Below are 72,089 nucleotides of genomic sequence, written 5' to 3' on the forward strand. Positions count from 1 at the left end.
AAAGTACTCTCATTGTGATGCAATACACTTGTCCCAGCATTTCTCCCATTCCTGGAAATATTTCCTTAATCATCTTTTGTCATGTGTAGAACATCCTGGGGTTTTTTCTGGATTTCTTCCACAATGGCAAATTTTCTTCCCCTTCAGTATTATTTTTTAATTTCGAGAACAAAAAGAAGTCACAAGACGCGAGATTTGATGAATACTGTGCATGTGCAGCAATAACCACATTGTATCTGTTTAAAAACTCCTTGGTTGACAACTCAGTGTGTGCAGGTGCACTGTCACATGCAAGACCCAGTTCTGGGAGCACCACTTCTCTGGATTTTTTCTTGATGCTTTCCTGTAGATGCCCAAATACTTCAATGTAAAATCATTTATGCTAGGGGTGGACTGGCAACAAAAGCAGCCCAGGAATTTGCTGTCAAGTGGCCCCAATTTGATACACCAAATTGAACTGACACAACGTTTCTCAATCAACAAATCATTAATTTAAAAAAAAAAAAAGGATTTTTTTTCTACAGGTTTTCCTCCCCATGTTCATGTGTACAGAAAGCAAAAATGAATATATTAATGAATTAATGTAATGATCACCTGACACCTAATTTGACTTCACTGCAGCTAAGATAAACTATTGAATATTTGTATATAGGCTATGTAATGCCGGAGTTTTGAAAAAAATACCAGCCATCACAAGACCGGCCCACCAGTAAAATTTCAGAAATTTCAACGGCCATCTCGCGCCTGATTTACACCACATTTTATATACGTGTGTGTTTTGTTTCTTCTTATATGTGCTTTTTCTGATCTAGCTAGCCAACAAGGTTGAGTAAAAGTTCATTTAAAAATTCCAAAACAACAGTATAACTCACATTGGATTTACATATCATATAATGTTACTGATTGGTATATTTTAATCTATAGGATGAAGCAATAGCAAGCCTATCAAAACTAATTTTGCAACCCAGAATTTCAATAATTTTAAATGATATGCATATGAAGGGAGAAAGTGATCATAAGGAGTCAAGTGGCAGACAATTCCATTATGGCACTATTTTAATGTCCTCCTGTGTGAGAAAACTGTAAGGAGATTGCTTCCAGTTAAAACAGTGTTTTGATCAATTGTATTTTAGTGTAATTTTAATGGCCAGCAGTCCTGCTGTAAATGCTACAGATTATAAAAGGTACAGACGAAACCACAATGCCTGGTTCAGGTAGGTAATATCACAAACATACATACATCATACCATTATCACTCATTCTGACTGTATCAAACAGCATGTTTCATTACTTTGTTCACAAAAGAGAGAAGGAAAAGGACAAAACACCTCTCTAAAATGTGAGAGCTTCATTTTAACAAATATTGCATTCCCTATGGAGTATTACATTAAATATTCACATATATTCTTCTCCATTTGCAGCGATAAAAGTAGAGCAGGACACAATAGAGTATTGACAAGTGTCACTCAAGCTATATTGTTTACACAAAACATGCAATAAGAATTCTAAAATCTCACAGAACACAAGGACAAAAACGTATGAAATAACAAATGGTTGTATTAAGTGATAATTGTATTAAGGATTGCCTTTTTGCAATATAATCAGCCATCATTATTAATGGAACCACAGGGCCCCTTATTTATCAAGTAATATTACTTTTGAGATACACATATATATACATACATACATACATACATACAAACATGAAATCCACATAGGTGAAATCCACATAGGCTCATTTACCAAAGTGCATTAACAGCATGCTTCTATCAGCAAAACAGAAGCATACAATGGTAGGTAAGGCTCCTGATCTGAGATATAATATCTAATCAGTCCAATACTCCAAATTGATCACATTGTGTTCACCGGCACAACAGCAGCAGTCTTTCCTCAGGTGTCTTTACAAAATCCACTCAGCTAACTTAAACAGGATTCCTGTGATAAAGAAAATTGGGGGAAAACAAAAAAAAAGATAAATAATTAATCTTTTGAACATTTTTCAATAAAAGATTTCCAGCATCCATGTTACTGTCAATGACTAGTAGCAGTAAAAAAAAATATATTATGGATGACGAAACCACTTGCCTGAATAGTGAAACATCTTCATGATTACAAAATACTGTTCAACAAGTTTGCTAGCCTTGATTTAATACTAATAAATATGTTAAGTTACTTTTCTGGGCACCTTATGTTCTCCATGTACAGGTTCACTAAATGGTGGCTCCTCAGTCTTCACTTCCTCAGCTGGTGCAGCACTTGCCATCTGCAGACTGCGCGTTACTGGGCCACCTACTCTTTCCCGCATTCTCTTTAAGAAACGCTTTTCTTTTTTAGGTTGTACTTGTGGTTTTGTCTCAGCCTCATTTTTGAGAGCCATATTTTTCCCACCACATTGCATTTTTGCAACTGGCTGTGATGCAAGAGTCAGTGATGAGGTTAGAACTGAAGGTTGAGGCTTGCTCTTTCTGCCTTTCTTGCTTTTGGGGTCTGAGAGGTCTTTGTTTGAGGCTGGTCTTTTGACATATGTCTGAGGGTTCCCTGGTTTACCATTGCTACCTGATGTAACTTCACCTTCTGAAAACTCTGAGCTCCGGGTCCTTGTTTTCCCTAATGGCTTCACAGTCAGGCCCAAGTTACCTTTGATTTCAGAGTCTGTTGCTCGACTTCGGAGTTTCATGTTTTTATTCTGAGGCATTAGGGTTCCTTTCTTTTTTGTAGCAACTGGTTTCTGAGGACAACTGCCTGCAACGTGCTTTGCAAGGCTGGCAGCATATGTAAATTCCCGACTGCAGTACGGACATGCTTGCACCTCTTGCTCTTCCTCCGGAATGGAGGCTTTCTTTACAGAAGTAGCAGTCTTGTTCTTCTGAGATATAGCCTTCTGGACAAGCTGGTTTTTCTTCTTATTCAGGGCAGACATCTTCATCTTGGTGGGTACCTCCTGGTTGAAGTTGAGCCTTTTGGGTTGGCCCATCCTACGTAAGGCATTCTGTCCCCCAATGGCTGGTGCTATAGGTGAGACAATGCCATTCTGAGGCTGATTCACTATCTGCCTGAGAGGAATAGGGTTTTTTTTTGGTGTGTATCGTCTCTTATCACTTGCGCTAGCACAAGCCAAAATATGTTTGTGGAGCTCAGGCATGTTGTCAAAGCTATTGCCACATTTGGTACACCTGATTGCTGTGCTGAATGTCTGTGGTATATTGTGGGTGGTGAAGTTAGTTGCAGAGGCTACAGTGGCAGCAGGTGTTCGGTTGTGGTAGGGAAATGGGGGAGGCCTAAAGCTGGGGTAGTGTTGATTGATGCCAAGGCGTACATCTGGGCATTTGGGTTTTCCAGCTTCAGAGGCCATAATCTTTATTGTAGTGTACAGCTCTTCTGTGGGGTCCTCTTGTTCATCTCCATCACTCTCCTCTTTAACACTACTACAGTTCAATAATTCACATGAGTCCTGAGGGGCAACATCTACAGTTGTGTCAGGGATTGAATGTAAAGAATTTCTCTCCATATTCACCTGAGCAGGATCTGTGTAATTCTGAGCCCTGAGCTTGCCATTTTCGACCATGGTGTGAGCATGACTCTGACCAGGATGCAGGTCACTCTGGTGCTGCTGGAGGTTGCAGAGGAAAGCAAATTCTTTGGCACAGATTGTGCAACAGTAAATTCTCCCCACTCCATGGAGAGAGGAACGATGCTCCAAAAGAGCTGCAGCATTTTGAAATAACTGCACACAAAACTCACATTTAAAAGGCCATTCTAGAGCGTGATATATGATATGGTTGCCAAGTTGTTTAATAGAGTGAAACGGTTCCTTACAGACATTACATACAAAACTTTTTGTAAACATGTCCTGTTCTAAGGTGTCTGCTCCATCTGGTATCTTTTTTGGTATTCTGGAAACTCCATCATCAGTGGTTGTGCTTTCAATTGCATCTTCATTCATATGCTTATCAGTAACTAGTGCATCATCAGCTAAAGGCTCTATATTAGAATTTGCCACTACGTTGAGAGACGATGAAAGTGAGTCCAGATTTGGAGCTAAGTGCACAGGAAAGTGAGAGGATTGTAGTTTTTGACACACACCAGTTGCAATATTGTGGTCTTGATGGGAAGGTCCATCAAAGGAAGTACACTCAATGGCTTTGGAGTCAATATTCTTTTCATGCAAAGAAATAACATTGTTTGCATTTTTTAGCAAATTTAAGTCAGGATCTGAGATTGAGCCCTTAAGTAGTGTTTCAGATTTGGGAAAGGGATCTGCATTACAATGACTTATTGTGTTTTCAGGGCTTTGAGGCAGTGCATCAGTTGTAGGAGATAACTGCTTAGCAGTTTGGTTTAAGTCTTTATCATCATCCAGACTTTTAATATCAAGGCATGTTTCTTTTACATTAGGGAATCCTGACATTTCATCTACCATATGATAAACAGGTTTGGGAGACAGTTTGGGAAAAGCAGTATCTGAAAACTGAGAAAGAACTGGAGGTGAAGGGACTGTAGGCAGAACTGGAGGTGGGGGTGTAGAGGATGCCTGGCTAGAAGATGATGGAGAAGAAGGGTTCATAGTCACAGGGGTCAGGGAGGGTGGAGAGACAGATTCACAAGGTGGGTGTTCTGAGTTTGAACACACACTGGATGGAGACACGCCTGTAGCGCTGCCTGAGGACAAGTGAGTGTCTGGGCTTCCAAGAAAAGGTGAGCCCTCCTCTCCAGCTGAGCTTAAGCCAGAGTATTCATTCATTAATACTTTCTCCAACATACTGGTATTGGGCTTCTTTCGTTTGACATGTGACTGTAACAATATGCTTGCTTTTGTTTTGTGGTCAGGCACGCTCTTATGGTGGATGCTTAAATCCAGCACAGACTCACTAGGTCCTTTGCTTATGCTGCTAACTAGTTTACCAACAGCACCAGAAAGGTCGAGAGGCTGCTGATTGCAAGAACTACCTCCGCTTACCAAGACTGGCCAGTCCTTTTCAGACGGACTCATGCAGTCCCTCTGCTCTTTGCTGGATACACTCCAGGAATAGCTTGTGCAATGGCTTTCAACCTTTGGCACCATAAGGGCAAAAGAATCGCCTGTTTCAATGATTGATCTATCCATGATTGCTGATGAGCTGTTTTGTACATGTGTAGGAGGAGAAGCAGTCCTTCTTTTAAATCTTCCTTGAGCAGCAGGCAAAGAGGATACGGAAAGTGGAGTAGTCAATTTATGGCTATCTGTAATTAAAGCAAGGGTCGGTTTCTGACTGTCCTGGGTCTGCAGAAGCTGTTTTAATTTGGGAGAAAGATAAATTGTTTTCTCTTTCTGAATGGCCAATGTCTCTGTGGGCTGTGGGTAGATGTTACCTCCCAAAGAAGGTGACTGTGAGGAAGTAGAAGATGAAGATGCAGTAGATGACATGGTATCAGGTTCTGTTTTCACAATGGGAAGGAGTGGTGGTGTAGAAGTTCTTCTTTTAGGAACAGACTGATCAATAACCGAAAGCTCTTTTACATGGCAAGGCTGTGTTTCAAGTTGGAGAGCTTGACTTATTTGAGTAGGATTCAAGATGACTGCATCAAGACCAAATAATGCTGAACTACTTGAATCAACCTCTATGACCTCACAGCTGCTGACTGTGCTTGTAGATAGGATCTTTCCATCTATGTAAAGGCTGAGATTCTCCGAGATGTTTTTGGAAACATCAACCATACTGTCCTCTCGCTCTCCCTCATCATCTGTGTCTACACTAGGCACATAGATTAGTGGAGGGCTATTATGTGGAGATGCCTCCTGGAGTATTGAGCTCTGACCTTGTTGTAGCTGCTGGGATGGAATATCCTGTAGGAGTATTCCTTTCCTCCGGACTCCTTTAGGCATGAGATGACGTTCATGAATTCTCCGCTGATGCCTGCGCATGTTGGTGTGGGTGCCAAAAGCCTTGTTGCAATATTTACAAGGGTGCAGTTCTTTTGATTCCCCGTTCTCTTCTAAAACAAGAGACTGGTCTGGCTCAACTCCAGCATCTTTAGTTGAAGCATCTGAGCTTAGGTGAGGTGGACTGTTTTGAGAACTAATAATGGTGGGGCTTGGAAATGTCACACTACCAGAAATAGAAGAGTCTTTACACCCTGAAGGATTGAGGAGAAATGCTGTTCCAGCAAGAGACCCAGGTCTTTTCAGGCTTTTATTCCCATTTTCATGCCGCCTTTCATGCCGGCGCTTGCCTACCTGAGAACCAAAAGACTTGCCACAGTATCTGCATTTAAAGGTGAGGGTCTGGTGGTTTCTGATAGTGTGAGTGTTAATGTGATGCTCCAGGCTGTATTTGGTGGAGAACTGACATTCACAGTACTGACAATGGTAGTTGCCACCTTGCGCATCATCCTCAATGTCAGGATCCCCCTCTGCATCCAGCTTTGGAGATACTAAAGATGACACAGATGCTACTTCATGCAATGGACTTTCAGAACTCTCCTTGATAGGGTGGCCAAAACATGATTCTGTGTCAGGCTGTTCACTCCTATTTCCTGACTGTGACTCAGCAGAATACCCAAGGCTCCCAAGTGGTTGCAGTTCTCCTTGATCTGACTTCTCACTCTCCTCCTGCTCCAACACCGCTGTATGAACAGGAGACAGAGAAATGTCCCGGGTCTCTGTGGGGGATATACGTGAAGCTACAGTCTCCTGAGCTGGATCTGAAGACACAGAGGGTCTCTCTTCCTCTGTATTTATTCCTGACAAAAATAATTACAGGCAGCATTTTAGCAAGCAACCTTTGTAATCACTGACTAATGTGCCTAAAACTTTTGATATGCCATTTCCTCTTAGACTTATAAACAAATATTAAATATATAATCTTTGTTAAATGCAGTTACAGAAAGAGTGAACTATTTACTCAATTTAGGCAAAAAATAACCAACCTTTATCTGAATCACGCATCTCTGTGAATATAGGTCTTCTTGTGCTCAATGCCTGATGCAAAGATAATCTTCCCAAACCAGCCTGTCTGGCTTTTTCCAATAGCTTTTTTCTTGCTGTAGAGAGAAAAGCACTGAATCTTTCAATAAACAACGATTTTCAAAACAAAAACTACACTGAAGCCAGCTAAACATTCATAATGTAGATGACAGGTATCAGATGAATATGGTCATTATTTAGATTATTTATTCCAAAATGTGCTGAACTACGATGTGCATCTTCTGATTTTCATGAAAAAATCTCCATCTCAGCATATATTATGCAACAACAAGTAGCAGCAACAAAAACCTGTAAGCCCACATAAAAGCACTGTAAGAAAAGGTCCACACCGCTTTCAAAAAGGCTGGTCATAAAACAGCTTTAGGACAACAGTGGTGTCACAATGAGAAGGTCATCAAGCAGCATCCTATTCAAAGCCTGATTCACACAGACGTAATCAACATGGTCATTTTAAATATCTAAACTCTAATATTTCTGTGCTGCCAATGTATTCTCTAAGGATAATGCTCCAATGTTTTGACAATATTTTTAGGAAGGTTTCTGGAACTCAGGAGCAAATTTATTTTGGTCCATTGCACCATTGTGTTCATTGGGTTCTTATCTCTTCCTCATGTTTATTAAAAAATAAATAAATAAATAAATTTTAAAAACCCAAAAGACTCCTAAAGTGCAATTTAAAAAAAGGGTGCATGAAAGGGAGCACATGAAATGTAAACTATAATTTTTTAAAAAAAAGTAATGTCTAAAGACAACCAATTTACCACCACAGTATCTTGGGTCTTAGATAAAATAAATTTCTGAAAGCCTACTAATGCAGACTTTAGCACTACTTAAAGAAGACTTGTATGAAGAAAGTAACATGAAACAATAATTATAGCATTCTGTCAGGACTGAGCTAAAATGAAATCCCAAAATAAATAAAGCAGCATTTACTCATCTTTCGACACATCATCCTTAAAATGTGTGAAACTATCATTCGGATTAAAAAAAAAAAAAAGCCTGCTTTTCCCTCTCCATTCTTGGGCCTAACAGCATTTTCCTCTACTTCATATTTACAGGGTGGTCCAAATACACTAATCTAGTCTTCTACGTGTTACAGAACACCACCATTGTTCTGGTAAATAGGCCGGTAAATGCAGCACCAAGACTTCTAAAGTGCAATTTTTAAAAAAAAATATACATATATAAAATATATGAAAGTATAGTATATTAATATAGATACATGTAACATTATCATTATATTTATCATTTTTATCTATCTATCTATCTAATATATATATATATACATATATATATACATATATATATACATATATATATATATATATATATATATATATATATATACACACACACACACACACACACACACACACACACACACATATGAAAGTATCAGATCATAATATAATAGTATTTCACACGTTTTTCTTTTCTTCTTCTTTCTTTTCGGCCACGGGAGAGAAATTTGCTTGTATGTATGGCTCAATCGGATCTTTTAAAGTAAACTGCATGCAATGTTAAACAAATCTTTAATTGTAGTTAGATATATCCATTAATGTTTCAGCATTAGATTCCATATTCCTGTGTGTCCTGTACATGCACAGGTAGGTTCAGAATGTTACTGTATCCTAGCTTGTTTCAGGAGTTTGACGCCTAGCCAACTTTTTGAAACTTAAGTAAATATAGCTCTGTTTATATAATTTGTTATCACGATCGTTTTTATTTGTTTTCCGAGACATCCTTCTGAATGCGACCTGTTGCCTAAAAGGTGATTCGTGACTATGTAGCTCCCGAAGTTAGTTAGCGTCGTTACTACAAAACCAGCGAATGTGGTAATAATCCTACACGACGGAGAAAAGAAGGTAAGGTCGTTTTTTGTTTGTTTTTTTTCCCGATCAGTTATCACGACATGTGAGGTTATAGCACATAAGAGTAATCTCATGAGTTTTGCGTGATCATTTCGCTAACACATCTTATTAACAGCTGAAGGAAGGTCACTCGGTGCTCTACAAGTACAAATCGGAGCCCTTATTTAACAAAGCTGGCGAGGTAACTTAAACTAGCCACTCTACCGGCCCGAGACAGATTAGATCCCTAGCCATATGTAGTTATTAAGATATACCTGAAATATGCTTATTGTTTATCCATGTTAGTAATCTCTCTCGGTGAAGATCATAGGATGCAGCCATACGATTAGCTCAGCAATGCTATCGAGTTAGCTGACGTTTGCGACTTCTCAGTTCGCACTTGACAAAATACAAAGTTTGGGTGTTTGTCCCGGATTCTCCTTCAGCTGTTTGCAGTAATCAAGAGTGCAGTATTGATTATAGCGCGGGAATAGATATATTTTACCTCGCTTTGCTCTTGGTGAATTTTTCTTGTGAAAGTTGTGGCTCCTTTTCTTCCTCTTATGCAGCTGCTATCTCTGGGTTGTCTTCTCCATTGTACCACACAAGCAGTTCTTCGTCCTGCGCGATTGGCTTCAGGGAGCAACGTCATGGACAACAACCAATGACAGGATAGCTTGTTAGTTAGTACAGTGGAATACCACACGGGCCTTGACGCACTGTCAAGCGACTAGTTTAAGAGCTTATCTTTAGCTGCGAAATGAAAGAGCAATAATTTTGTTTTCCCCCCTCTCGTGATATTTCTTACATTTATTGGTATACCCAACATCTGTGTCAATAACCCATATTTGCAAATAATGTAATAAGAAAAATACTTCGTATTAATTACTGCATTATAAGGCAAGGTGATTAAAAGTTTATTTATTACACGTTGTAATAAATAGCTCTGTTGATTTCCAGAGGAAACAGATTCTGCTCTTCAGATGAGCATGCCCAGTTCACATATTGCATCCAGTTTCCTTTCATCGGGTCTGTGGCATCCATACACATCCATCTCCTGGATGGAAAATATACCTAAAGGAGAAACAAAATCATCATTGTTGTCGTCTTCGTCGTCATCATCAGTAACTGCTTTCTCCTGGTTAGGTTAGCCGTGGATCTAGAGCCTATCTCAAGAACATTAGGCGCAGGAAAGGAAAATTCACCCCAGATGGAATGCCAGTCTATTGCAAGGTACCATGGACACACACATTTACACACTCATTCTCACCTATGGGCTATTTAGCATAGCCAATCCACCTAGCTGCATACTTTTGGTCTCTGGGAGGAAACCAGAGAACCAAGAGGAAACCTACATGAACACAGGGAACCTGTGAGCTGATAACACTACCCACTGCACTACCTTGCTGACCAGTGAACAAAATGTCTTACTTATTAGATAGTGAATAGTACCAAGTACAACATGAATTAATTCAATAACATGGAGTAATTTTAAAGAAAATTTTCAACCTAATCTGTGTCCCTCCCTGAGCTGTTTACTCAAAACTCACTCACATTTATCACCATGCTCATTGTCACAGTGTACATTCCACCCAGCACTAACGCAAGGGAAGTGCTAAGTGAACTCTACGGGCTATCGGTGATCTACAGACAGTGCACCACACCAGATTTTTCATTGTCGCCGGAGTTTTTAACCATGTGAAGTTGAAATTGTTGCTGCCAAATTCTACCAGCATGTTGATTTCGCAACCCCTTCCCGTATGGCTACACAGACCATATCTCTGTTATGCTAATCTCAGCATACAGACTACTTCTGAAACATGCCAAACTGATTCTGAAACAGGTGAGAACTTGATCCGAGGGAGTGTTGTATATAAAATATATATGAAATAAACACGAGGGAGACCTAGTATGAGTAATATGTAATCGTATTGAGAATTCACTGGGCTGGTGGACTGTATGAACAGATGTTCACCTAAGACACACACACACACACACACACACACACACACACACACACACACACATACACACAGAGGCCTGGTGTGTATGCAGAAAACAGAAATTAATCTGTTTCATATTCTGTTTCATGAAAAACTCTTATAGTGTAATGTACATGTAAGCGCTACAAACAAAAAAAGAAATGTAGAACAAACATAAAATTTACTCATAATGTTGAGATGGTGTGTTTGAAAGTGTCCGTTCTCGACGAAAATCCAGTCACAGTGACACAGACAAGGTCAGGTTATTGTTAAAGAGTGAAACAAAACAAAATATATTTTGGAACCAAGCTGCACCTGAAAGATAAGGGTTAACATACGTTGTGGTGTTCTAGGACAGCTAACTCTAAACATATGGGTGTCTGGGTCATCCTGACCCAAGAAAACTGTATAAATAGAAGAGCTTCAGCTCTGGTTTTTGAGATCGCATTTTGGGATGTCTCAAACTGTGGGGATCTCGTGTGGTGGAACGGAACAAATAAAGCTGGACCCTTGCTTCTTCTCACTCACGGCTGGTGTCTTATTTTTCTTGCTCCAATTGAATATGTGAGTATCTGTTTCTATGTTAAGTGTCTTCAGGTAATAGGCAAAATTTGAGCCAGCAGGAGCCATCTCTACACTTCAGGACTGTTTGTAGCACACAGACTGGAATATGTTCAGAGAGGCTGCTACATAACACAACACCACAGACTTGGAGGAATACACAGCATCAGAGACTCGCTACATCAACAAGTGCATAGATGATGTAACCTCCACCACAACAAACGCAAAACATAAACTGTGGATGACTGCAAAAGTGCGCTCGCTGCTGAAAACACAAGACACTTCCTTCAGGTCTGAAGACAAGGCAGCCCAGCACTGCAAGGGTCAATCTGTCCCAGGCAACTACACAGAAACAATCCACAGTCACTTCATAAACACCAAGGACACATGGCACATGTGGCAAGGCATTCAGGCCATCACAGACTACAAAGCTACACCACCTGTGATCAATTTCTATGCACGGTTCGAAGCATAGAACTACATGCCAGCATGGAAGACCACCCCAACTCCCACTGACCAAGTACTTTGTCTGTCTGCAGTAGATGTCAGGAAAACTCTGTCCACAGTTAAGCTAGGAACAGCTGCGGGTCCTGACAACATACCTGGATGGGTGCTCAGGGAATGTGCTGATCAGCTTGCAGATGTCCTCCAAGACATCTTCAGCATTTCCTTGTGCCAAGCAGTCATCTCTTTGTGCATCCTCAGCAGCAGAATGTAACTTCCAATTGATGAGAACTCCAAACAGATGTAGGGCATCAGGATGGATCAGGTAGATCTGGAGAGCAGAAGAGGTTAGGATCAGTGGTATCTTAGGAGTATCATATATAGCTTGACAGAAAGAGAGCAGGAGAGAGAGAGAAATAGATTATTAGATATGCTTATTGCCCTCTAATGGTTAAGGACAATGTACTTTGCGTGAGTGCAAGCAGGGACTAGCTATGACAGCATAACTAAAAGGGAGAGCCAGGAGGGAACAAAGACATGGGACCCTGGGACATAAGGCGGTCAGCTAGTCCACCATCAACAAACCTGGGTAAATGCATGAAAGTGGGGGGTGACAGCATCCCAACATCCCAGTTCACCAAAACACTCTATGCCTGTGAGCCCTCTAGATCTACTCCTTTACCTAAGAAAAAAACTATTCACAAAAAGCTTGATTAAACAAATATGTTTTCAGCCTGGATGTAAACACTGAGACTGTGTCTGAGTCCTGAGCACTAATTGGAAGGGTGTTCCATAAATGTGGGGCTTTATAAGAGAAAGCTCTTCTCCCTGCTGTAGCCTTCACTATTCGAGGTACTAACAAATAGTCTGCACCTTTTGATCCAAGTAGGAAACTCCATCCAGAGTTACTATCAGAAAGCTTACTATCAGAAAGCTTACGTATAGCTGCATGTAGTCCTAGTACAAGTACTTCTGTCTTATTAGAATTAAGTAAAAGGACATTAATAATCATCCAATGTCTAATGTCCTTTAAACATTGTTCAACTTTATTAAGCTAGTGTCTGACATCTGGATTTGCTGAGACATACAACTGTGTATCATCAGCATAACAGTGAAAGCTAATTCCATGTTTAGGAATAATTTGACCCAGAGGTAGCATATATAAAGAAAATACAGTGGGCCTAAAACAGAACCTTGCCAGTTACATCTACGAACTGATAGTGATCAGACAAATAAGACCTGAGCCAGGAGAGGGCTGTTCCCTTAATGCCAACAACATTTTCTAGTCTATCAAGGAGAATAGTATGATCTATAGTATCAAAAGCTGCACTAATGTCAAGCAACACAAGCAACAAGACACAACCCTGATCAGAGGCCAGTAGTAAGTCATTTACCACTTAAACCAGTGCTGTCTCTGTGCTATGATGAGGCCTAAATCTTGACTGGTACATTTCATGAATGTTATTCTTTTGTCGGTAGGAGCATTGCTGCTGTGTACAACCTTTTCTAATATCTTGGAGATAAAGGGGAGTTTGATATTGGCCTACAGCTGGACAACTGACAGGGATCAAGGTCAAGTTTTTTAATCAGGGGTTTGATAACTGCTAGTTTAAATGATTTAGGTACATCGCCAGTGCTAAGGGACGAATTTGTTATTTTTAGAAGAGGGTTGATTATTTATCAGAACATGTAGGTAAGGGATCTAGTATACAAGTTGATGATTTTGATGAAGAAATTAATTGCATTAGTTCGGTCTCTCTAAGGGGAGTAAAACATTCTAATTGTTGATCTGATATTGCTATATTATTATCTACATGATTAGTTATAAAACTGTCTTGTTTTAAATTAATAGTCTGAATTTTTTGTCTAATATTTAAAATTTTGCCAATAAAAAATTCATGAAATCATTGCTGCTATATAATGATTGTGTGCAAGTTTCTGTGGTGATTATAATCCTAGTTAATTTTGCTACAGTATTGAATAAGAATCTAGGATTATTTTTGTTATCTTCAATTACGGTGGAGAGAGAGACTGATCTAGCAGCACTAAGAGATTTTCTGTAGTTCAGGAAGCTCTCCTTCCATGCTGAAATACTACCAATTTGGTTTGACGCCATTAACGTTCTAATTGTCGAGTGGTCTGTTTTAAGGTGCATGTGTGATCATTATACCAGGGTGCTAGCTTTTTCTCTATAATTATTATACTGTAAGTGGAGCTACCTTATTTAGCGTGTAGCAGAACGTTGACTGTAAGCATTCAGTCGCCTGATCAAGTTCTTTGGGTTCAGAAGGTGATCCAATCATAGTTGATATCTCTGGGAGGTTATTGATAAAACTCTGTGCAGTAGCTGACGTGAATGTACGTTTGATGTGGTAGCATGGCAAGGTGCATATATTATGATCAATACGCAATTTAAATGAGATGAGATAATGATCGAGATAGCTTCAGACTGTGGAATTGTGACTATATTTTCTATATTTATTCCGTATGTTAGTATCAGGTCAAGAGTGTGACCACCACTATGAGTGGGTCCTATTAAATTCTGATTGACCCCTACTGAATCTAGAACAGACACAACTGCTGTTCACAGAGGGTCTTCTGGGTTATCAAAATGAATATTAAAGTCGCAAACAATCTAACAGTCTAGAGAAACAATCAGGTTTGAGATAAAATCTGTAAAATCAGCAAGGAATTCAGAATATGGACCTTGGGGTCTGTAAATAATAATTAGCGGAATTGATTCGGTTGACTTATTTTTTGTGGCTACATATGTTATACTAGTATGAAGAATTTTAGTTGGAGTTGAATTCATGACTAGCTTTTTGTATGATACCAAGATTATCATTATAAATGAGTGCGACACCTCCTCTGTCAGTTGCTGATGTATATAACTGTATCCGGGAGGACTGGCTTCATTAATCCTGTGTAGGGTAAGTGTAACCATTAAACCCACCAAAATCTGAGTTTAGGTGTTTTCTCATAAATATTGACATGGTTTATAAGAAAAATCATTTGTTAAAATACAAGATTTATCTCTCATTTGAAAATGTATTAATTAGTTGATGTACATTTTAGAATATAAAATTAAGATATTTTATTATTAAAGATAGAAGTCTGGCATGTGCTTAATTGGTACTTTGGCACCATTTAAGCCTGTGTATGTTCCAAAGAAGCCCACTTCATGATTGATTCACAAAATATAAAAATGTATTGATTTAATAGAAGTGAAACATCAATATATTTATTCAGTTACAGGGAATTATTTTTAAAATTCCTTTTACTAATGTTTGCTAGTGCTCATCACCTGTACCAATAACATTCAACATGAAAAACATACAGTATGCAAAGCAGAACACTTCATGAACAAAGAATGCAACCATTTGCAATAATTATTGTTTTGTTATTGCGCTGATTTAACTGATTTAAGTTTCTGTTTGTAGAGGTTCTCTACTTCATTGTGGTTTGTCAGGTAAAAAGGGCCAGCACTCTACGGGTTTGCCCTGCAAAGGATAGACCTGCGCTCTACATCTTCAATCTTCTCCTGTAAAGGGAGATGGTAAGTGTTGTTTGAGCCTCTGTCAAGGAACTTCATGACATATGACATCTCTCCATTTAGTGGGGAGGATTCATATTCTCGCTGAAAACTAATTATACACATTAGCAGACATCTATTATATAATGGTGCTACACAGTGTGTAATTAGTAGGCCTATCCAAAAATATTTGTAAATTAAGGTAGTAAGGTAAAAGCACACAAAAAAATGTTATCATTAAACACTTTCACTCAGAAAATTGATCAAAGTTTGTAATTAGAGGGATTCCTCATTGAAACACATAAGGTGGGCTTAAATGGTTCCACAGTGAGTAATGGTGAAAAAAAGACAATGTTTTCCGTAAAAAATTTAAGATATGTTACATAGACATGCATGGAGCTTAAATATATTGTGAAGTGAGCATGATAGTAATTTTCATTCTGCCCACATTAAGAAATTTTTAAAAAATTTTCATTCAAACTTAACTTGTGTTGGCTATAGTTTGCATGCATTTTGTGGCAGTGTTCCATTTAAGCTCATCTTTAAAATAAATAAATAAATAAATAATAAAAAGGTAATTTATGAAAATAATCTGCTCTACAAAACAATTTATGATGTATTTATTTGTAAATTAATGTAAAATGGTGGAATAGTGGTTAGCACGTTCACCTCACACCTCCAGGGTTGGGGGTTTGATTCCCACTCTGTGTGTGTGGAGTTTGCATGTTCTCCCCGTGCTGTGGGGGTTTCCTCCCCCAGTCCAAAGACATGCATGGTTGGCATAGTGTATGAATGGGTGTGTGAGTGTGCTCCCTGGGATAGACTCCAGGTTTCCCCGTGACCCTGAAAAGGATAAGGTGGTATGGAGGAGTTCACATGTTTATTCTTTTGCAGTCTGTCTTTCAGTTAGGCTAATGGATTGACCTTGAGATTTGTGCGCAAGCTAATAAAACTAATCTTTCCAATTAAAGGAAAATTATATAAAATGATTAAGTACCGTTTGTTCATACGCAAAAAAAACAATACATTTATCTCTTATTTGACATTTTGGTAAAGTATTTACTAAAGAAATGGCTGAAAATTGCAGAAATGTGTTAATTTCTGAAGGGTCCAGAAGCACCAAAGTTTTTGGGTGTCTTTGTGTGAGGTCCACTGAGACAGCATGCACATGTGTGGGGCTAACTCAACATTGCGAAATGTGATTGGTATGCAATAAAAAAAATGTCAGGGAAGTAACAAATCACTATATTGGTTAAAATAATGATCAGTATAAAGTATGATTTTCTCTGTTTTTAATTTGACTTCAAAGTGGAAAGTGGGCTTAAAGGGTACATGGGCTTAATGGGTACACTTACCCTACTCATTTAATCATTATTTCTGTTAAACAGATTATATTAAACTCCTGATCAGTAATGGTTTCATTAACAATAAGTGCTTTAGATGTAAGACATCTAATATTTATCAGTACTAGCTTCAGGTCAAAGGTGCTGCCTGTGCATTCAGTATGATCAAATTTTATGTTAATTAAGTTACTAAAACAAACTTTCTGAAATTTTTTTTACATTAAATTTTTTTTACATTTTTGTTTAGCGCAGGGAACAGACACAGTCTCAATGTTGTGGAACATAGGTTGGTTTAGCCTGCTTGTCTGCTCCCTGGCCTTGGCTCTGGATTGTCACTGATTAACTAGGCTGAGCCTATGAGACTGTGTGCTATGTTGCAAGAAATGAGAGCAGCACCTTCCCGAGTGGGATAGATACCATCCCACCGTAACAGGCCAGCCTTGTCCTCAAAATTGCTCCAATTATCTATAAAGCCTACATTGATTTTGGAGGACCACCTGGACATCCAGCAGTTCAGCGACCATAACCTGCTGTAAGCTACATCACCACACCACATTGGGATGAGGCCAGAGCATACTACTGCATTGGACATCGCATTCGCTAATTTACACACCTCTACAATGTTACACTTAGTAACATCTGACTGATGAAGGTGTATATCATTAGCTCCTACATGAATAACTATCTTTGAAAACCTGTGCTTGCCTTAGATCCTAAGATTACCTGCTATGTCCGGTGCCCTGGCTCCTGGTATACACCTAACTAAAGTTGCTGGAACCCCTAAAGGCCTAGTTAATTTCACGTGCTTTAAGATAGAGTCTCCTATAACCAGAGCTCTTTGGAATTCTCTGAGGAGATGATGTTTTAGGTCATATTTATGCAGATATATAGAAAATTCTAAAGGGTTCACAAACTTTCAAGCACCACTGTATAACATGGCACCTTTGGTGGTGTACCACCCAATTTTTAGGTGAGCATAGGAACAGATAGTCTTAAACTAAATGAAAGTAAATAACACTTAATATTTGGTTGCATGTGCATTGCTTGCAATAACTGCATCAAGCCAGTGAGCCACTGACGTCACCAAACTGTTACATTTTTCTTTTGTGTTGCTTTACCAGGCTTGTACTGCAGTTTCTTTCAGTTGTTGTTTGTTTTGGGAGGTTTCCCATTTTCATTCATTTCATTTTCTTTATTCAACCAGGTTTAAAGAATTAGGCTCCTCTTCAGGAGGTGAAATGTATGTGCAACTGGGTGATCTGGGTGGTCTGGTGATTGACTTGGTCAGTCTAAAACCTGACACTGTTCCGACTGATAAAGTCCTTTGTTGTGTTGGCAGTGTGTTTGGGATCATTGTCTTGCTGCATGATCAAGTTCCTCCCAATTAGATTAGATACATTTCTCTTTAAATTTGGCAGACAGATTGTTTCTTTACACTTCTGAATTCATTCTGCTGCTACAATCATGAGTTAAATCATCAATAAAGATTAGTGTGCCTGGTCCAGAAGCAGCCATGCAAGCCCGAGTCATGACACTACCTCCACCATTATTAATTGATAAGCTTCTATGTTTTGGATAATGAGCAGATCCATTCTTTCACTACACTTTGGCCTTTCCATCACTTTGGTAGAGGTTAATCTTGGTTCCACAACTTTTGTGGCTCATCTTTGTATTTCTTTGCGAATTCCAATCCGGCCTTCCGATTCTTACTGCTGATGAGTGGTTTGTATCTTGTGGTATGACATCTATATTTCTGTACTTAAGGTCTTTTTTGAATGGTGGATTGTGATACCTTCACCCTGCCCTGTAGAGATTGTTGGTGATGTCACTGACTGTTGTTTTGAGGTTTTTCTTCACAGTTCTCACAATGTTTGTCATCAACTGCTGTTGTTTCCTTGGCCAACCTGTTCCTTTGGAACTGTTGGCTGGTTGTTAGTACATCAGTGTTTTCTTTCTTTTTCAGGACATTCCAAAATGTTGTTTTGGCTGTGTCCAGTGCTTGTGCAATGGCTCTGATAGATTTTTGCTCTTTTCTCAGCTTCAACATGTCTTGCTTTTCTCCCATAGACAGCTCTCTGGTCTTCATGTTAGTTTATCCTTTTTAACAACAAATGCAGTCTTCACAGGTGAAACCCAGGGGTCAAACCATGAATAGTCATTCACAGCTATTAACTCTTTAAACTCGATGGATGCACCCTGCGTCCTGACTGAGCAGGTAGCTCAGTTAAACCAAGCCGCGCAGCTTTCTACGGCACCGACCACACGCTTACCTCCCACTCCAGCGCCAGAGAAGTATGACGGAGATCCGGCACGCTGCCGAGGTTTTTTACTCCAGTGCTCCCTGTTTTTTTCCACGTACCCAGATATGATGGAGAATCGGAAAATAATCCACTTCATGGAACTTTTAACCAGGAGAGCTCTCCTCTGGGCCACCGCGGAATGGGAACAGGAGGGGAACATCATCAGCACGTATGATCAGCTGACATCACGCTTCCGCACTGTATTCGATCATTCTCCAGACAACCGGGAGACTGAGGAGGAATTATTATCCTTGATGCAGGGATCACGTCGTGCGGCGGATTACGCTCTTGAATTTCGTACCGTGGCCGCTAGGAACGGATGGAATCAGCCCGCTCTAAAGACTATGTTTAGGAGCTGGTGTGCCGCAATGATCAGCTGACTCTCGACTCACTCATCAACGTAGCTATACGCCTGGATCGTCTACTACAGAGCCGCCGCTCCATACGCAGCGAGGCGGAAGCACCAGCATCTGAGAGCCCTAGTGAACCCATGCAGCTGGGACAGACTTGGGTGAGCATGCAGGAGAGAGAACGACGGCGCCGTGAATATTGTTGCTTCTACTGCGGCGAGAAGGGCCACTTCGTGCAACAATGCCCTCTCAAACAGTGCTCTACCCGAGGGGAAACCTAAACTGCCAAACAACCTCAGCCAGGGGTGAGTTTAGAACCCATTGCCCAGTACTCAGTTCAGTCTGCGTTCGTATTACCCGTTATATTAGAATACTCAAGTGTTTCCTGTATTTTAGAGGCGCTGATCGACTCTGGAACGGCGGGGAACTTCATTGACCAAGAGACCATACTCCAATATAACATCCCCGTTCGTCCTCTCAGCACCCCCTGCCTTGTCCAAGCCATTGATGGAGCCCCCATTGGAGATGGTTTAATCACCCACTGCACCGAACCTATTAACCTCCGCACCAGCACTCTTCATCAGGAGAAAATTATGTTCCATGTCATTGTGACGGCCCGGCATCCAGTGGTTCTCGGTCTTCCTTGGCTCGAACATCACAACCCACAAATTTCATGGAATCAAAGGGAGATCACTCGCTGGTCAGCTCACTGCATCAATCACTGTCTCCAAGTCCCTGTGATCTCCTTAGCATCCACATCCGTTGAGAGCCCTGACAAGGCGGACAACGTTCTGATCCCCAGTGTTTACCATGACCTCATTGAAGTATTCAGTAAGAAGAAGGCTAGTGGACTACCTCCTCATCGAGATTACGACTGCGCAATCGATTTGCTTCCAGGCACTACACCACCACGAGGGAGAGTCTATCCGGTAACGGCAACTGAGCAAAAAGTCATGGAAGAGTACATTCAGGAAGCATTGTACAAAGGTTATATATGACCATCTACTTCTCCAGCATCTGTGGGGTTTTTCTTCGTGGAGAAGAAGGGAGGAGGTTTACGACCATGCATTGACTACCGAGGACTAAACCGGTGTTGCATCAAGTACCATTACCCACTACCTCTAGTACCAGGCGCTCTGGAACAATTACGCACTGCCACCATCTTCACGAAACTGGACTTACGCAGTGCATACAACTTGGTCCGGATTCGAGAGGGAGATGAATGGAAGACTGGGTTCAGCACAACTTCAGGTCACTATGAGTATCAGGTTATGCCGTATAGGCTTTCTAACGCTCCCTCGGTCTTCAATGTCTAATTAACGACGTGTTACGTGACATGCTGGGATGCCATGTGATCACCTACATAGACGACATTCTGATATATTCTGACTCCTGGGAGGAACATGTTCACCACGTCCGCCAAGTTCTACAACGACTGCTCCGTCATCAGTTATATGTTAAAGCTGAGAAATGCGAATTTCATAGAACCACCATTGCGTTTCTGGGATATGTCATCAGCCCCGAGGGGATCTCCATGGACCAAGAAAAGGTCCAGGCAGTAGTAAACTGGCCCACACCCACGACAATCAAGGAACTACAGAGGTTTCTGGGGTTTGCAAACTTCTACAGAAGGTTTATCAGAAATTTCAGTGCCATCGCCAACCCCCTCACGTCCCTGCTAAAGGGGAAACCCAAACGTCTGTCATGGAATTCAACCGCCCAAACCGTCTTCGACAAGCTCAAGAAAGCCTTCACTACTGCACCCATCACCAAACATCCGGACGCATCCAGACCATTTATAGTGGAGGTGGATGCGTCAGAGTAGGAGCCATTTTATCCCAGCGATTCGGAGAGAAGCCCAAGCTCCATCCGGTGGCGTTCTTCTCGCGAAAGCTTTCCCCCGCTGAGAGAAACTACGATGTGGGAAATTGTGAACTCTTGGCAATTAAGTTAGTGGTGCAGGAGTGGAGACACTGGTTAGAGGGGGCTACACATCCCTTTGTCATCTTCACAGACCATAAGAACCTGGAGTACCTTCGCACTGCAAAGCGACTCACACCCCACCAGGCCCGATGGGCCCTGTTCTTCACCAGGTTTCACTTCACGTTATCCTACAGACCCGGGTCCAAGAACATAAAAGCTGATGCCCTGTCTCGTCTCGACCACACAGAACGTGTCAACGAGCATGAAGAGTACATCATCCATCCTTCATGTATTATCAATGCGCTAGAGTGGGATCTGGACCAGGAGCTAGAGCAGATTCCCCAGTCACAAGTACCCGTAAAGTGTCCCCCGAACAAACTATTTGTACCCGAAGAGTACCGCCAAGAACTCATCATCTGGGCACACACGGTACTCAGTACAGGACATCCAGGGGCACAGCTCACACACCATCTCCTAAAAGAGAAGTACTGGTGGTCCAATATGGAGGGAGATATACACAAGGTGGTGACGTCCTGTTCATCTTGCGCACAGAATCAGGTACCTCGGACCCTCCCAGCTGGGAGGCTCAAGCCCTTACCCATACCCGAATGACCATGGTCACACATATCCGTAGACTTCATAACGGATTTGCCAAGATCCCAAGGAAATACCACAGTTCTAGTCACAGTGGACTGGTTTTCCAAGTCCGTACGTTTTATTCCATTACCTGCTCTCCCCACCGCCTTCGTGACAGCTGAACTTCTATTCCAGCATGTGTTCAGATATTTCGGCATTCCGGAGGAGATTGTCAGTGACAGGGGCCCACAGTTTACCTCCAGAGTGTGGTCCAGCTTCATGACCATGATGGCGATTCGGTGATTCCTCCGTACTTTCTATGCCAATAACCCAGAGGATTGGAGCAAGTTTTTGCCATGGCCCGAGTACGCCCAGAACTCACTACGTCATTCGGCTACCAATCTCACTCCTTTCCAGTGCTTACTAGGTTACCAACCTCCACTGTTCCCGTGGAACGTGACTCCCACCGCAGCTCCTGCCATTGACCAATGGTTTGAATGTAGCGAGCGTGTCTGGGCTGACACCCACCGACGCCTGAAAGAGACCACTGACACATACAAGCGCAAAGCAGATCGCCGCTGCAAAGAACACCCTAATTACCAACCAGGCGATAGGGTGTGGTTGTCCACAAAGGACTTAAGACAAGCTCATAGCTGTAAAAAACTAACGCCAAGATACACTGGACCATTCAAGATCCTCAAGCGAGTCAATGAAATAACTTACCGTCTGGAACTGCCACGACACAGCCGCATCTCCCCCTCATTCCACATATCACGTCTCAAACCTGTTAACAATGGTCCATTAGCCACCGAAGTACCATCTGAAACTCCTCCGACCCCTCTGGAAATTGATGGACAACCGGCTTACCGTGTCAAGAACATCCTCAAATGTAGACACAGGAGAGGCAAGCTGGAGTATTTGGTCGAGTAGGAGGGTTATGGACCCGAGGAACAATGCTGGGTTCCCAAGCAGGATATACTGGATCCACAGCTTACTAAAGACTTTCACGCAACTTATCCTGATCTCCCTGGTCCACGACCCCGGGGGAGGCCAAGAAAGAACTCGGCTCCCAGAGTGAGCCCTTTGGGGGGGGTTCTGTCACAGCTCAGTCAGATCAGAACTCAAATTCCCAAGATGCAACACTCACTCCTCATGCACGCATGCGCTCACCATCGCCAGAGTTCTGATCAGACACACCTGGCACCAATCACACACACACACACCCACACCGCTAGTACTTAGGGAAGTCATTCACCCAGAATCTATGCAAAGTATACGCTCAGTCACTCGTTTTTTCTGCGTTACCAAGCCGTTCTAATTTGTTTGTCTTCTCGTGATCCTCGACCCTTGTTTCCGGTTTCGGCTACGCTCTCTGCCTGACCCCGCTTGTGTTGTTCACCCGATCGCTTGACCTTTGCCTGTCCTACAACTACATTTCTTGTACTTCCCGATACGACGCTCTACACCTGCCGTGCCGATTCGAGGTTCGTGACAAAATGCGCCAGAAGTGGTGAAAATTTACATGTTATAGGGGTTCCAGAATTGAGTGTGATAAAACTGCGCGATAGAGACACCTACAAAATTTCAATGATGTGCGCCTCGCGTTATGTTACACCTACATGTACGAAATTCAGTACATATGTGTAACATGCCAATTCGTACAAGAAAGTCTTTTGTACCAATGCCCTAAACTCAACAGGAAGTCAGCCATTTTGATTTATCTCTTGAATTTTTGTTCAGATTTTGCTATTTCCAGGCCTCGTACTTTAACAAACTCCTCCTAGAGATTTCATCGGATCGACATCATATTTGGTGGCATCATCCAGAGCCCTCGAGAGAAAGAGAGTTGCACCAATGGAAGTTCAAAACGCTTGATCATCACATGACTTAGATAGTTCCATTAAGCTATTTGCAGACAATTTGAATCCATAGAATTATAGAGACAGAACTGCTATTATTCGTAACTAGTAGTCAATAAATGCATTGATTTAAAATATTTATATAACACACCAACCTGCGTATGTAGTATGTATATATAGTTACATCAATGTTGTTTTAATAAGTAATAAAATCCACTAATATTTCAGTATCAGTGTGGTCAATTAGCATTACTTGCCTTGTTAACATACCATGGTTGAAGAACATGTTGCTGTTGTTTTTAATTAATAATTTTTTTTAAAATTATTTTTTATGTTCTTAAACTTCGTCAAGGGCAATCACTACAGTCATCTTTATGACTTTCAGATAGGACAAGAGACAGGAGACTATCAGTGATTGTCAACTCTGCACAATGGGTTAACGGACTAGCAGCAGGATGATGATAAGTGTGTTGTGTTAGAAAATCCATTGCAAATAAGTGAAATGTAAAATTTAATTAAGTGAAATTAAATTAATCTTAATGTTTACAATTCTTATCCAGCCCTGCACTTAAATATACATTAATAAATAATATATTCAACTTAAAACACAGGTAAATGGTCAAATGGTCTGTACTTATATAGTGCTTTTATCCAAGGCGCTTTACACTGTGTCTCATTCACCCATTCACACCAACGGTAGCAGAGCTGCCATGCAAGGTGCTAGCTTGCCATCGGGAGCAACTTGGGGTTCAGTGTCTTGCCCAAGGACACTTCGGTATGTGGAGTCATGTAAGCCAAGAATCGAACTGCCAACCCTACGATTAGTGGACAACCCGTTCTACCACCTTAGCCACAGTCACCCGTGTTCACACATGTTCATACACAATCATATATATTCATGGATTTTGACTTTTGCAATGCAGTTATTTACAGCAATGGATTTATAAATACATTTCCAATAAACTTCAAAGCATGTCAAGCTTTGTATGCACTTTCCTGCATGTTGTCCTAGTGTAGTGTCCACTATGGTATGCTGTGCTGCATGGGGATGCTACAATCGGTCAGAGAAAGGAGTATGAACTGATGGTGTCCCCACTGACACAGAGAGGAGGAAAAATGGTTGGCTCAAATCAGCAGAATTTGATCTAAATATTAAAACTGCAAGCAGCGATGAATGGGCCCTCACACCCAGGTACACATTGGGGCTGCTCTGCCAGGGGAATGCTATTCCACTTTTTTTAGCACTTTTTAGCACTTGTATGTTGGTAGGAGTGTATCACGGTGTAAATTTCCTGTTGGCAGTAGGTGGCATTATGACGGTAACTGAATATTGGCATGTGTATATCTTCAGGCCTGGATTCGTATAAAACGTGAAGAGACTTTAGATGAGACTGAACAAATATGATGTTGATCTGATGAAAGCTGTAGGAGGAGTACGTTAAAGTACGAGGCCTGGAAATGGCAAAAAAAGAGCAAAAATTTCAGAAAAAAATGAAATTGGCTGACTTCCTGTTGAGTTTAGCGTATAGGTTCAAGAGACCTTTTCGTACGTATTGGCATCTTACACAGGTTTACCGAATTTCGTACATGTAGGTGAAACGTAGCGCTTTGTCACATGTGCACTTTGTCACACTTGATGAGAGCAATGACTATGGTAAATCTCATGCACATCGGAGCAACTTCATCCTGACCATTGCTTACATTTGGGGGCGCTATGGAGCGCCTCGACCATGCCCATGCCCATGCCCTACGGAACTATTAAATTTTCACTGGTTCTGACGTGTTTGCCAAGTTTTGTGAGTTTTCAGGTATGTTTAGGCCCTTAAAATCACACAAATGCATGAAAATAATAATAATAATAATAATAATAATAATAATAATAATAATAATAATTAAAAGCGATGAAAGGGCCCTCGCACTGGGATGCACGTTGCGTCTGCTCTGCCAGGGGCATTCCGTTACTTTTTTAAGCAATTTTCGCATTCTATGTTGTTAGGAGTGTATCATGATGTAAAACATGTAATTTCCTGTTGCCAGCAGGTGGCGCTATGACTATAACTGAATATTGGCATGTAGATGTCTTCAGGCCAGAATTAGTATAAAACTTACATGTTGTTAGATATTCAATCATTTACACACCATTTATAAATTTTCTTTTACTATTATAGTGCCATCAAGTGGCCAAACTACTCCATTTTTGGCAAGTGCGCTCAGATTGAGATCCTACATAAGTTTACCAAGGTTGGTGAAAATTTCTCATTCCGTTCAATATTTATAGCCATTTAAGTAAAAGTGGCCACGCCCACGTCAAACCTTTTGCTATGCCCTTGCGAGGGTAAATCAAAAGTTCAACTTTTTTTTGATAACTCTTGATTTAACACATCCAAAGTATTGTCCTGCAATAGTTTTATTTCACTTGACCAAAAGAACCTATGAATAGTTCGCAAAATTAGGTTTTTAAAATTATCTGACATACACCAATGGTTCTTGGGGGAAAATGTTTAGAATGAGAAGGCCTATCATTTGATATATATTAGTTATGTTTGTTCAAAACACTGCATTATACACAACCATTAACAACATCAAAAATCATGATCGCGCCAACTAGTGGCCGATTTCTTTAAAACTTTGCATAAATCTCTTAGACCAAAAGTCAAATAGGCCTACCAAGTTTCGTTACGATCAGCCGTTGGTAACCTTGTCTAGTAGCTACTGAAATTTGATTGGCCAATGGCGGCCATGTTTTCCAACATATGTTAATGTGCCCATAGACACTAATGGCAACTGAGACAAAGACACTGTATGCATATTTTGAAGTCAATCAGATCAATGGTTCCATAGTTGTAGACAATTTCAAGTTTTTTTCTGTATTATAGTGCCACCATGTGGCAAAACTGCACCAACTTTTCTGGGCGACGAAAAATTGTCCTCAAACATAAGCATGCCAAATTTGGTGAAGATATCTTATTTCCTAAGTGGCCACTACGACTTCCTGTGTTTTTGCATACCTACCTCAAGTCGAAAGGTAAAAAATTTTTGTACTAACTTTTGATCATGAGACTCCATAGATTCCTTTGTCACAGATTTGGTCCTGATCGGACGAAAAACCTAAGACTAGTTTGCAAAAATAGGTTTTACAAAAAAACAACAACAAGATGGCGGAAATTTTTTACCAAAAATGAAATGAAATGAAATCGGAAATGAAATCGGAAATATAGGTTTTGTTCGTCTGGTCCCAAGGATTCCATAGACATAATACAGTCTGTGACAAATGGTTCAAAAGTTATGGCCATTTTTTAAAACATGCCCAACATAGCACCAACATCTGGTTGATTGGGCCAAAACGTGGTGATGCTGTAGTACTCTGGGGTACTACCTTCCCTCAAAGTTTCAGCTCTCTAGGCCTTACGGTTTGGTCTGCACGATCATTTTTAGGGCAGAATAATGTTTTTTAAAAATAATAATAATAAAAATCCTTACAATTACAGTAGGGTTTCAGCCCTTTGGGCGTGAACCCCTAAAAATCCATACAATTACAATAGTGTTTCCGCTCTTTGGGCTTGAACCCCTAATAAAAAAAGAAATAAAATCCTTACAATTACATTAGGGTTTCAGCTCTTCGGGCTTGAACCCCTGATAAAAAATCTTTACAATTACAATAGGGTTTCAGCATTTTGGGCTTGAACCCCTAACATCAAAAAGGTCTCCTTCTCTATTCTCAAATCCTAACAGTTTTATGAGGGCTCGTTCCGGGACATCGATTCACTTGTCCTAACACAAAGCTTCAGATATAATGTTAGCTAAAGCTTGTAAATTAAGTAAATTGTTCATTTCACTGTTTATAAAAAAGTTTCATTACTCAATTACTGGAATGATATTGAAGTGTTTTGGTTGGTTGTCATTACAAAAATAAAATTTACTAATATTTAAAATCTAATATTTTGTGTCAGGAGCATCTTGTTCAGCCTGTATAGGGATATGTCTCATACCGTGGCTTTAATGCATCTGCTTAATAAGGACCTATTTTTTCATTCCAGTGTAAGGTTTTATCTAAGTTTGTTCATTGGGGGCGTTTAATTTGGATTTCTTCTTTATGTTACAAACAAAAATTAAATGAAAACCAAAGATGTTTTCTCACGATATGCATTTTATCTCACACCATCCATGTTTGCCCGACCAAAACACACACCACGTGTATTGATCTCAGCACCACCGAACCCGTTCTCATGAACTTCCGTGGAGGCAGCATTATTTTCAAGTTACACAAAAATGTCACTTCCGCTAAATCGGTTCGCCATCTTGAACAGGCTTGGCTAGTGTATGAAATGGTCTAGACGGTTAAAAAAATAAATAAATAAATAAATAAAATAAAAATAAAAAAAACTGTTCGGTCTGCTATTTATTTTGATAGTATTGTTTATTTTTTTTACCTCTTAAACCCTAGTTGATGATAAACTTAGCAGAAGAAATCAATGGGCTTCTGAAGACAACCGCAAATTTAACTGATTATGGAAACCTATGGATCATCCCCCAAGATAAAGTTGAAAAGATCCCCCGGCACCAAAGCCGAAACGCTGGACAATTGCAGCATTTGTTTGTTTTTTCTCTAATCGCCTGGATGAATTCGTTCTGGAGCAAACGAAAAGTTCAAAGCAACAGTGGTTAAAAAAAAGAAGAAAAAAAAGGTAACTTGTCTTGATATTAGCCTGCTAACTACCTAACAAATGAGCACCAACAGTGTACAGCGAGCTAGCTAAACTTGCCGCAACGTTTGTCATTTGTTAGCTTGCTAATAACCTAAATAACGTTTAAATGATTAATTCGATGGCAATCTTCTCGAAACATGGCACGTTGTAAATAATCTGGTAATCAGTAATATTTTTGTTAGCCAGCTGATCCAAGGCCCACTACGGAATAACTGGCGGTTATTGTCTAACATTAGCTAGTTGGCGACAGGAATGTATTAGCTATATTGTTTCTAGTAGCTACTCTGTTATTCTCTGTATCCGATAAATGACTTTAATCTTACCAGTTATACTAGTTAGTGTAAAGAGCGGTACTATTACAGGTTTTAATTACGTTTTGAACTAGTGGCAGTATATGACTTTTATGTTATTCAGCCAGCGTATGTTGGTTGTTCTTGAATTCTGTCTTGAGTAGCTAAAGCTGTTATCTGTGCTTCTTCTTTGCTATAGGAGAAATGTTTCAGCTTCCGGTAAACAACCTTACACGACTGAGAAAAGCTAGGAAAAGGGTCAAGAGGCTGTTAAGTGATATTGGCTTGGACTACTGCAAGGAACATATAGAGGTTAGTAAATAATAACAATAAGGTTTCATGCAGTGTAGATTGAAACTTTCTGCTGAACACGAAATAAAATTAATACCCAAGACCTATCCTAAAATATTTACACTAGAGAATCCCAGCAGTTTGTTTTTTCTTTTACCATCATTCATGAATAAGATCACATGATACTTAAACTCCTTCATCCTTTTGAGGAGGTAGAACACGGTATTGGTAACTCTACACAGACTGGAAAGCGTTCTTAGAATCTGACAAAATGACCTCCTAAATTCTCACAGCTCCAGTATAGGACATTGTAACTTTGCTCTTACTTGAAAGTTCGTGTTGTGCAAGGTCCTTGTTTATTTATACACTTATTTATAATTTGTTCATTAAATCTTCAGCATCTAATTTTTGAAATGTGGCCAAATTAAATAAGCAATAAATTGCTGAATTGTGTTGTTGGGAGGATGCAAAGAGATGGGTTTTTAAACTGCCTGTGTAGAAGTATAGGCTGCTATCATTTATGCCAGTATATCATGCCATTATCTTCTGTCAACTATGCTGTCAGAGTTTTACTATATTTTTATATTTTAAGGGCTTATGTACTAAGAGTGTGGCATGCCCTATTGCATCTGTTATGAATACAAATACCTTTCTAATCAGTGTGCCAGTAAAATGAGATTCAGTGTGCAGTTCCCCATTAAGCTACATTATATGGCCAAAAGTATGTGGATACCTGACCATCATATACATGCAGTTTTAGATTTTCCAAAACTGTTGTTGCACACAATTGTCTAGAATGTTTTTGTATGCTGTTGCATTAAGATCTATGGGAATATGCAGGTTGGAACACACCAGTAAATTGTGTTTGTGTTTTGTTTTATTGGATATGTTGTGGTATATAACTGAAGAGCAATGTTTTAAATCTAGGTGTTGTATGAGGAAACCATTTTTGTTTACTGTCACATGATGTTCTGCAACCTTGTTATGTAATCAAATTAACGTTAAGTATATGTCGTGCCTTTATTTATGGAGAAAAAAAAAGTAATGTCAGACAATTGCACTGATGAACTGGAATGCTAACTGCACCATTTTTGCCTGACATCAGAGTCTTCACTGAGTAATGCTCTTGTAAACGGGCACAAATCCCAATAGCCACATTACAAGATGTTGTGGCAAGCCTTCCCAGAAGACTGGATGCTGTTATAGCAGCAAAGGGGGGAACAAGTCTATATTAATGCCCATGGTTTTCGAATGGGATGTTCAAGGACAGATTGGGGTGCGATGCTCAGGTGTCCACAAACCTTTAGCCATATAATACATGTACATACAATAAATAAAAAATATATACCTAAAAACATATAAATGTGCTGGACACAAGTAACGGTAATAATAATTAGAGATGCACCGATACTAAATTTCTCAAATTTATTATTGGAGCGTCTCTAATTATTATTATTATTATTATTATTATTATTATTACCGTTACTTGTGTACAGCACATTTATATGTTTTCTAGGTATTTATTTTAAATTTTATTGTTATTCAGAGTGATATTGGCCGATACGATAGTTTGGTTATTCTGCCTTTTATGCCTTCTTTTAAATTAATAATAATTAATTCCACAATTCTGAAGGAAATGCAAATAAAAACTTTATCTTCATTTCCACAAGATGTTTGACAGTAACTGGTCTCATAAACAGAAAACACATTACTCTGATTAACATCAACACATGAACTCAATTCTGAAGATTAAAGTAAGATTATTAACTTATTGAATGTTATTAATTCATATTAACATTGACTGAATTCTAAAAACCTCCTTTTAGTCTCACATTCACTCTCCACAAACAAAAGCATTTCTACTTCATCACTGCACATCAAACTGGTCATATATAATATCAACTTTTTTTTTGATAATATTAACTCATTAACATTAACTGGATATGAAACATACTACTCTACAAATATATTTTTTCTGTGCTTTGTGTGTGTGTGTGTACATATATATGTACACACACCCTTTTTTTTTTGTCAACTCATCTTCATTTAAAACTTTAAACCGTCTACTGGCAAAAAAAAAATATTGACTCTACCCCAAAACTCCTGCTTCAGTGCTGCCCACTACCGGTGTCAAAGCACTTATTCGTTAACATGCATGCCAAAAAAATATATGTACTGCTCCTGCTCTGCTGCAGCATGCGGTGTAAAATTGTAGCAGTGCAGAGCTTACAAACTGTAGTTTTGTCATCATTGTCAACTAATTCAAAGTAATTCCACACAAGAGACATCATCTTTACAAACAGCACAAATTCGATGTGTTTTCCCGCTCTCTCTTGATTGCCAGGATATTATTGGCCCTGATCATCGGATGTTTTTAAACTATTGGTTGATGGCCTTTAATAATAATAATGCCAATAACCAGAAATTGGCCAATACATCGGTGCTTCTCAATAATAATAATATATTAACAATTAAAGCCCTAGTTTCTTTGTTGTGGAAGATGCTGCACTCTTAAAACAAAGCACATTGTGTTATTTTTAACACACTTTTGTGTCTAGTTAAGGACAATATAATTTGTGTTGCTTTTAACACAGTGTGTTAATACATTTAACACATGCTGTATGTTAGTACATTTCCTCACAAAGATATTTTAAAAAATAACACAGCCAAATTTGTTTGTGTGCTAAAATACTCACAAAATACCCAAGCAATTGCATGAAATTTAGGTAACATTTATTAAATTAATTTAAATATTTGACAGATGTAAGACTTGGAGTTAATATGTCTTCTTACAAATCTCTCAGCCATCTTGGAAAACTAGTCCCACTTCCCTTCCATTTGAAAAGCTGTAAAAGAACAAAAGGAGTGTTGGTTAGTTATTAACTACAAAATATGAACAAATGCCTGTGGACCTCAACTGAGAAATTGTGTTACAGAATCACAAATTGTGAAATCACAAATTGCGCCGAGTGCACCTCTGGAGACTCAATGATTACATTTACATGGACAGCAGTAATCTAATTATTGACCTTACTCTGATTAAGATAATAATGTGATTAAGGTATTAAGTCGCTTTTAGAGTACTCCTTTCATGTTCCCGTTTTACATGTTCTAGAACATAATTAGATTAACAGCCCGCATCATTACGTCACCATGCCACGCCGTCCCTCCAGAATTTCACATTTCAACATATAGTTCATCTTCGTTTACCATATAAAAACCGTATACAGTTTTGGGTGTTTTTATTTAATTTTTTTTTTACGAACGCTTTAAGTGCAGTTAATTATTTGTCATGCTGTACGTGCTAATAGACAACTGCTTGAAGCCATGGGCTGCGTCCTAAACCGCGTACTTACATACTATATAATAGCCGAGATACACGTATTTTTCCCCACTACAGGCCTATAGTAGGCAAGTATGCGGTTCGGGACACAGCCGTGCTCTCTTGATCGCCGTAAAACATAAAACTGCCGTGTGTGATCGTGTCCTGTCGCACAATGCGGTGAAAACTCTCACACGACGTTCATAATGTGATTAAGGTGTTTAAATGTCTGTAATACACGTCCATAATGTGACTAAAACAGGAATACTCCACCTGTCTTAATTCGATTTGAGCTTAATTCGAGTATGACCTTAATTAGATTAAGGTAAGTAAAAATTGCTGTTTACATGGTAGTTTCTTAATCAAAGTATGGTCTTAATCAGGTTAAGAGTGGACTATTGTTGTCCATGTAAACGCAGCTATTGTCAGACAGTGTTTGATAACTAAAATACCCTCTCCCCTCTCTCTCTGAAGTGGTATCAACTTTGGTATCGAGTATCATGTACTTTTGGTGGTATCGGTACCGACTACTAGATTTTTGGTATCATAACATCCCTAGTGGAAAGTAGAGCTGCAACAACTAATCAGTAAAATCGTTAATGATTGATTATGCAAATTTTTTGTTAACGAATCTCATTATTGATTAGTTGGTTTAAAGTTCGTCCTCCGTCCTCCAATCGTCTGCTGTGGATCAAATCAAGCGCTTCCTACACTTACAGCCAATCACCATAGAGTGGCGCAGCAATGAAATCTTTTTGTAATGCCAAACCCGGAAATGGAGTTAGCGTTTTAGCCCTTGAGCTGCCAGTTTCGCTTCGTGTTCCAGTTCTTTGTGCGAGGAGAAATCATGACACTAGCACGATGCTAAATTGCACTACAGAGGTTGTCGGGGACATTAAACATCATCACGCTGAACAGGAAACAAATTTGCAGATAAACTCAAGGCTCTACAGTGCGACCATTTCACTCGCGTTTGTGACTGAAAAATGTTTAATAAATATTTATTTGCACCGGTGCGAGTGACCTGTTCGAGTTGTGTAATACAGTCGGAATAAAAACTACGGGAAGTCCAAAATGCATCTACACCATGCAACAGTTACTTTCACACTGCCTTTCATCTCCTCACTCAACCGAACTAGTGTGGAAATACTGCAGAGAAGCCATTATGATGAAAAGAGTAACACTGAACGTCTGCTTCAACTTCCCGATCTCACAAACCGCCATCTTTTATTGATCATGCAAAATGACCTGAACCTGCCACTATGACCTGCTCTTGTAGACACAGCGGCTTCAGGGCGGAGTAAATTAATAATAATGTTAACGCTACAAGGTGGGTTTAAATTCAAACTTCTTTATTAAATAATTCCTCACCAATCATAATCAAGAGTAGCAACTGTTCAGTCTGCAAACATACAGTACACTGCTGTTCTCCTTCTGCTGTTCTCCAACTACAGTGCATTTACTTCATTTAAACTCAGGGTTGCCAGAGATCACTAGAAAAGTCAACCCCAGTTTCCATGTTTTGATTTAATCACCCAAAACCACAATATTATCAGCAGACATGGCAACACTGTACTGGGGGAACAGATCTAAAAGGAAAAACTGATAAACAAAAATAAATCTATTAAAATGTAAAGACAGAAAATGTGCTTAGTTATAAATAAATCATTTAATATAGATGTTATAATAACTTCATAAAATATAAATAAAATGAGAACTGAAATAATGTTTAATATGGGTTGCATTTAATATCAATTTGACATTAAGCTTAGTTCGCTATTTCCATAGAAAGCTATTAGCCTTTTTGCTAATATGGATCATTTTTGTGTTAGTCTACTTTTAATTAGGACTCTTTATTGTCGAAGATATTTAAAAATAAATATTTTATGCTGTTTATTTATCAATTAACCAACAGTATTTCTTATTGCTATTATTTTAACTCAATTAACAGTGACCATGAGCAGAGAGCTTACATTGAACTGTTAAAGTTTAAACAAAAAAAGATCTGTATCTGGATCGGTATCGGCTGTAAAAATCCTGATCGGTGCATCCCTAATGAACACAATTAAACTAAAGCGCTTTGCATCTGACAGGTAAATGAACTCACCCAATCACATCCTATATGAGATTATTCAGATATATACACAATACACACAGAGCGGTTCGAGAACTGACTCCAGCCCAGAACCATGACAGTGGAAAATGTCTAATAGTGCAGATTTAAATACATTAAAGAGGAGCAGACTCAAAACACTGAACATTGATGTTTATTGCATTTGTTTACAAGGTGGAACAAGTTAACTGTTGTTGTTTTTTTGCATACAGTCTGTAAAATTAACTGAAAATACTACATTTAGTTTAGAAGGTAAATTAATGTGTCACTATGTTCCTAAAGTCTGTCGTAATTGACAAGCTCAAGTTCTCTCTTGCCTACTTGTGTGTTATATTGTGGCACATTAATGTGCCTTTAAAAAAAAACCTAAACTTCAACAGTGCTCCAAAATTTTTGACTGTGCTCCTAAAAGAAATTGTTACCGTAGAGCCCTGAAACTGGTTCTCACAATTTCCCCCAAAAAACGTGGATGAAGGACTGGCCTGCCACCATATCAGTGAATTTAAACTAACGCTTACATTCAGAGTATAAGGGGTGTGTGTGTGTGTGTGTGTGTGTGTGTGTTTGTGTTTAGGAGTGCACCTCCACTCATTGTCAGACAGTGTTTGATAACTAAAATACCCCCTCTCCCACCCCCACCCCCCTCTCTTTCCAGTATCAGCCAGAGGAGGATACCCTCCAGGAGAGTTTTTAATAAAATTTATTTTATTTTTATACCACACCGTGGTATCGACTTTGGTATCGAGTATCGTGTACTTTTTGTGGTATCAGTACCGACTACTAGATTTTTGGTATCGTAACATACCATGCGTGACATACATGTCTTTAGACATGTTGTTTTACGTGTGTTTACTTTTGATCATAGTGTTTTTATTAGACATTACAGATCTTACTTGCACTCCCACTCCGTATCACTGCACACGAGGAGCAACGCAGCCTCGTTACTAACACATCACTTCCGTTATAATAAACAACAGAATATACACTGCAAGCGTGCAAATGCACCATTTAATGACAATAAACTTAAATTAAACTAAACCTTTTAAGCAGCTTGCACCAGTTTCCCCTTCCCCTTACACACTGTGGAGCATTTTGGATATAAACATAATTTTGTCCTTAATATAAAATGCCCCCCTGCCTTCGAGGACTTTCTTCCTCAGTCACTTGACGATTACGCCTCCGTCTGATGGTAACTGAGGTCATGTTGGGAATAAAAGGTAACGTTGACATAAACAGTAAACTGAAGAAAGTCATTATCAGTGACTCTGGGTGTTTGCTAATGCTAGCGTGCATATGATTATGCGCCGTCGACTAGGAAGCGGCTTATTTACATTTATTCATTTAGCAGACGCTTTTATCCAAAGCGACTTACAAATGAGAAAATACATTCAATGCAATATATCAAGCAGAGAACAATAAAAGTAGTGCTACCATTCAAGATCCATTAATTGAGTTCCAGAAGAAGCAAAGTGTGCAGAGTAGATGTGTAAGTGCCAGAGTATTTGTTTTGTTTTATTTTTTTTATGGGTTGGTTAGGTGTTCACGGAAGAGGTGGGTCTTTATCTGTTTTTTGAAGATGGTGAGAGATTCTGCGATACGGATTGAGGTTGGAAGTTCAGTCCACCACTGAGGGACAGTTAGTTTGAATGTTCTTGGAAAGGACCTTGAGCCATGCTGAGTAGGTACTACTAAGCGTCAGCCATTATTTGATAACAGATTGCAAGAGGGAACGTAAACCTTCAGGAGAGAGTTGAGGTAGGAGGGTGCTGTTCCAGACCAGGTCTTGTAGGTGAGCATCAAGGCCTTGAATTTGATGCGGGCAGCTATAGGAAGCCAGTGGAGGGAGATGGAGAGGTGTGACATGGGTTCTCTTGGGCTGGTTGAAGACAAGACATGCTGCAGCATTCTGAATCATTTGAAGGTGTGTGATTGAGCTGGCTGGGAGGCCCGAGAGTAGTGAGTTGCAGTAGTCCAGTTTTGAGATAACAAGAGCCTGGACTGTGTAGCCTGTTCAGTGAGGTAGGGTCTGATTTTCTTGATGTTGTACAGGATGAACCTACAGGATTGTGCAGTTGTTGAGATGTGGTCCGTAAAGGTCAAGCTGTCATCGAGAATCACCCCAAGGTTCCTGGCCATCCTGGTTGGCTTGAGTGGTTGAGCTGAGCTGTACAGTGAGGTTGTGGTTGATTGAGGGACAGGCTGGGATGACGAGAAGCTCAGATTTTGCCAGGTTGAGTTTAAGGTGGTGTTTCCCTCATCCAGTCCGAGATGTCGGACAGGCAAGCAGAGATTTGTGCAGAGACTGATGGATCATCAGGTTGGAAGGACAAATAGAGCTGGGTGTCATCAGCATAGCAATGATATGAGAAGCCATGAGACTCAATCACCTGCCCCAGAGATGTAGTGTAGATAGAAAAGAGGAGTGGACCCAGAACATGCTTATACTTAAATAAAGTATAAAAAAATAAAAAAAAAAAATAAGCTAGTGTTCTGTTTGAGATGATATTACCTTTCTAAAATTCATACACTAGACAGTAGAGTGTAAGTGTACAGTACTTCATTTGGGACACAACTTTAGTAATTGTTCTCTGAAGCGTGTTTTTGGAACAGAAGTAACTTAGTGAGTAAACGCGCCACATGCAGACCAACTAATCGATAATGAGATTCGTTGACAACGTTTTTCATAATCAATTATTATTGATTATTTGTTGTAGCTCTACTCCACGTCTTAATTCGATTTGTGTTTACTTCGAGTATGACTTTAGTCAGATTAAGGTAATCAATAATCAATGTTTACATGGTAGTTTTTTAATCAGAGTATTGTTTTAATCAGGATATCGGATTATTGTTGTCCATGTAAATGTACTGCATGGGAGCTCAAGTAAGAGTAGCAGAAAGCATAAGGTGCAGTGAAAGGGAGATTTTATTATTAATATCGGGCTGTAGTTTAATTACCAGTGCTTTTTTGTGCATCCATGAAAATGAATGCATAAAGATTTATATCAGACCTGCAAACTCACGAGAAGTGAAAAGGGTGATATGTTTACAAATTAAATCCCTGTAGGGGGATTCTCCTCCAGAAGAATTTTTTTGTGACTTTAACATGCAAACGAAGCATTTTGGTGCACTCTGACAAGAAAATAAAGGAAAAAGACATTTGTTTAAAGTAAGAAACAACAACAAAAATACCCAAAACAAACGCATTTATTGACACCACTTCATTTGAACTTTTTAGCATACCAGCCACAACTTGCTGGTCAAAAAGTTTTTCTTCATTCTTTTGGCCTGCACAAGTCTTTCAAGTGCCTGTTTTTGCTGCTTAGCAATGTGCCTCTTTCTTGCAACATTTTTTTCCTCTTTGGCTTCAAGCCTTTTCTCTGCAGCACTTGTAGATGGCTGGCAGTCAAACTCCATCCTCCTCACTCGGACACTCAGCAACTTCTTTTGTCTCTAGTCCTTGTCTCTTGTTCCTGCTGAATTGATGTACAGTCTTCTGTCTATTGCCCTGACACACTTGACTTACTTACTAACCGACAAAGTAACTTGATCTGGCATGTTAACGTTACTGTAGCAACTACTTACCTAAGGTTAAGTTAGTCAGGAAACGTACCTCAGAATTGTTGTAATACCGCAAAAAGTTTAAATGGAAAATAAGATGATGCCGTTATCTTGATTCTGATTAGCCAAAAGACTCGAGGTGTCGCACCAAAAATGTTTTATTGGGAAAAAGATAGCAACAGCTCGAGAGAGATCGGTGGTCTTATTCCAGTGTAAGCATGGGCCTGTATGAGATTTTGACAGTATGATAACTTTAAGCAAAAAAATCACGATTTCACGGTATCCCAGTATTGTGATTACAGCTCTAAAATGTGTTGTTTTTAAATGTCTTGGTGAAAAACTAATTTGTTCCCCTTGAACACCATATATTTTTATTTGTAAGCAACACATATAGAATATTTGAAACTGTAGTAAACATGTATGGCAGTTTAAAAAATTATAAAACATCAAATAATGATATAAAATCGATTATTGTTGTTTCAGTGTCGATGCACATATACGCACACATTGTGTGTGTGTTCCGTTAGCCACCGACTGTCTGCACCTGTTAACCTGTATTAAAGGGTCATGAAACCTCCCTCTTTCAGCTCAAGTCTACCTCTCAAGGTTTTTCAATAATGCAGCTTAAAGGGGCGTGGATGGCTGTGTGAAGAAGGGAGTGGGCGTGGCAGGGAAGGGCAGGAGAGGAAGAGGGGGGCGAGCTTTCAGAACACTCACAATAAAGATGGATAGTGACAAAAAGTCCTCTTGAATCCCCAGGGCTAAATGGAGACACAATAGACAGCAGTGTAGGTCCTCTGCAATATCTGTTTTAATCATTAGCCCCTGGCATGACTATGGAGGAAAAGATAAAATAAAACCGGAGGAAGTGCAGATTGGAGAAGTGTCGGAATGGTAGCTAATAGGCTCGAGCTTTTCATGAATAAAAGAGGGAATGCGCTTCCCTTAAACGTGGACTCTCGTATAGTTTTGCATGTGATGGCCTGCGGAGCTTTAAGCGGGTTAATTAGCTCAAAAGCTCAAAGTCTGTTATGGTTAAAAATAAGACACACACCTCATTTGAAGGGATAGAAAAGTCCTCGGGACTGAGTACCGCATCATTGTGTAGAGGCAAACTACTTTCATGAGCAAGTCTGAAGTTCACCTTTCTCCAAATATCATAGCTCTCCTGAGAAAACACACTCGAACTCTTACACCACTGAAACAAACACCTGAAACCCATTTGAACGCCTCTCATCTACTACATCTGTAGAAAAGCACCACGTGCTGTCATGAATAATTAAGAGACAGCATCTTCTCATAGGATAAGAACAAGCAGGCTCATGAATAATTATAAGACACCGACACGTCATCGAAGTACTATAGTACATTGTAGAGTGACAGGACGAGATTTTAAACCAGGAAGTTGAAAATAGCCGAAAAAGCTCAAAATTAACCAGTTTTCTCCTACAATTAAAATTAACAGATGCTAAGATTGTCTTTTATGATGTGCGATACGAACACCTCTGTTAAAATCTCAGAAAATGTAGTTTAGTGTTTCATGACGCCTTAACATTTGCAGAATACATGAAGAAACATGGTCCTTACCGATCCTCATAACAGCTGTAATGCTAGGTTAACTTTCAAAAAGGCTATAGGAAGGTCTAATATTATCACGAACTGTATGTTAAAGTAATATTATCAACTCAAGTGAACGTCTTGGTTAGAATCATTCAGTCCTACTGTGATTGGTGACTGCATCCAGCAAGCTAACCTTATCTCGGAGCGTCAGATAAGATCCAGACCCAGAGAATTATAGAATATCCTCAGTTCATATTTCAGAGCCAACATAAATTAGGGATGTCACGAGAACCAATACTTCGGTATCAAGTCGGTACCAACATTCTTAAAACATGACGGTACTTGTTTTTCTGCAGTAGCGTTGGTAATGGAGGTACTGGGATTGCAATTCTTCCGGAACTGAAGGGGGAAGCAAATATGCATAAGTGTTTGTTGGCCCACAAGTAGTAAAGAAGAAGAATGCACACGGGGAAAAACTACAGAAATGGCGACAGGTTTAGTTCTGCCCCGACTCGTTGAGAGGAAAGATGATATGGAATATGGAAATACTTTGCATTCGAGGCGGATGACAACAAACATACAATTGATGCTGTGAAGCCGGTGTGTAACCGATGCTATCGTTCATTTCAAACAAAGCGAGGAAACGCCTGGAATGTGGCGAAGCACCTGAAACACAGGCCCTGTATTACGTTTGTTTGAGTCAGCTGCATTGTAGCTGTGAAACCAGCTAACGTTATGCTCCATGTAATGTTAGCGATAGCCAGTTATTTGTTAACGCATAGCAATGTTATAAACTACCTCCGAATGGACCACCATGCATCGCCATTCAGCCCTGGTCCTGTGAGCTAAATGTAGCCTAATGTCACTAATAATTATTCAAATGCTCATGCTTTTAATAAATCTTTTTATCCTGCCACATATCAGTTAATTTAAACTAATGCTTGCATTCAGAGGTGTGTATGTGTGTGTGTGTGTGTGTGTGTGTGTGCGTGCATGCGCGCGTTTAGGAGTGCACCTTAACACTTATTAGTCATTGTCAAACAGTGTTTGATAACTAAAATCTCTCTCTCTTTCTTTTTGCCGGTATCAGCCAGAGGATAATGTCCTCCAGGAGAGTTTTTAATTTAATTTTTTTTTTTTTTTTTTAAAACCACACCGTGGTATCGACTTTGATATTAAGTATTGTGTACTTTTGGTGGTATCGGTACCGACTACTAGATTTTTGGTATTGTGACAGCCATATTCAGTAACAAAGGGAATTCTTGTTGCACTCATATATTTAACAAAGATAATTTTTGGTTGGATTAACCTGTTATGTTTACAGTTTTTTATCGATAAGAGTAGAGTATTTCTGTGAATTTCTATTAGCAAAAGATCGAAAGGTTAAACAATGACAATTCTTTACAGCCTTCTTTTCTCGTATTTACCAAGGGTGCCAATAGTAGTGGAGGTGTGTGTGTCTATATATATATATATATATATATACACACACACACACACACACACACAGTGGGGGAAATAAGGAAATTTTAAATTTAAAAGTATTGGACTATATTTTTTTTCAGTTAATATATTTATAATAAGGCTATTCACATGACATTTTCACGAGACATCAGTATTAACTCAAGAAATCTAAAGAAGTCCATAAATAAAGTTATTATTGTACCTGCCATTACGAGATGCCATAGGCAAATCAAGTCAAATATATTTTTAAAGCACATATAAAGTCAACAGCAGTTGATCCGAAGTGCTGTACAAAAAAATTAAAATTTAACATTACAACACAAAGATAAAAATAAGTTTTAAGAGAAGATTTAAAAATAGCTTAAGATGGAGTGGACCACACATGAAAAGGGAGACTTTTAAAATTTTGGGACTAACCACAGAAAAGGCTTGATCACCCTTTGTCTTAGTACGACAACGGGTGACAGATAAACTAAGTTGATTACATGATCTCCATGCTCTAGTAGGAGAGTAAAGGTGAAGAAGGTCAATGATGTACTGTGGAGCAGAAGTCGAAAGAACTTCGTATACATAAATTATTACATTTCTAAACTTGATTGGAAGCCAGTGAGGAAATGGCAGAATAGGGGAAATATGATCCCTCTTTTGGGTCTCTGTTAAAATCTTGCTACTGCGTTTTGCACAAGCTGCAGACAGGATAAGGAGGATTGAGGAAGGCCAACATGCAAAGAATGACAGTAGTCCAACCGTGATGTAACGAGCATGAATCACAGTTTCTAAATCTTTTCTAGAGTGAAACTGTTTTAACTTTGCAATACATCTTGGATGAAAGAAGCTTCCCTTAACAACAGCACTGATTTGTTTATCAAAGTGTAAGTTTGAGTCAAAAATAACTCAAAAATAGCAAGATTTTTGACAGAGAGAGGACCTTACTGGGCCTCAAGAGCAGAAGAAACATACGTTTACATGGACAACAATAATCCAATATTAATCCGATTAAGACAATACTGTGATTAAGAAACTAGCATGTAAACAGCGATTATTGATTACCTTAATCTGATTGAAGACATACTCGAAGTAAACACAAATCGAAATTAAGACGTGGAGTATTCCTGTTTTAATTGCATTATCGACATGCATTGCAGACATGTAAACAACTTAATCACACTAACGTGTGGGAGTTTTCACGGCATTTTGCAACAGGACACATACACATACAGCAGTGGTAAACTGTTTTACGGCAAACTAGAGAGCACGGCTGCGTCCCAAACGGCATACTTACCTACTACAGTGAGGGGGAAAAAGTATTTGATCCCCTGCTGATTTTATACGTTTGCCCACTGACAAAGAAATGATCCGTCTATAACTTTAATGGTAGATTTATTTGAACAGTGAGAGACAGAATAACAACAAAAAAAATCCAGAAAAACGCATGTCAAAAATGTTATGAACTGATTTGCATTTTAATGAGGGAAATAAATATTTGACCCCTCTACAAAACATGACTTAGTACTTGGTTTAAAAACCCTTGTTGGCAATCACAGAGGTCAGACGTTTCTTGTAGTTGGCCACCAGGTTTGCACACATCTCAGGAGGGATTTTGTCCCACTCCTCTTTCCAGATCTTCTCAAAATCATTAAGGTTTCGAGGCTGACATTTGGCAACTCGAACCTTCAGCTGCCTCCACAGATTTTCTATGGGATTAAGGTCTGGAGACTGGCTAGGCCACTCCAGGACCTTAATGTGCTTCTTCTTGAGCCACTCCTTTGTTGCCTTGGCTGTGTGTTTTGGGTCATTGTCATGCTGGAATACCCATCCACGACTCATTTTCAATGCCCTGTCTGAGGGAAGGAGGTTTTCACCCAAGATTTGACTGTACATGGCCCCGTCCATCGTCCCTTTGATGCGGTGAAGTTGTCCTGTCCCCTTAGCAGACACCCCCAAAGCATAATGTTTCCACCTCCATGTTTGACGGTGCGGATGGTGTTCCAGGGGTCATAGGCAGCATTCCTCCTCCTCCAAACACGGCGAGTTGAGTTGATGCCAAAGAGCTCCATTTTGGTCTCATCTGACCACAACACTTTCACCCAGTTGTCCTCTGAATCATTCAGATGTTCATTGGCAAACTTCAGACGGGCATGTATATGTGCTTTCTTGAGCAGCGGACCTTGCGCGCGCTGCAGGATTTCAGTCCTTCACGGCGCAAATTTTATTTGGATAGCGCTTTTTACAATGGACATTGTCTCAAAGCAGCTTTACATAAACATATAAACACAGGATACAGATTTTAAATGTGCAAATTTATCCCAATTGAGCAAGCCGTTGGCAACAGTGGCAAGGAGAAACTCCCTAAGATGTTAAGGGGAAGAAACCTTGAGAGGAACCAGACTCAGAAGGGAACCCGTCCTCATCCGGGTAACAACAGATAGTGTAAAAGTAAAGGAAAGTTCATTATGGATTTATATGCAGTCTGTTTGGCCTTAGAAGCAACCGTACTCCCAGCTATCTGGAATTGGAGTAGATGAGCGCTCCAATCAGAGGCAGGGCATCGGAACGGATCAGGCAGGTCCGGAGAGCAGAAAGGATCAGGATCTCTAGTATCTCCATAAAATCGTGTGTGGCTCAATAGAAGGAGAGAGGAAGAGAAGAGATTGTTAGGACAGTGCTTAGCGTAACAGAAAGTCTAGTCAGAGTAGGCTTGAATAAAAAAATAAGTTTTAAGCCTAGACTTAAACTCTGAGACTGTGTCTGAATCCTGAACACTAATTGGGAGACTGTTCTATAACTGTGGGGCTTTGTAAGTGAAAGCTCTTCAGTATTCGAGGTACCGTCAAATAGCCTGCACCTTTTGATCTAAGTAGGCGTGGCGGATCATAGAAAACCAGAAGGTCTGCCGACGCCTTTCTTCCAACCCCATCTGCAATCTGAAGCGTTCTCGCTCTAGTTCAACCTCTCTGCGCTGGTGTTCCTCCTCTTCCAAGGAGGCAAAGAGCTCAAAGTAATACCTTTGTTGGTCAGTCATGCTATTTAGCATAGATGTCACCTCGGTGATGATGCTGGAACGTCGGGTTGGTCATTTTTCAACTAATTATATTAATTACCATTGATTGATATTTTAGGTATCATGAATTAACAGCATCCCTCCCTCCCTCCCTCGTTGCTTCATATTACAAACTAACGTTACCATATAAATAGAGTGGGTTTGTAAATGTTGACATTAACCAAGATTATATGTTTCCAAAATTATCTATTTATTAGTTCATGTTAATGAGTGTGGCAAACTAATGTTAATAAATGCAACCATTGGGAATAATTCTATGAATCATGATTCGTCAATACTAAATCCCATAGTGTTGATAGAAGCCTTTAGGTAGGGATGCAAAATGATACCCTTATGTTCCTCTTCTTTTTGCATGTCCACTCTTCCACCTCGACAACATATGTCGCACAATCAGTTCCACCCAAAATTTTATCCAAGTCTTCGTAGAAGGGACAGGAATCCTAATTTTCAGCGGATTCTCCACTTCCATTCATTTTGTCACAGGTACTCATGTATTTAACTACTGTTGTAGTTTTTTTACTTTTACATTGTAGCACTGTTCTGTTATAGCCTCTTTCCTTAATTTTTTGAGCAAAGAAACAGGTTTATGTTCTTATGTGTTGAGGATGGTTGACGTTTAATCCAATCCTCTTTCTAAATTTCAAGAAGTGCACAGCTCTCCTCCTGAGACCACACAACCCCAATCCAGTTTGGGTGAGTCTGTGCACATGATAGCCTCAGATTCTTCTGGCCTTCTTCTGTTGTAGCTCATTCACCTGAAGGTGTGATGTGAATTCTGAGATGCTTTTCTGCTCACCACAGTTGTAAAGTGTGATTATTTGAGTTACTATAAACTTCCTGTCAACTCTGACCAGCCTGGTCATTCTACTCTGATCTCTCTCATCAACAAAATGTTTCAACCTGCAGACCCTCCACTCTCAGGATGTGGTTCCCCCGTACCATTCTGTGTAAACTCTAGAGGCTGTAACTTGTGTGTGAAAATCCCAGGATATCATCAGTTTTTGAAATAATCCAGCCCATCTGGCACCAGCAATCATGCCAAAGTTAGTCACAGAAATCATATTTTTCCCCCAGTCTGATGTTGGATGTGAACATATTAACTGAAGCTCTTGACCTCTATCTGCATGATTGTATGCATTGTACTGCTGCCACATGATTGACTGATTGGATTGGATTGCATACATGAGTAGGTGTACAGGTGTTCCGGTTAAAGTGGATGGTGGGTGTATGCGAGTCAAAACAAATTCTGCTCTGACAAATTCCTATTCTTTCATTGTTTAATAGTCATTTCTTGCTTTTAGCCCTGTGAGCCTTTCCTTTTTAATGGAGTCACTATGAAGTATATGCACTTGTAGGTGACAGGCATTCATGAACATTTTAATACGTTTCCAAAACTTTGGCGAATGAGGAGGAACTTTTTAGTTTGGTTTGGCTGACGCAAACATTCAACACAACTTTACTAACAGATTGATAAATGAGGCCTTTTGTACAAATCACCTTGATTCCTTTTCATTTTTATTTCACGATTGACATATTACAAAACTGTTTTTCTCTGGAAAAGCTAGAAATATTTTTTTATAAATACAAAAATTATTTTCAAAAGAACCAAAACATTCCAATGTATATTGTGCAAAAAACCAAATCTTTCACTGAAATTAATGGAAGTAAATAAACAAATAAATAAATAAAATGAGGAAATGAACACAAATTGCCCTTTAGCATTCAAACATCTTGTGTTTATTACATATTAAAGCTTAATAAAGCTTAAATATAATGTTGAAAGAATTTGAATCAGTTGGAATCAGAATTGGCTAATGTACAGTTGAGCCCAAAAGTTTACATACCCCTTGCAGAATCTGCTAAATCTTGAAACTGTTAACAAAATTAGACGGACCATAAAAACCCCATGTTTTTTTTTATTATTATTATTATTTAGATTTCACATAACATATGTTTACATATTGTCCACAAGACAAGATAATGGCTGAATTTATAAAAACAATTACCCCGTTCAAAAGTTTACATACCCTTGATTCATAGTGTGTGTCGTTACCTGGATGCTAAATGACTGTTTTATTTTGTGATGGTTGTTCGAGTCCCCTGTTTGTGCTGAGCAGTTAAACTGCCCGCTGTTCTTTTAATCATCCAGTTCAAAAGTGTACATCCACCTGGATCTTAATGTATCATGTTACCTTCTTGAGCATCAGTGAATGTTTGCACCTTACGTAATAGTCGTGTACGAGTCCCTCAGTCGTCCTCTGTGTGAAAAGATGGATCTCAACATCATATAGCCGCTGTTGGAAAGGGGTCAAATATACAGAATATGCTGGAAAAGTAAAGAATGTGCAGGACCTGGAGGATTTTTCTGAAGAACAGTGGGCAGTTTAACTGCACCAGGACAAACAAGGGACTCATGAACAACTATCACAAAACATAAAAACAGTCGTGGATCATCAGGTCCACATGTGTGAATCAAGAATGTGTGAATGGGGTAATTTTTATAAATTCAGCTATTATCTTGTGGACTACATGTAAACATCTGTTATCTGAAATAACTTATTCAGGACAGGACTAAATAAAAAAAACATGGGATTTTTATGATCCCTCTTATTTTGTTAAAAGTATTAAGATTTTGCCTATTCTGCAAGGGGTATGTAAACTTTCGACCACAACTGTTTACCAATGAGCTACAAATTAAAAGTAATACAGCTGGTCTTTTTAAGTATGCAGATGACATGGTCCTTGTGCAACTTTATTCAAAGAGTCAATTATTGAGTGAACAAACATACTTAAAAAAACATGATGGTCCTTGAAGATTGGTGTAAATTGAGTGTTTTGCAAATCAACATAAGGACAAAAAAAAAAGAGTTGATTTTAATGTAAAAATCTTGTGAATACCATGTGTATTGGTTGCGTTTCAGTGAGAATGTAGACAATATTTTTAGATCAGCAACTCAAAGGTTGTTCTTATGCAGAAATTGAAGTATTTCAATGTTAGTCAATCTGTTTTGGAAATGGTATATAAAAGCCATGTTGAGAGTATTTCAGTGTTTAAAATTACAGCCTGGTATGGAAATCTGCGAGTGAGGAATAAGAACAAGTTGCACTGGATACTGAGAATGGCAGGAAAAATAACAGGAGGCCAGCAAACATAGCTTGATAAACTGTATTAACTGGCAGTACATTGAAGAGCAACAAGGGTTATATTGGATTCCACACACCCACTTTATTCTGGATTTGTAATTCTTCTGGAATAAGGTATGAGGTTCCCAAAATTCTTTAAAATGTTTACAAACACAAAAAAGGAAGGGTACGCATCTTTTGTGAGAATGATTACTTTTATTTGGTGGTTGTTTTTTAATTTGTTGTATGATTGTGTCCTAATTGTAGATGTGTATAACTTTTGTGTTTTATGGGAAGCCAAAGGAAAATTTCCACATTGGTACATAATTAAGTTCAATCAATCAATTGCATTGTTTCAGTTAGCTAGCACTAGCTAGCTAAACTAGGGGTGTTTGAAAGGGGTGTTTATAGTGTTTTGATATTTTCACTGTATGATAATCTAAAAATGTCACTGTTCATCACAGCACCACAGAATTAATAATTTTTTTTTTAATTATAAAAAACAGGATTGTGGTGAAAATGAAAGGCCATGTTTATTATTAAATCTTTGTGCAAAGGTCTCTTTGCAAATCACTGTATGTAAAACTGAAGCAAAAAAATTTAACTGCCTTAATTGTTTTTTTTTCTGCAGGGATATGATTTCTGGACATGTCTGTTAAGTAATGTTGCTGGAAGGTGTTTGGTAATTCTGTTGGTTTAGTATGGGATAAGCCATCTTTGTATAAATCACAGATATGGGTGTCAGTTTAATACAGTATTTAACCTTTAAGTGCTTGCTCTAGGGTGAATGGTTGCACATGTTTTGCTAAACCATGGATATTGGTCTTTGTTTTCAATTTGATTGTTTGAAATTTAGCAAATCAGGGTTTGAAATGCTCTAGAAATGAGTCAGTACAAACCCCTGACCTTTGTCATTGCATGATAGATTTACTAATAGAGGTCAGTAATATTCTATTGTATTTAGTGACTTTTTAAATAAAGCTTATTTACGAGTTCTGTGGTAGTATTAGTTGATTAATGTGCTGAAAATAGATATTTTTAAAATAAATATTTTTTGGTATTTAGTATATGTGAAATAATCAAATCAATAGATTATATGATGATAAAAATAATCATTAACAACAACCCTACAATGTACATACCACACGCACTGTTCATGACTTGTGCAACAATGCTGCAGAGGTCAGTTATACCTGCTTTTCAAATACTAACATTGTTCATGAGTTGCAGGGAGATGACTATGTGAATATGAATATGTGATCTGTCACACGCTCACAGTTCCCTTCAGGCAGAAGGTTATAAATAAATTCTAGTTAGAGATAAATGTGTTTCAAATGTGAGATCTTTAATATAGCAAACAGGTTTTACATTTGTACTGTTTTCTTTTTGTTGTTGTTTTTGGTTTTGGAAACCATATTGTGTGGGGCTTTAAAATGCACCTCCAAAACTAGGGATGTCCCAATCAAGTTTTTTTTTTACTCCTGATCTAATTTAATATTTCATATCTGCTAATACAGAGAGTCATGATCAAGTCCAATACTTGAATTTTCCTATTTCTAGGTGCACACTTCAAATACATTAAAACTATTAAAATCAATCCAAGGTATATGCTTGACAACTAAATAGCTCAGCAATGCATTTAAAAAAAAAAAAAAAAAAAAAAAAAGCCTGAATTCAAGCTGTTCCTTAGATTTTTTTTTTTTAATGTAATTTTATTATTTATTTTTTACCAAATTAATCAAAACGAAGAAAATATATTTATATGGCTCTTATCAATTAATCAGCACCTCTTTTTAAGTATATCTTCTGTGTGTTTCTTGGCCAAGCTTTTGTTGTTATCGTTGTCAAGCGTGTGGGTAGTTGTGTGTGCCACAGCCTTGCCAGTAGTCTGCATGTTTTGCATTATATCTCATATTTATGGCTCTGGATTTCACAATTATGGTGGTTTGTTTTGCACTTTACACAAATATCTGCACTTGCATCAGTCTTTGCCTCCATTACCTGACTGTGCTGCTTCTGTGTAGACTCTGCCTGAATTACCTGTATGAGCTCACTGTATTTCGTTGAGTGTTTAGTTCCCCTTATAAATTCAACTGATGTAAAACTCAAAAGTGTCACTGATAAAATATGAATGCATAATTTGGGACCATAAGATTATTATAAACATTGCTTCTGGAGTGTTCTGACAATTTAATTTTGTTTTTAATTCTTCTCCTCTTTAGGATTACAAAGAGTTTGGTCCTGATGAGTTCTATATGAAACATGTTTACCTTGATGTATGTGTGTGGGATCCATCCTGGACGAAGTCACAGGTAAGACAATTTAACTTTTCATTAATTTTCATTAATTTAATAGGTTTCGTCCAGAAGGTTTAATTGCATTGCTCAGTAGCTTTGAACCCTTTTACTGTAAAAAATAAATAAATATATATAATATATTTTTATCTCTCTATTTATGTGTTATAGGACTACAGAACGAAGCAATTTTGCTGCTCAGATTGTCCCTTTGCTTCCAAATACTTCTCAGCGTACAAGAATCACTTTCGCAATGTTCACAGAGATGACTTTGAGAACCGCATCCTGCTCAACTGCTCCTATTGCATGTACAGTGGAAACAAACGAACTCTGGAGACTCATGTTAGGCTCTTCCACATGCCTTATAACATTGTCCGACAGGGAATTGCCAATCCACTTGGAGCCATGGTGGGTGGTAAGCATAGTATACAGATGGAAAAGCATATGCTGACTGACAGAAAAGAGCTGGCGGTTTACTACTGCAAGAAATGCAACTATCGGGACAGATTATACAATGTAGTGCGCAGGCACATTTATAGGGAACACTTCCAGCATGTGACTACACCTTATGTAGTCAAAAACTCAGAGAAGCAAGAAAACGGTGATGAAGCCATAATCAGTAGTCATGGGATTCAGTGTAAGAGCTGCCTCTTTGTCCCTCGTTCCTATGAGGCGCTGGTTCAACATGTTATTGAGTTCCATGAACGTATTGGCTATCAAGTAACTGCCCTGATTGGCCACACCAATGTTATAGTGGCTCGTTCTCAGGCCAGCATTATTCAGTTGGGTGCGCCAGTCATACCTGGAATACCGCCACATATGGTGCAGCCAGTTAATTGCTTTAACATGCCCAAAGTAATGAGGGTGCCTGTTGGCAACCATTTCAAGCAGGGTGTCACAGGAAGCCCTGGCCACCCACTGTGCATTACACTGCCTGACAAAGCTCTGTTGTCCAGCACAGCTTCACAGTCATATATAGGAAAACCCCTTTCATCAGTGCATGCTGCTACTGCCACTTTGACCTCATTAGAGGCCAAGAAAGGTTCAGTTAATGCACCAAACACCTCGCAAACACAGAAGTGGAAGATTTGCACAATATGCAATGAACTCTTCCCTGAGAGTGCATATGCCATTCACATTGAAAAGGAACATCAGGCCGAAAGGGTGCAGGCTATGGCTAAGTATATTCTGAAGATCCACAATTTCACAAGCAAGTGTCTGTATTGTAACCGTTACCTGCCAAGTGACACTCTGCTAAACCACATGCTAATACATGGACTGACATGCCCACAGTGCCAGGCCACATTTTATGAGGTTGAGAAGATGGTAGTGCACAAGAGGCAGATGCATCCAAATGAACCAGGGGAACTTCCTATTGATTCTCCATTGACATTTGATCTGACGCTTCAACAAGGCAGTCCAAAGAATGTGCAGCTTATAGTGACCACCCATAACATGAAGAAAGTACCCAAGTCATCATCCACAACTGTGCAACCACTAAACAGTGTTGGATCCAGGTCTACAATAATTGTAGCAAAGGGGACAAAAAGATCCAGTGAATCACTAATGATGAACACATCCAAAAATGTAGTAACCCAGAACACAGAAATGGGCAAGACCTTGTGTCCACTCTGCTTCACCATTATAAAGGGTCCCATTTCTGATGCGCTCACACAGCATCTACAAGACCGGCACCAGGTGCTTCAGACTCTCCATCCAGTTGAGAAAAAGCTCACCTACAAGTGTATCCATTGCTTGGGTGTGTACACAAATAACATGACGGCTTCCACAATCACGCTTCATCTTGTACACTGCCGAGGGGTTGGACAAGCTCCGAATGTTCACACCAAGAAGTGCATTTCAGCTCTTAAGCGAGAACTGGTCGCCTCAGATACATTGAACCCTAAGAAGAAAAAATTGATCACTCAAAGCAGGTACCATCACACAATATTTGTGGACAAGCCTGCAGAGCCTGTTCTCATCTTGGACCCCAGAGGTCATGCAAATGAGTCTTATGATGCACGTAAGGATTTCCTGACCACCTATTTCAACCAGCAGCCGTATCCATCCCAACAAGAGGTTGAAAAACTCGCTGCAAACCTGTGGCTGTGGAAGTCTGATGTCTTAAGTCACTTTGCCAAAAAAAGACAGTCATGTGAATGGGACTTTATGACTCGTAAACCAATAGTTTTACTAGGCTTTAACATGCAAGCAGTGAACCAACTCAAACATGAAATGAACTTTGACAGTGAGTGGTTGTTCACAGTTAGTGATGAGAAGAAAAGTGGAATTTCAAGAACTACAAAAAAGAGACTGAGGGCTTTTGATTTCTCTACTGACAAGAACACCAGCACACATGTGGAAGAGGCTTTAAACCCTGGACAATGCATTCAAAGCAACTGTGCCTTCAAGACAAGCCCTGGGCATTCAGAAACCCTTGCTATTGACCTTCATAGAGAATCAGAGCAAAAGGAAGTGTCATTTCCTTCAGTGGTTCAAACTTGGACGAAAGAGACAGTGCTGCAGGAAAGGTTCCTGTATAAGAGAGGTGGGAGGGTGTCAAGTACAGATTTTACCAAGGGAGGATCAAAGAGTCTAGATGGACGTGTGTCTGGTTCCAGAACTGAAGATGCAACATGGTCAGGAGGCATGTCCCCAAATGAGAGCCATTATAGACCAGCTGGATGCTTTGAAGAGAAAGGGAAAGAAATGGGTTTGCTGGGCAGATGATCCGAGTTTTGGTCCAAGTCTCCCAACTCCTAAGGCAAACTTCCTTCGGTCTTGTATTATCCCCTGAACCTTAAATTGTGACTAACAAAACTGAAATGATTTTTTAAAACAATGGTACAAGCTTACTGAAAGAACACATTTTACTTTCAACATTCCTGTTGTGTACAAACAGGGATAAAAATTATCATATTTCTTCATCCATATGTCCTCTTATGATTTTTACTGCCTTGTGTACTTACTCATCTAGTTGATTTAATTGTTGCAAAGTGTAGAAAGTCTGTTTCTCTCTGTTTAAAAATAAAATTAACATTGCAATTTACTATTTAGTGCTTGGAGATGATATTTTTATTGTCCTAAACAAAGGTCAGTGGATTTCATTTGAATATTTATGAACATTTCCATTGACCAAATTCATGACATTTCAGTAGATCCTGTAGCTTTAACGATTTCTTGCATCATGCCATATATTTAACATTTTTGATAATGTTGTAAACAAGGGTTATTTTCAGTTCAGTGTGAAAATGTTTTTTATAATGCCAGAATATTCATTTGATAAGCAGAGCCAGTGTGTGTTTTTTTTCTGGATTAGAATAAAGGAAACTTGGTTTCATGAGTGTTAATTTAATTATATTTTCAATGTGCTCTTAAACAAATACTCTTTTAAATATTAGTCATGTATAATGCCAACATTCTTGAACTTTTCCTTGAACTTTGTAGCGTTATTACCGGGAGTTGATATGGACTTAATTGTGACACACAGGTAAATTAAACAAGCAGCTGGTTGCATAGGCAACTCTCCTTGATAGAACCACCTTTGGCTGCAATTACAGCTGCAGGTCTTCCTGGAAATGTTGCATCAGCTTCTCACATCTGAATCATAATATTTTTCTCCATTGTTTTTGGATAAAATGCTCATTATGTCAGATTGGATGGAGAAAGTTTGTGACCAGTCTTGCCACAGAATCTCAGTCATATTGAGATCTGGGCTTTGGGCCATTTTAACACATTCAGGTTCTTGCTTTTAAACCATTTATGTGTAGCTTTGCCAGTAAGCGGCAGGTAATTGTTCTGTTGGAAGGTGAACCTCTGCTCCGGTTTTTCAGGATAGCCCTGTATTTCTCCATCTGGGGATTAATAAAGTATTATCTTATCTTATTTGGCTCCATCCATCCTGCATTCTTCCATATGTGAATCTCTCCAGCTCCTTCAGAGTTACCATTGATCTCTTAGTTGCTCTTCTGATAAATAACTAGTAACTGATATTTAGTGGATGGCCTCTTCCGTGCCAAATTCTTTAAATTTTTTAATAGAGGATTTATGCTGCATGGGATGTTCTATTTTTGGGATACATTTTATGACCCTGACTGAAACTTTCCCAGAATTTTGTCCTGGACTTGTTTTGATAGTAGGATTTCTCTCTAACAGCCAATGGGGCCATTCAGAAACAGGTGAATTTTATTATGATCATGTCCAAGTGGCATGGAAATAAACACCTAGTTCATCTGATCACCATAAAATATGAAATCTAGCAAGTAAAGAATTTGCTGATGAAACTATTATGATGGGCCAAACATTTAGCCAGTACAGGTGAATAAAATTTTAGGCCATTGTATGTACTAAAATAATTATATTTTCTAAATGCCAAGTCCAATTTCTACAAACTTTACAATACATAGTAAGTAGGACACTGGTCACCCCTCAAAATTTATAAACATTTGGCCCATAAAGGGTGGTATAACTAAAAGATGCATATATCTCCTGAACCATTTGATATAGGAAGGTGAATTTGGTTTTTAAAAAATTATATAATTATTACAAATTATTTTCAAAATTAAAAAAAAAAAAAAAAACCTAGCAAAAACTGCATACTCAAAAAAATGTAAACCTGTGTTTGTGGTTGTGCACATGCGTGCTTGTGTGTGTGTGTGTGTGTGTGTGTGTGTGTGTGTGTGTGTGTGTGTGTGTGTGTGCATACATTACAAAAAGCAAGAAATTGAAGTGTATTGAAAATTTTGTTCTCAGCAAAGATAATTGTGTGTTAAAGAGGCTGTGGTCCCTTTAAATGGGTTTCACTAGATTGACCAATTCAAAGCATTGAACTCTGCAGCGCCAAACATTCAAGAACTACTGAGTGCTACGTTTATTTAGTTCATTAAGTTTAATTAGTGGTTCATTAATTTACTTAACTTCAGTAAGGTGTATTTTCCATGCTTACATTAAGTAAGTACAACTGTGCTATTTTCACTGATGTTTGGCTTATATTAAGCTGGATACATAATTTGGTAATGATGTATGCAGTTATGCTTTTGGTGTTAGTATGGTTGTTATGGTGAATTCCGCCACACTTTTGATTTAAATTTTAGTGCTGACTTAAAGAATATAAATGGGTCTGGTGTGATTTTTATGGCTTGCGATTTTATAGTTTATATTTAATTAACATGGGGCTGTGCTGTTATTCATAACTGGTGCATGCACACACGGTCAATCACACAGTCAGCATGTGAAGACCTCATGTCTGAGAACAGCCTTTATCTGCCCTCTAGGGATGCAGTGCTTATTATAGAGAAAATAAAGAAGTTAATTCAGTTTATTATTTCATCTGTGGCTGAAATTTAGGCATGAGGATGCTCTGTTTGAAGAAAATATGAAAAAATGCACACGTTATCCATTACTAAATCAAAAATATGAGGCCTTTACTCATCGTATGTTACCAATATGAAAAGCTATGGTTTGGAAATAACTGTCTACAAAATAAAATCATTATGAAAAATTTCCACATTTTAGCTTTGTATTTTTAGGCATTTCTACATGTCTGATGAAAATGCTGATCTTTACTGAGGTCAATCCACGTATTATATCTGACTCAAAATGTCAGTTTGCCACCCATTGCATTACCAGTCCAATCTCACAGTGGGGTGGCGTCGTTGAGCTGCACTTTGTAGATGGAGGGTGGAGTCAGGAGAGTGATCGCGTCTCAGTCTTTTGGCTAAGATCAAGTGTAGTAAGGATGAGCAGAGGTGAACCTAGGTTATGTGGGGGCCCCAGGCAAAATAAATGCGTAGGGCCCGTCCGACAGATTTATGTTATGTCATGTTATCCAGAGATATTGTTGTGACCCTTTACTTCCATGGAAAAATCAGATGTGTGTTTTGAAGATTTAATTTCTTTATTGAAAACAATCATAACAACTTAGAAAAATGAATAAAGAAAGGGGCTACGGTCCATGTACTGACATGGTATCAGCGCGAGTTACCTAACGGTCCGTCTGGCAATTCCACCCACTGAGTTAAAATATCAATTTTGTCCATGTATTAATTAAAATTACATGATTTAACATGATCATTTAAAAACACATTTTTACATTCCAAAGGCTGTAGCAAGCTCACAATGATTTTCACTTCACGTAAATGTTTGAGATATAATTCACCTAAATGTTTTTTTTTTCTTTCCACATTCCAAAAGTTGTAGTAGGGTCCTAGTGGCCTGACTGATGTACCACGGGTGAGATTTTGCCAATACCTCCTTTTTTTTTTTTGTATTTTATACAATACAGTACTCAATTATTTTAATAGGTCAGTCATCTCATTGTGAGCCTGCTACAGCCTTTAGAATGTAAATTGTGTGTTTTTAAATGACTTCTGTATGTTAATTGTTACGTCATTTTAGTTAATGCGTGGACAATGTCGACGTTCAATGGCCAGATCTAGGCACAGGCAGGTGTGGTCTGAGCCCACCCAAAGTCTGTCATGCCCACTCAATCAGAACTTAGGCAAAGACATCATTAATCTTTTATTTTTTAACGATTTGTGTATTGGTTAAAAGCACTCTGAGGCATGCTGATCAAAGCCAACATGTCTGATGAAGCCACTATGCACGTTTTTCAGTTAGTTAAATTACACTCCTGTTATGCGAGCATGCCACAAAACGAAATACTTCAGAAATAAGATAGCAAGAAAGTATAAATGAGGCATATTTGAAATATTTTGCATTTCTGAGCAAAAATAGGTTTTAAACATAGTTAAATAGTAATTTAATTTTCAATATTAAAGCTAAGAATTAATGAAAGCATTGTCATTTGTATTTTGTTTTTCTATGTTGACACCAAAAATGAATGAACGCAATATACATGGACTGGCTACCCTACAATTGCTGAACACCTACCTGTAGCAGCTCATATGAATAGAAACATTTTAACAAAATATTTCATAGGCTCCTAAGATATAATTATGCAATTTACAGTTAAAAGTAGTCAAAACACATCTAACAAAACATAGAGTTTAGTTTTTGTACAGTTTCATGGTTTATTTTACAAATAGGAATAAAATAGAAACAAAATATCCATCTTCAACTAATGTTAACTAATATTAACATGTTAACTAACAAAGTATTGATTCGCAGGACCAAAAGACATTACTGATACTTGCCAAGAGGTGCCACCGGTGTTGTGTGCATCACTCCCGGTACCAATTGTATTTCAGCCCACATTAAGAACTGGTAATACTGGTTACTATAAATGTAACCCAGATGTCATGTAAATCCTTGAGCTATCTGAGCATGCTGCGGCAGCATGGGGCTGTCCAGAAGCCCAGTGGGTGGTCTGTCTGCTACCCCTACTGTTAGGAGAAGCCCAGCTTGCTGCTCAACAACTTCTGGCCGCAAAACGTCTGAAGTACCCAGACCCAGATGAGAGCGATCTTGTAATGGGTCAACTGAACAACACTGTCAATGCTTCTACTCACTGACCTTCCATGAGCTCAGCTGCCCATTTGTATTCGCCGAACAGCTCTGGGACACCGGTTGAAGGTGGTTGGTGAGGGCATGGTGTGGTGCCAAAGAGGTGGTGGAACTCATGGTACTAGAGCAGCTCATTGGCAGACTGCCGAGTGAACAGTAGAATGGGTCTGGTGCCACTGGCTGATGTTACTGGAGAAGGCGGTACAACTTTCTGAGGACCATTTGATGGCATATCTAGGGACAGGCAGCCCCCTCCTCTTTCTGTTTGTCTTCTTGCTACAGATTCAGACTGCAAACCTCAATCCACCAAGACCTGATTGAAGGTGTGAGATTGGAAAAAGCACAAAGGGGGAAAGTGAGGTGTGTTCACAGGCACATTCATACATATCTGCTGATACCATCACTATTTATTTCCAGGGTCAAAAGCATAGCATGTAGGCAACAGTTAGTCCTTGCCTCACCCATCCAATTTTTCTGGGAACAAATTAGCCAGGTTTTTGGGGGTTGATAAATGAGATGTTTTGGGTTATGTGCAATGCTGGCTGGGGAGGCTGTGCCATGTCCACTGATATAAGTGTAGACATGAAGGGTGGGAAGGGCTCTGCCCTTCCACCCATCATGGGAATTTCACTCTGGGCTTTCCCCTTGTTCCAGTCACAAGATGACACCCTGAGATACGCCCTTGACCAATTGAAGGTAATTGATGGTCATTCCGTCGAACCAAACATTGCACTGTCCTACCCATACTTTAAGGATAGGTAATATCGAGTGATGCAGGATGCTCAAACAAAGGAAGAGACAACCCAACTGCTGGTCCCAAGGAGCCACATGGAAATGCTTTTCCATAACCCTATAGATTGGCATAGTGGCTTGGTGACGTTTATTGCGCCATTGCACCCCCTTCCATTAAGTGAGGTCTTTGAAGTAATTGGTATGGATCTCGTCAGGCCATTAGAACGGAGTGCACAAAGACATCACTTTGTGTTAGTTCTAGTAGATTACACAATATGCCATGCCTCTCAACATCTCAGTGCGCAATGTTGCAAGGTACTCTTCAAAATAATGTCCTGATCAATTACAGCATCTCTCATCTCAAGTCATTATACTTTACTTTTATTATGTGTTTCTACTTGCATATCGGTCATGTTTTGTTTCTTCAGCTCTTCTTTGTCTTAATTTGTAAGTTTCAATCTGTTTAGTTTTTATTTATTTATTTATTTATTATGCTCTCTACATTCCAAATGGAGAACCACGGAGAAAGAGCAGGGTGCTTCATGTACACACGCAGTCAGCTGCTGATGCTCCAAAGATTTGTGCTGCTCTCTGGAATGTACTTCAATATTCCTGAAAAACTGCTGAGACTGTACAGAGGATGCACAGCTGAGTCCAAAAAAGAGGCAAAGAGGAGATGCCAAAAGCCCTTCATTTCCTCCATCAGCATGAGAAACATTAGGTCTCTTGGCAACTGATAGGGGCTAAGAGGGAGTATCTGGAGTGCAGTGTGCTTTGTTTCATTGAGACATGGGTGCACAAGGATATTCCGGACTCAAACATTTCCATCTCCGGCTTTCAGACAGTGAGGCCCAACAGAGACGCTGGACTGAATGGTAAGAAGAAAGGTGGAGGGGTCACACTGTCTGTAAACAACAGATGGTGCAATCTGGGACACATTACTTTAAAGTCACTGTTGCCCAAATGTTGATCTGTTTTCTATTGGTTTATGTCCAAATTATCTGATTTTACTGACACCCACATACCGGCTTGTTGTCCTAAAGCAGTCTGTGACAAAGAAGACTACAAGGAGATGGTCACAAGAGGCAGAAGAGGCTCTGCAGATCTGCTTTGAGACCACAGACTGGGAAGTGTTATGTGAACCAGCTGGGGAAGACATTAACAACATAACAGACTACATCAATGTCTGCATGGACACTATAGTCTTCCAGTCAGGAGGGTGCAATGTTTTCCTAATCACATACTCTGGATCATCAAGAACCTGAAGGAAACTCTGAACAAAAAAGGTTTTCAGGCAGAAGGACACTGAACAGATGAGAAGCATGCAAAAGTAGTTGAAGATGAGACTGAGGGAGAACAAAGAAGCTACAGAATGAAGCTGGAAGGCAGACTTCAGCAGAACAATGCAAAGGCGGTTTGGGTTTGCATGAAGCGGATCACCCAGGGGGTTGGGGGTGGCAGTCTATTAAAAGCTAACAAGCTGAATTTGTTCATCAATGGGTTTAGCAGGATGCCCTCCCCCACACCTCCTCCATTCCATCACTCTTCCCTAACTCCCCCCTAGATTAAACATTTTTTCCCATCCTGTCATTTACACCGATTCAGGGATGGACAAGAAGAGGAGTACAGGGACCTGGTCAAGAACTTCTTGGGAAAAACCATCTACTCCATCAAGAGAAGGTTGTGGTCTACAGGAGGAAGAGGACCATAACCAGCCCCATAACCATCATGGGTCAGAACGCTGAGCTGGTTGACTCCTTCAGATACCTTAGTGTCTATTTCAGCAGCAAGCTGGACTGGAAAATCAACTGAAGGGATGTGTACAGGAAAGGGATGATCAGACTCTACTTTCTGAGGAAGCGCATGTGCTTTAATGTTTGCAGCGAGATGTTGGATATCTTCTACCAGTCTGTGGTAACCAGTGCAGTCTTCTTTGCAGCAGTATGCTGAGGAGGTGGTATCAGATGCATGCATGCATGCAAAAAAAAAACCTCAAACTGATCAAGAATGCTGGGTCAGTCTTGGGCTGATCTCTGGACAGTTTTGAGGTGGTGGTGGAAAAGAGGACGCACAATAAATTCACAACCAGTCAAGTCAAGTGGGTTTTAATTGTCATTCCTCTATATAGCTTGTATACATTGGAAGAAAATGTTTCTTCAGGACCATGGTGCAACATGGAACAGTATACAAGACTACATTAAGTGCAAATACACCACAGTCTGAGACGAGTGCAAAACAATAAATACACAGGACAGTAAATACACAAAACAATAGATACACTGAACATGGACTGTAACTGTAAGCTATTGTGTAATGTAGCAGCAAAAGCATAGCATCAATGCTGGCAGAAAAAAGGAGTTCCATAATATAAAGTGACTGATGCAACTATGTAAAGTGCAATGTGTAGTAGTACCAATACTTACTGGGTTGATTCATATGCTGTAGTACCAAGTCTTACTGGGTTAGGTGTTTGGCAAGCCCAGGTGAACATTGGGAGGCAGCAGGGTTGCTCAACAATTATCTGACTGCCTCAGGGAAGAAACTGTTGCAGAGTCTGCTGGTGGTGGCACGGATGCTCCTGTACCTTCTGCCAGATGGCAGGAGGGTGAATAGTTCATGAAAAGGGTGAGAGGGTCATCTGTAATACTGATGGCTTTATGTATGCAGCGGTTGTTGAAGGAGGTGTCAATGGTGGGTAGGGAGACCCCAATTTCAGCTGTCCTCAAAATTGTGCAGTTCCCGTACCACACAGTGAGACAGCTGATCAGGATCCTCTCTACTGTACCTCTGTAGAAGGAGGTGAGAATTGGAGGGGGAAGTTTGGCTCTCTTCAGCCTCCACAGGATGTTTATGTGCTGCTGGACCTTCTTGACTAAGCAGGTGGTAGTGTGAGTCCAGGAGAGGTCCTCAGTCATGTTCACACCAAGAAATGTGGAGCTTTTGAATCTCCACAGTTGTTCCATTGATGTGCAGTGGTGAGTGGGCCACTTGGGTTCTTCAGAAGTTGACAATCATCTCTTCAGTCTTATCGAAATTAAGAGAGGGATTGTTGTCTCCACATAATTCTGTGAGCTGGTTCACCTCCTCCCTGTATGCTGACTCATCATTGTTACTGATGAGGCCCACAACTGTAATGTCATCAGCAAACTTGATGATGTGATTAGAACTGAACTTAGCAGCACAGTCATGAATCAGAAGGCTAAACAGCAGTGGACTGAGCACACAGCCCTGGGGGATGCCGGTTTTCAGTGTGGTGGTGCTGGAGGTGGAGTTTCCAATCCTGATTGACTGGGGTCTCCTGGTCAAAAAGTCCAGGATCCAGTTGCAGAGGGTGGTGTTTAAACCCAGCAGGCTCAGCTTTGTTGTCAGTTGTTGTGGGATGATTGTATTGAATGATGAAGTCTATTAACAGCATCCTTACCTAATTGTCCTTTTTATCCAGATGGGTCAGAGACAGATGGATGGTAGCAGGTGTGGTGTCCTCTGTTGAGCGGTTGGGATGGTATGCATACTGAAATGGGTCCAGTGTGGTATGGAAGACTGCTCTTTGTGTTTCATGACTAGCCGCTCAAAGCACTTCATGATGATTGGTGTGAGTGCAACGGGCCAGTAGTCATTCAGCAATACACAGATGATTTCTTCAGCACAGGGATGATGGTGGTCATCTTGAAGCACACAGGGACAACTGCTTGGCTCAGGGAACTGTTGAAGATGTCTGTGAGGACATCTGCAAGCTGATCAGCACATTCCCTGAGCACCTGGCCAGGTATGTTGTCAGGACCTGCAGCTTTTCATGGGTTCACTCAGGACAGAGTTTTCCTGACATCTACTGCAGACAGAGGAAGTACTTGGTCAGTGGGAGTTGGGGTGGTCTTCCTTGCTGGCAAGTTTTTCTTTTCAAATCGTACATAGAAATCGTTCAGAGCATCTGGGAGCAAGGCATCATCATCACAGACAGGTGGTGTAGCTTTGTAGTCGGGGTGGCCTGAATGCCTTGCTATATAGACCTTGTGTCCTTGGTGTTTGTGAAGTGACTGGATTGTTTCTGCGTTGTTGCTCTTTGCCTCACTGATAGCCCGAGACAGATTGGCCCTTGCAGTGTGTAGGGCTGCCTTGTTAACAGACCTGAAGGTTTTCAACAGCGAGCACATTTCAGCAGTCATCCATAGTTTCTCCTTTGCACGTGTGGTGATGGTCTTGAAGGATGTTACATCATCTATGCACTTCCTGATGTAGCCAATTACTGATGCTGTGCATTCCTCCAAGTCTGTGTTGTTGTGATATGTAGCAGCCTCTCTGAACATATTTGAGTCTATGTGCTCAAATCAGTCCTGAAGTGCTGAGATGGCACTTGACATGCACTTGAAATTCCAATGTGCTGGTGGAATTTTGGCAGCAGTGATTTCAGATTTGTGTGGTTAAAATCTCAGACGACAATGATAAATCCGTCAGGGTGCACTGTCTGTAAGTTACTGATAGTCCGTAGGGTTCACTTAGTGCTTCCTTAGGGTTAGCGCCAGATGGCATGTGCACCGCAGCAATAATAAATTCCACCAGCAAGGAACATTAGCTTGAAACCACAACGGCATTCCTGCACCATTCATTGTTTATGTAAACACACAGACCACTGGACAGTGCTGCTAACAGCGTGATGTGCGGTTAGCCCAGCTAGCTGACTGACTGCTCCAGAATGCTGTCATTGAGCCGTGTTTTCGTAAAAATGAAAACACAGCAGTCCCTGATTTCATACCTGTAGTTTGAGTAGGTGCAGTTTACTGTCAAGAGAGTGAACTTTGGATAGGAGAATGGATGGTAGAGCTGGACGGCTTGGGCTAGCATTTAGCCTAGCACGGATGCCGGCTCACTTTCCACACTTCCACTGCCTCGCACATCATTTCCTGCACCCTCTCTTCCAGCCAGCATCATCAGGCAATACCGCGATCCCCGGGGCCTGGTTCACGTAGTAGCCCGAGGTTGTGTAGCCCATCTCGTAATCTGTCATTTCCTTCTGAGTTTTGTTCTCTAATGTTCAGCAGATTATGACGATGGTAGACATGTACACCAGAGCTTTCCATGTACATCTTTTTAAAGCCTTTTCAAATTGGTGCAGGCTACATGTAACATGCACCATATTAGTGGACCCGAAGTGGCCACTGCGTGCTATTGCGGTGCCATCTTGGGATCCCATTCTGGACAATTAACAGCATCCCCTTCATGATCTACTGGTTAAACATCGGAGATCCTTCAGTAGAAGACTAATTCATCTCCGCCATAAAAAAGGCGGTCATTTTTACCAACAGCAATCACACTGTACTGAGCTGTAGGTATCAATGTGCTGAGACCCAATGTTGCACTGCGCCAGTCTTAAGATTAAGGAATTTTACCTCTATTTATATCCATAAGCACTGCCACTTTACTTCTTTTCATTTTCCTCTTTCTTTTCTTTTCTCATATTCACTCTATACATCCCTATTCATTTTATCACTGTTTACAATGTTGACACTGACAGTGTTAGCACTACACTGCCACTTTATTTCTACTCAAGACTGCTGCTTATATCTACAATGTTTACACCCTACGATATCTGCTTTCTTACACTGTTCATTTTTATATCTTTATTCTTATTTTGTTCCATTTCTAATGTTAAATTATTTTTAGTGTACTTGTAACTCTCTGTGCTTTTGTAATAGGTGAATTTCCCTCTGGAATAAATAGATACTATCGATCTATGTATTGAGCTCTCTGTCTGCCTGCCTGTCCCGTTTTCACTGGGAGATAAAGTACTGGTATTATTATCCACATTGAGCCATAAATTATTCACAAATGAGCAAGGGTCCTTTGCCATGTAGCGAGGGGGTCTTCCTGGAACTCAGCAAGGTCTTCTGCTATTGTAGCCCATCTACCTCAAGGTTTGATGTTTTGTGCATGCTAAGATGCATTTCTGCTCACTGTGGTTGTAAAGAGTCAGTCCCTCCAGGATTTCGCGATGTTGCAATTGCAGAAGTCAACGCAAAATCAAGCAAACTTTTCCGTATTCTGAGGAGCTTGCAATTTTTCAGTATGTCCGTGGATTTTCTGCAGATTTGTGCCAAGATGCGTAATGTGATGTCATCACAATGCGCATTCAGCCCTCTTCATGTGCATCAAACAGAAGTACAGCTAAAAGGTCGCATTCTTTGTTGATTTCTTTGTACTACACATAAAGCCTTACTAAAGCTTGAGAGTGCTGTTGCTTCTAACTAGCAAACAAATGTTTGATATGCTTCATGTTTAGTATGTAAAAACCTTGAGTTAGAAATGTAATGATAAGTTCTGTTAAAATAACAATAGAATTGGCTGAAGTTGAAAAAGGAACAAATGTTAGTAAAGCAAGAAGTCACAAGAGCTTGTGCACTACATTTATTTTGCAATGGGTAAGGAGCATTCTTGGGCATGGCACAAGGTTCTTAAAACATTATTAGTTTTATAAATTTAAACTCACAATTGCTGAACGATTTCCCTGCTCTACTTGGTGTAAACAGGGGTCTTTCAACAAGACCTGAAAAAAAAAAGCACTCGGCAATTACACACACTTACATCTAGCAATCATATAACTGGTTTCGTTGTATTTTTACCTTTTTTCTTGATGTGTGCAGGTGGGGCTTCTGGTGCAGGTGGAATAATTATTATTAATAATTAATAACTATTAATAATTTTCTTCTTTTTGTGGGAGGTATCATGAGGCTGATGAGTATATTTTCTTTCTAAGAGCAAAATCAGGGTATTGGATTATTTTACAAAGCAGGATTAGATAAGTAATATCACTGCCCTGTTTGTGAACTGAAAGAAAAAATTTACCCGACAAAAAAAATAATTGCAATTGAATTTCCTCCCCCTAACGTTTTTTTTTTTGTTTGTTTGTTTTGTTTTTTAAATTTATTTATTTATTTTTTTGCCATTTCCAGGCCTCATACTTTAACGAACCCCTCCTGATTTAATTGGATCAACATCATATTTGGTCGGTCTCATTTAAAGGTCTTGATGATCCTAAAGTGTGAAGCTTTTGAGTTTTCGCTGCACAGCGTGGGTGTGGCGGTCTCACAAATTTTGATGTTTCGCCATGAAACAGCAAGTTGTTATAACTCAAACATACAATGTCCATTCTGCTCCAAACTTCACAAGTTTGATAAAAGTCCTGGCCTGCAGACAGCTACATGCCAATGTTCAGTTATAGTCAGTGCCACCTATTGGCAACAACCATTCCCAGGCCACGTATTTTAACAAACCCCTCTTAGAGATTTCATCCAATCAATATCATATCCGGTCAGTGTAATCTAAACGTGTTGCTGATGATAAATTGCAGAGTTTTTGAGTTTTTGTTGAAGGGCGTGTCCGTGGCAGCCTGACAAATTTTGATGTGAAACGAATCACGTTTTTGAGGTCTAAACATGCTCGAAAACTCATGCAATTTTGGACACACCTCAGATGTGCCAAACATTTATATCTGATACAGAGTTTAGAATTGACTGTGGCAAATTGACTCGATAGCGCCACCTACAAAATTTCTATGATGTGTGTCTCGCACTACGTTTCACCTACATGTACGAAATTCAGTACACGTGTAATTTGCCAATACGTACAGAAAAGTCTCTTGAAACCATGCACTAAACTCAACAGGAAGACAGCCATTTTAATTTATTTCTTTAATGTTTGCTCAGATTGGCCATTTCCATGCCTCATACTTTAACAAACCCCTCCTAGAAATTTAATTGGATTGACATCCTATTAGGTCAGTCTCATCTAAAGTCCTTGCCGATGATAAGGTGCACCACTTTTGAGTTTTTGTTGCACAGCATGGGAGTGACAATCTCACAAATTTCTATGTTCGACATGAAATAGGAAGTTGTTATGAGTCAAACATACAATGTCATATCTGCTCCAAATTTCAAATATTTGATCGAATCGTGACCCGAAAACAGGAAGTGACATGTTTTACACTGTGATGCCCTCCTTCCAACATATTAAAATATGCCAGCAAGTGGTAAATATGCTATTAACATACTAGAAACATGTTACAACATGCTAGCAACACTTAGCTAAGTGCTAAAGCATGCAATTAATGCCTCGATACAGGCATTGTTAGTTGTTATAATGAAAACTCCAAATTTCACAAATTTGATACGAATATGGGCCTGAGCCTATCTACATGCCAGTGTTCAGTAATAGTCATACTGCCACCTGCTGGCAGCATGAACTGACATGTTTTACACTAACTCAGACATACAACGTTCAATCTGCACCAAGCTTGACGTTTCATACGAATCCTGCCCAGAAGACATCTACATGCCAATATTATAATCAGAGCGCCACCTGCTTCCAACAGGAAGCAACATGTTTTACACTGATGTATTCCAAGCAACATATAAAAATATGCCAGCAAATTCTAAACATGCTAGCAGCATCCTAGACATCTTAAAACATGCTAGCAACACTTAGCTAAGTGCTAAAGCATGCTATTAGTTCCACAAAACAGGAACGTGTTCTAACTCTCACATTCAATGTTCAATCTGTACCAAACTTCACATATTTGAAATAAATCCTGGCCTGATGACCTCTACATGCCAATATGCAGTTATACTCATAGCGTCAACTGCTGTCAATAGTAAATGGCACATTTTATATCTTGATACACTCCTGACAATATACAGTGCTAAAAAACATTCCCCTGGCAGAGTAGCCCTAATGTGTATCCGGGTGCGAGGGCCCGTTAATCGCTGTTTGCAGCTTTAATTTGTTTTGTTTTTTAGCAGCAACAACCTAGAGCCCCATAATGTCTAAAGGCACTATTAAATTTCAGTTGTTCATATGCATGATTTAAATACACAGAATATATGTAACAAAACAAAAAATTCATTTGTAAAAAAAAAAAAAAAAAAAAAAGGAAAAAGAATAATTATTTTGTGTGTTAAAGCTGAACTGAAACAAAATAACGGTCATAAAGAACTAAGAAAGCTTTCCCCTCAGTGTTCTCAGATTTGCACAAATTGGTTGTTCTTAAGCAGTCATCAACTAGATGAATACCAAGTGCTGAGGACAGAAGGGGATAGTCAAAAAAAAGTTCTTGTTGATGGTACTGTAGGCTACATAAATTTCATCCTTCATTGAAAATATATTTTGCAGCTTTGCAACTTTAACACCAATGTAAACAAAACTGTTAGCTTGGTCCGGTTTTAGAGTGTAAGAGCATGTTTTTATTTCTTTTACTGTGAAGGTCCATGAAAAGATTCAGATAGAGGGCCAGCTGTATGTAGTTTTCTGAGCAATTATGGGTTCTTTTTCTCTGCTGCAGCTTTGCATTTTGGAGAACCTTCTTACAATTTGACTTGGCGGACATGTAGGTTTCCACAGGAGTCTCTTCAGCTTCTTCAGGTAATCCTCGTACTTGAAAGCACTGAAGTTATTGAGGATGCGATGGTGTTTTGCATCTTCTGCAAGGTGTAAAAGAGAATGGATGCTGTAGGACAGGAATTTGGAGCCATATAGCTGTCAAAAGTGTGTGACAAAAAGTTGCAGAATATCATTGGCATAGTCAGTGTGATCTCCAATTAGGCTGTTATTGCTCAAGATGAAAATTCCCACAAAAAAAGAGCAGGAAGTTTATGTACATCTCTGTGCTGAATAGATCTTTTAGCATAACAGTGCCTGTGTACAATAAAAACTGTCTAAACTTGGTCACCTTCCATCTATCTATTTCCCTTAGTGCCCTTGTATTGCATGCAAATTCCATGGGAACATTTTTCTGGGCACCAACCAACCTATCTGTCAGCACAGTGACTTGGGATCATGACAGCCTGCAAATGAGAGCACCCAGCCGAAGCCACAAGTGGAGAAGCCACCTCATGCTGCCAAGGTACACAAGGTGCATGTAATCAATGGGGAATCCAGAGACCATGTCCAGGGAGGTTTCTTCCAGATGTGAGGTGCCATGGTGTTGATCCGAATCAGTTTTATTTAGGAAACTCTCAATATTTCTAAAATCATGCCTTCTAGGGAAGGTCATTCTGTTTTCCAGGTACAAGCTGTCCTGAATGCACTTTTCGCATCCATGGTAGCCTGTGTGTCCTTTCACCTTTTTTTAAGAAGTGCACATGCAGGTGCTTCACAAACCATTGAGGTAAGCTGAAGGGTTAACTTGACTCCCTCAAATTCAAAACCATTACCTAATTCTTTTATTTCACAGATGAAGTATTTGAGATACTCATCCAGTGAGATAGGTTTACCAGCATAACAAAATAAACCTATTGTCACAGGTTCCTCCTGCAGCAAGGTTTGCACAGTTAATAGGCCAGTATTGAGTTGCTGAACTCTTGTAAAGAGACAGACCATCAATGTTCACCTGGACCTCCAAATTGCTTGTGTTCCTAAAAATGTCCATGTTCTTATAGAGTACCCCTGAAATGGATTGCAGTAGGCAATAGTGTAATTGGCAAGATAGTACTGGCCACAATCCTTGTTCTGTTTTTCAGTTCTGTTGGAACGTACTGTTCCTAATAGTGTCCTGGCATCTTTTGGCAGATTCAAATCATGCTCAAGAAGGATATTGAGTAATGAATTTAGTGCCACATGTGTTATTTTATGTTCTGTTGCCCAGGTTTCCAAGTCATCATCCAGGGAACTTGGATGCAGTTCAGACTCTGTGTCTGAGTCTGTGTCTGATTCACTGCTATATAAAGCACTTGCCATAGTGACGCATTCAGGCAACCCATAAATTCATTATGGTCATCATCAACAGTGCTGCTTGTGTCACTGTGCATGCTACCATAGTCCTCCCTGCATGATGGTGATGATATTGACTGCAGTTGTTTGTCCACCTTAGCTATGGCTTTTCTTTGCAAAGTCCAGTACGATTGTTTTTTGCAAGCCATGGTGCTAAGACATTAACACAAAAGAGTGCATTGCACTAACATGCCTAAGCCAAATGCAGTGATTCTCAATTCCACTCTTGGAAGACCCTTGCATTGCACATTTTGGATGTCTCCGTTAGTACATATGATTTAACTCCTCATGTAATAGAAGCTCCTTGAACTGAACAGCACATGTTAGATGAGAGAGACATCCAGAATGTGTAGTTTTGTAGGTCCCCAAGATCGGAATTCAGAACCACTGGCTTAATGCATTAAAGTCAGTGAGTGCACATACCTTGTTTTTGACAGTGTTAACTGTGGCTACTGTCGTTGAGTGAGTGCGGTTGACTGTAGAGAACTTTCTGTAGTTGGGGAAACAATATAACATTAACTGTCAGTTTTGTTATTTTATGTATTAAGTATTGAACCTAAATGTCTGCTTTTATTCATTTACTAGTAATGGCTCATGGCCACGGGGCATTTATTGACCAGTGGGTAAAAAACATAAGTTTGAATTGAGTGCCATTAAAAATGGCAGGTGTTTGTGTTGCATGAATGTTAAATGAAAATTAAATGAAACAAAGTAAAATAACAATATATATATATATATATATATATATATATATATATATATATATATATATATATATATATATATATATATATATATATATATATATATATATATATAATAATTATTATTATTATTATTATTTTATTTATTTTTCCTCAGAGTTGCCTAAAAATGTTATTTTAAAAGTCATGGAGCTAATATAGCTGTAAATATGTCATGGAGTGGGGGTGTGGTTTAATTTCTGCAAAGCTTCCGCTTCACTTCTTGATTAGAAACGAACTGATATCGCCATGGTTATTTCCAATGCCTATAGTAGACGTTCAAATTTTGGAAGAAATTAATAACGAGGGATATGTTCCTAAGAATGAGACTGTACAAATAGATTACTTGTACTTATAGATTAAGTATATCATTCCTATGGGTATATGCTGGGATAGAAGGAAATAAGGAAGCTGATCAAATGGCTAAGAAGGCACTAAAATACACCAACACCGATATAAACATATCAGTAAGTAAAGCAGAAATTAAAGGAATAATTAGAAGGGCTATGATTAAGAAATGGCAAGAGATGTGGGATGAGGAGGTAAAAGTTCGTTATCTATACGACATTCAAAAACAAGTTGGAAATGGAAGAAAAAACTTTGGAAGTAGGAAGGACACAGTATTATTCAGTATTGGTCCCACAGCTCTTAATCAGTCACTATTTATTATTGGCGAACATAAGTCAGGTAATTGCAATAAATGTGGACTGTGGAACATATACTATTAAATTGTGTAGCATATGAAAGAGAACGAATTCGACTAACAGAAAAATTAAGTTTGTTGAATATCGAAAATGGAACTCTTAAGACAATACTAAAGAATGCATGTTTTCTGTTGTCCGATCACGGATTGTACCCCATTTTCACCTGTATTTTCACCGATCACATGTGACTCACCAACTCATCTTAATACCAGGCAGAAACGGGGCCAACACTTCCGCTGATGCCGGAGTTTCATCAGGACGAAGGTAACCTGTTTAACTATGCATGGCAAGAACTAGTGAAGGGGTGTCCAATCCTGCTCCTGGAGGGCCATTGTCCTGTACAGTGTAGCTCCTAAATCTGAAACGGCTAAAAAAGAAACTTCCAAGCAGGTGTGGAGACAAGTTGAAACTAAATTCTGTAGGACAGTGGCCCTCCAGGACTGAGTTTGGACACCCCTGAACTAGTGGCTCTACATAATGATTTTTGCATGTTACTATTGCTTGTTTCATTAGTTTAGTGCTTATTAAACTTAATCAGTGCACGCCTATGTCTTCCAGGCTGCTGCCACAAGCATCGGACCGAAGGTAAGATGCTCCTTTTCTCAGCGCTGGTGGGCTAAACCAATCACAGTTCTCCAAGTAGAGCAACGCTTCAAATGTTCCCACCCTGACCTGTGGTTGGACCATGTCGGTTAAATGGCGCTTATGTAAATAGGATGCTGTCAGTCACAGCTGTTTTCTCAGAGAGATTCAGAACCATTATTCAGTGAGGTGGTTAGATTATTGTAGTTGTAATTATAGTATTTAGTTGTATCTATTATGATTCTTATTTTCAACATAAAATGTCATGTCAAACGGCATATATGGCGCACGGTGGCTTAGTGGTTAGCACGTTCGCCTCACACCTCCGGGGTTCGATTCCCGCCGGGGCCATGTGTGCGCGGAGTTTGCATGTTCTCCCCGTGCTGCGGGGGTTTCCTCCGGGTACTCCGGTTTCCTCCCCCAGTCCAAAGACATGCATGGTAGGCTGATTGGCGTGTCTAAAGTGTCCGTAGTGTATGAATGGGTGTGTGAGTGTGTATGTGATTGTGCCCTGCGATGGACTGGCATATATATATATATATATATATATATATATATATATATATATATATATATATATATATATATATATTGTGTGTGTGTGTGTGTGTGTGTGTGTGTGTGTGTATGCATGTACAAATGTTAATATTTACAGATTACTGAGGTAATTGCAAAAGAAATGTTGAGGGGATACTAGGTCGAGTCTACTCTAGTAAATCACAACATCTGATCTGACTAGCCGTTGGTCATGTGACTTAAGAATGGCCTCGCTACGTGTCACTCCGACTTACTGACTCTGAGCTGGATGCAATCACCCCAATTGCACATAATGAGCATTTATCAACATTACTATATTTATAATGTTAAATGGATGCTTCTTCTCCACATATCCACTGGAGAACGATACTTATATGCTTTTTGTATTTATCTGTAATTTAGTAATTTTTCATGAGATTTTCATATTTAATGACTGGCTTAAAGTAGATTCTTTGATTAAAGATTCTTTTTATTTCTGACATCAGGCAGAATATTATCTTATTATTATTATTATTATTATTATTATTATTATTATTATTATTATTATTATTATTATTATTTGTCCCCCAGGCATTTCTGATTGTAAGTTTGTCATAAGTCTAGCATGATTAAAAATAATAATAATAATGAATGTACTAGTGACTTTACCATCTGTTTTAATAATGTTTATTTACAGAGTAATTTATTCTGCTTATCTGACTCATGCAGAATTTTGGCCTGATGTTTGGCCGTGGTGCCGCCATCATCCTAACACTCTTCATCAACCGGTCTTTGTGTGGAGGGCACCATGACTGGCCATCTGAATACCATCATTTTGCTACAGGTCCAGTTGTCTCTTCTCCCACAAACTCTACTTTCAGGTACATTTTTATTGTTTGTTTGTTTTTTGTTTTTGTTTTTAGCTGCAACAATAGTGACTGTATTTTATCCACAGATTTTCACCATACAAGAGTAAACGGGTCGGTCCACCTCAAGTGGTACAAACATTGTAAAGTTGGAAGTGGTACAAAAATTGTAAAAAAAAAAAAATTATTTCCGAGGGTTTTTTGGGGGCTATTTTATTTGGTTAAACCACGGTGGCCATCCTTGTCCCATGGCTTACAACA

At 39.4% G+C, this 72,089-nt stretch overlaps 2 protein-coding genes across 3 annotated transcripts; one reads left to right on the forward strand and one right to left on the reverse strand.

Annotated features, from left to right (window-relative positions):
- Positions 1-1,038: 1,038 nt before the first annotated feature.
- Positions 1,039-9,590, reverse strand: prdm2b (PR domain containing 2, with ZNF domain b). The gene is made up of 4 exons (XM_017450394.3): positions 9,320-9,590; positions 6,907-7,020; positions 2,186-6,720; positions 1,039-1,935 (listed from the first exon to the last, which is right to left on the reverse strand). Exons 2-4 carry the CDS (start codon positions 6,923-6,925, stop codon positions 1,918-1,920), a joined length of 4,572 nt encoding a protein of 1,523 aa, XP_017305883.2. The 5' UTR covers positions 6,926-7,020; positions 9,320-9,590; the 3' UTR covers positions 1,039-1,917.
- Positions 9,591-27,955: 18,365 nt separating this feature from the next.
- adnpa (activity-dependent neuroprotector homeobox a) lies at positions 27,956-52,806 on the forward strand. 2 transcript variants are annotated; one of them, XM_047149631.1, is made up of 4 exons: positions 27,956-28,369; positions 28,880-28,992; positions 49,395-49,484; positions 49,638-52,806. In XM_047149631.1, the coding sequence occupies exons 2-4, from the start codon at positions 28,885-28,887 to the stop codon at positions 52,194-52,196; spliced, it is 2,757 nt and encodes a 918-aa protein (XP_047005587.1). In that variant the 5' UTR covers positions 27,956-28,369; positions 28,880-28,884; the 3' UTR covers positions 52,197-52,806. The 2 variants fall into 2 exon arrangements, with proteins under 2 accessions (XP_047005587.1, XP_017305885.1); XM_017450396.2 differs by lacking the exon at positions 27,956-28,369 and adding an exon at positions 44,467-44,532.
- The last annotated feature ends 19,283 nt before the right edge of the window (positions 52,807-72,089 follow it).

The sequence above is a fragment of the Ictalurus punctatus genome, chromosome 21, assembly GCF_001660625.3.
Source record: "Ictalurus punctatus breed USDA103 chromosome 21, Coco_2.0, whole genome shotgun sequence".
In the NCBI taxonomy this organism is placed as follows: domain Eukaryota; kingdom Metazoa; phylum Chordata; class Actinopteri; order Siluriformes; family Ictaluridae; genus Ictalurus; species Ictalurus punctatus.

Excerpts from the sequence above, each read along its gene's own strand:
- adnpa (XM_047149631.1), top strand. The coding sequence starts at position 28,885 with ATGTTTCAGCTTCCGGTAAACAACCTTACACGACTGAGAAAAGCTAGG. Across the intron at positions 28,993-49,394 it reads ACTGCAAGGAACATATAGAG|GATTACAAAGAGTTTGGTCC; the intron begins GTTAGTAAATAA and ends TCTCCTCTTTAG. Across the intron at positions 49,485-49,637 it reads CATCCTGGACGAAGTCACAG|GACTACAGAACGAAGCAATT; the intron begins GTAAGACAATTT and ends TATGTGTTATAG.